This window comes from Primulina tabacum, chromosome 18 (assembly GCF_025594145.1).
Source record: "Primulina tabacum isolate GXHZ01 chromosome 18, ASM2559414v2, whole genome shotgun sequence".
NCBI classification, from domain to species: domain Eukaryota; kingdom Viridiplantae; phylum Streptophyta; class Magnoliopsida; order Lamiales; family Gesneriaceae; genus Primulina; species Primulina tabacum.
Window position 1 is genome coordinate 8,509,474 of NC_134567.1, and position 72,089 is coordinate 8,581,562.

The 72,089-nt window shown below is 37.4% G+C and overlaps 3 protein-coding genes across 4 annotated transcripts; 1 reads left to right on the top strand and 2 right to left on the bottom strand.

Annotated features, from left to right (window-relative positions):
• The first annotated feature begins 24,990 nt into the window (after positions 1-24,990).
• On the top strand, positions 24,991-27,469 carry LOC142533639 (reticulon-like protein B5). Its single transcript, XM_075640472.1, has 5 exons — positions 24,991-25,292; positions 26,214-26,394; positions 26,476-26,617; positions 26,855-26,924; positions 27,035-27,469. The coding sequence occupies exons 1-5, from the start codon at positions 25,079-25,081 to the stop codon at positions 27,202-27,204; spliced, it is 777 nt and encodes a 258-aa protein (XP_075496587.1). The 5' UTR covers positions 24,991-25,078; the 3' UTR covers positions 27,205-27,469.
• A 12,260-nt stretch (positions 27,470-39,729) lies between these two features.
• LOC142533447 (uncharacterized) lies at positions 39,730-46,417 on the bottom strand. Of its 2 annotated transcripts, none has more exons than XM_075640209.1 (5): positions 46,044-46,417; positions 45,849-45,947; positions 45,721-45,777; positions 45,544-45,642; positions 39,730-40,080 (listed from the first exon to the last, which is right to left on the bottom strand). In XM_075640209.1, the coding sequence occupies exons 1-5, from the start codon at positions 46,132-46,134 to the stop codon at positions 40,031-40,033; spliced, it is 396 nt and encodes a 131-aa protein (XP_075496324.1). In that variant the 5' UTR covers positions 46,135-46,417; the 3' UTR covers positions 39,730-40,030. The 2 variants fall into 2 exon arrangements, with proteins under 2 accessions (XP_075496324.1, XP_075496325.1); XM_075640210.1 differs by having other exon boundaries at positions 45,539-45,642; positions 46,044-46,416.
• LOC142533855 (uncharacterized) lies at positions 44,343-45,340 on the bottom strand. The gene is made up of 3 exons (XM_075640766.1): positions 44,926-45,340; positions 44,621-44,775; positions 44,343-44,521 (listed from the first exon to the last, which is right to left on the bottom strand). The coding sequence occupies exons 1-3, from the start codon at positions 45,049-45,051 to the stop codon at positions 44,368-44,370; spliced, it is 435 nt and encodes a 144-aa protein (XP_075496881.1). The 5' UTR covers positions 45,052-45,340; the 3' UTR covers positions 44,343-44,367.
• Positions 46,418-72,089: the final 25,672 nt, after the last annotated feature.

The window sequence follows — 72,089 nt, forward strand, 5'->3', positions numbered from 1 at the left end:
CATTTCCCAAAGAAGGATGCACAAACTAGTGGGAGAAGCCATGTTTGACTTGTCAGACATAAATTCTCTACCTACTTGTGAGTCATGTCTAAAAGGAAAAATGACCAAGGCTCCCTTTAAGGGAAACGTGGAATGTGCACATGGTCTACTGGATTTGATCCACACAGAAGTTTGTGGCCCGCTAAGCGTTAGCACAAAATATGGGCAATCCTACTTCATTACTTTTACTGATGACTATTCGAGGTATGGGTATGTCTATTTAATGAGACACAAATCTGAAGCATTTGAAAAGTTCAAAGAATTCATATCTGAAGTAGAAAAACAGCTAGAAAAGAGTATTAAGACACTTCGATCTGATCGAGGTGGAGAATATTTGAGTGCTGAATTTTTGGATTATCTAAAAGAGAATGGGATTCTCTCACAGTGGACTCTGCCAGCAACACCACAATTGAATGGTGTTTCTGAACGTCGTAATCGAACCTTGATGGACATGGTTCGATCTATGATGGGATTCACTGAATTGCCTACATCGTTTTGGGGTTTTGCGCTTAAAACTGCGGCAATGTTGTTGAATAATGTCCATATTAAAGCAGTGGATAAAACACCATATGAGATATGGATGGGAAAAATTCCCAAATATTCTTACATGAGAATATGGGGTTGTCCTGCTTACGTGAAGCGGACAGTGGGAGACAAATTGGATAGTAGATCCACTTTGTGCTACTTTGTAGGATATCCAAAGAATTCTGTTGGATATTATTTCTATCATCCCAATTAAGCAAAAGTGTTTGTTTCAAGAAATGCCACCTTTTTGGAAAGGGAGTTTCTATTAGATAGAAAAGGCAAGATGATTGAACTTGAAGAAATTCAAGATACTCCCTCAACTTTAGAAGTTGAACCTAATCCCCTAGAACCAGTAGTTGAAGTACAAGCTCCTAGAAGGTCTGATAGAATTATTAGACCACCTGCAAGATATACACTTCTTCATGAACAAGACCATGATGAGTCTTGTGTTGGATGTGATCCAAAGAACTTTAAGGAAGCAATATCTGATAGTGATTCCACCAAATGGCTTGAAGCCATGCAGTCTGAAATGGACTCTATGTATTCGAACCAAGTCTGGACATTAATGGATCCACCTGAGGGAATCGTTCCCATAGGATGCAAATGGATCTACAAAAGAAAGCTTGGGGCGGATGGGAATGTATTGAACTTCAAAGCAAGGCTAGTTGCAAAAGGTTATACTCAAAGGCAAGGAATTGACTATGAGGAAACTTTTTCACCAGTTGCTATGTTTAAGTCCATTAGAATATTACTAGCCATAACAGCATGGTATGACTATGAGATATGTCAAATGGATGTAAAGACTGCATTCCTCAATTGAGACATCAAAGAAGAAATTTATATGTCTCAACCTGAGGGATTCACATCAGTAGGAAGTGAGCATAAGGTATGCAAACTTCAGAGATCAATATATGGTCTCAAGCAGGCGTCAAGGAGTTGGAACCTCAGATTTGACAGCACTATCAAAGAGTTTGGTTTTGCCAAAAATCCTGAGGAGCATTGCGTATATAAGAAAGTTAGTGGGAGTGCAGTGACATTCCTAGTACTTTACGTTGATGACATCCCACTCATTGGGAATGTTGTAGGATTACTGCAATCAACTAAAGTATGGTTGGCTAGTAAATTCTCCATGAAGGACATGGGTGAAGCATCTTATGTATTGAGAATACAGATCTATAGAGATAGATCGAAGAGAATGCTAGGACTCACCCAAGCCATTTATATCGATACCATACTTAAGCGATTCTCTATGGAAGAGTCCAAGAGAGGATACTTACCAATGTGTCACGGTGTTACTCTATCTAAAGCAATGTGTCCCAAAACTGATGAAGAGATAGAAATGATGACACGTGTTCCATATGCGTCAGCCATTGGTAGTATCATGTATGGTATGATATCGACGCGTCCTGATGTTGCTTACGCTTTGAGTGTTACAAGCAGATATCAGGCGAATCCTGGTCCAATGCATTGGAAGGCCGTGAAAGATATTCTTAAGTACTTAAGAAGGACTAAGAACTTGTTCATGGTCTATGGGGGTGGAGAATTGAAATTGGAAGGCTACACTGATTCTAGCTTCCAATGTGACGTAGATGATTCGAAATTGACCTCTGGTTTCGTATTCATGCTTAATGGTGCGGCTGTCTCTTGGAAAAGTTCCAAGTAAGACACCGTTGCGGATTCCACCACTGAAGCTGAATACATTGCTGCATCGGCTGCAGCCAAAGAGGCAGTTTGGATGAGGAATTTTGTCCAAGAGTTGGGCGTCATTCCTAATGGAGTTGATCCAGTCCCGGTGTACTGTGACAACACTGATGCCATTGCGCAAGCAAGGGAACCAAGGTCTCATCAAAGATCCAAACATATACTGAGGAAGTTCCACATCATCCGGGAGATTGTGGGAAGAGGAGACATATCAGTCGAAAGAGTTCTCTCTGCAGATAATGTTGCTGATCCACTTACAAAGCCCCTGCCAGGACCATTGTTTGAGAAGCATCGCGAAGCAATGGGATTAAAGTTTATGGGTAGATGGCTCTAGGGCAAGTGAGAGATTGTTAGAGTAGATGCCCTGTAAGCCAACTGTTGGCTAGGGAATTTATTGACTCAGTTGTAATAAACAATCTTTATTTTAATATAATTTAATGTTTCATGGTTTGTTATTTCTTTATCTGTATACCCATGTGAACAACATAGATAAAGACCTTGATTATACTTTAATACAAATGAATCGTAATTCGATGTTGAAACTCATTTGTAAACACTGTATTATCTAAATTCGTTCCTAGTCGATTCAGCCGCCTAAAACATGGATAAAGGTCGCTTGAGCTCGAGACTAGCATCTGTGATGTTGTGTACTGCGTTTCTTGGTAAGGACATGGAGATGTCCAAACATGCAGATGGGTAGTCATATGATGATTATACCGAACAACCCTCCCTCGGACTTTCCAAGTGGTTATCATTCATCGAGAGGATAAGTCCGTGGTTATGATTGTACATCATTAGTCCTTATGACCCGGGACAACACTGAGGCTCTATATGCTAGGGCTGTGCTTTGACTCGTTTACCGGCTCCAGGAGAGTCATCTGGTGGCGAGGTTGGGTACAGTCGCGACACATATAGGAGCCAGTGCATTGTAGTCGGGGATTCACCACTCACCTACGGGTGTGGATATCCTATGTGATCTAATGTAATAATATTGCATGGAATCTCTGGCCAGAGTATGAAATGTACGTTAGAGAAGGAGTTCTCCAACAGTACATGCGGTGCCACTATTTATAGTTATCACATAGTTATCGAATTAATATGCAACCCTCGATGAACCAATGGTTACAGATTCGATCGGGATATATGAGATGAAGGGACCGTACTGTACGTTAATCACAATCGACTGGTTCTTGCAGGCACTATCAGTGATACCTATGGGATCATGGGGCGATGCTACTAGACGCTCTTACCATGATCCGATGGGTGCAATCCGAAATGAGTTCTGACATTCTTGATCAATGTGTTAATGAAAAGAATGGGGCTAACTAGGGTAAGCCTGAATAAAGGATTATGTCCTGAATAACAAATAGTTGTGAACCCACGGCTAGCTGTATCCCTCAACCATTGAGGATCACACAAGCACTGGATCGTTTGTTCCCGTTGAGAGAATAAATTCAAGAAGTTGAATTTATATTATATAGTAAATTCAAGGAGTTGAATTTATGATAATTGAATTTTGAGAGAATAAATTCAACTTCTTGAATTTATATTATATAGAAAATTCAAGGAGTTGAATTTATGATAATTAAATTTTGAGAGAATAAATTCAAGGAGTCGAATTTATAAAATTTGATAATTTAATTTATTAAACTCAAAAGTTGAGTTTATTAAATATTAAATTTTGGAGGTGATACAATTCAAGGAGTTGAATTTATAATAATAAATTCAAATGTTGAATTTACAATGGATTTAATTTATTAAACTCAAGAGTTGAGTTTATTAAATATTAAATTAAATATGATGGGAGATATGTTTAATGGGTTTGTAGGAGTACAAGTCCAACATATTAAATGATTAAAGTTCTTAATGGACTTTAATACAATTAATTAAACTAGTTTGACTAGTCCATTTAATTAATAAAGCCCATTAAATTTAATTAAGGAACCTAAATCCATAATTATGGAATTTAGGTCAAGGCTCTTGTTTTTTTTTTAAAGATAATAATAATAAAAAAAAAGATAGCCTCCACCAATTCTATATAGTGATTTTCGAGAATCACAAATCCAATCCCTTCAAATATATAGTTTACTTAATTAATTAGATTAATTAAGTAAATGATCATAAAAGAAATATTAAGATTTCTTTATTCTCAATTGCACAGCAATCATTCGAAACCTTCTTGAAATTCTGCAAGAAAACTTTCGGCTCTGAAGAACGTTCGTAGGGATTCACGAAGAGCTATCTCCGCTAACCCAGGAATAGTTGGAGCCACATGATTCATTCACCAAAGGTATAACGATTCTAACACCCTATGGATGTTTATGTTAAAATCATACGAGCGCCCAAAACAAAGTATGTTTTGATTGTCAAAATAAATAAAATTTTTAAACTTCCGCTGCGTTTGGGCACGTAGAAAACTGAGATCCAACAGGTTTGAAGATGATGCCATTGAAATTCGAATATTTGTATGAGTAAATTGCGAAATAATAAATAAATAACAATAAAAATAATATGGATTATAGATAAAATTATAACACAATTATTGAATATATTTGGAGAAATGATAGCAAAGATATATTGATTGTAGAGAAATGAGAAGTTGAGAGAAAAGTGATATGTGAAATATGAAAAATGACTTGTATTTATATGTGATTTTGAGGGTTAAAAATATATATATATATATATATATATTTGCAATTTGGCCCCCAATTTTTAAAAAAAATAAATAAAACATTTTAGTAGCCGTTGAAGAACGGCTACTGAAATGTGCGGCTGCTGCAAATGCAGACTTTGGGCCAACGGCTGCAAATGCAGCCGTTGGCCCAAAGGCCATTATTTATTTTTTTTTTAAAATTTCGAATTATGGGTTTCGGATCCGGTTCCTGGTCCGGTTCCGGATACGGACAGGAACCGATTCGGAACCGGAACCAGAACCGGTTCAGAAAATGCTGATCCGGTTCAACCCAAAAACAAACGGATTGTATATGATTTCGAGTCCGATTCTTCAATACCGGTTCCGGGTTTAACGGGCCGGTTCCGGGTCGAACTGGCCCGTTAAGTGTAATGCCCGAGATTTGCATTCTATTAATCTGAGATTATTGATTTTGAATTGATATGATTATAGATAGACCCTTCCGAGACCAGATTGTGTGAAGCATGTGATTTATGTATATTTTGCACAGCACTGTTGGCGCTCGAGCGGTAGAAAAGAGCCGCCCGAGCGCCAATGCATCACAAGAAGGGATTTTGGACAGAGAGTCTGGCGCCCGAGCGGTAGTTTTTGACCGCCCGAGCGCCAATGTTCAATAGGATTAGGTTCGAGCAGAAGATGTGGCGCCCGGGCAGTAGTTTGTGACCGCCCGAGCGCCAGTGCATAACAAGTGCGGGAAGAACATTCCGCGCCCGGGTGGTAATTCTCGACCGCCCGAGAGCCAACCAGAATTGAGGAAAAGTTAACTATAATGGCCCGAAAATTCGTGTTTGAAAATTTGCGGAAAAATTAAAAAATTTCTTTTTAAAATATTTAAAATGCCTCATTCACGAAATAAATTGATAAATCAAGTTTAAGGTTTAAAAATAGCAGCGGAAGAAATCATTACTCGCCAAAATAACAAGTTAAAGTATCCAACAACTGATAAAAATGTTTGAGCATAAAAATGGCAAGTGCTGTAAATGAGGTCCTCGGGTTCCACTACTGCCAACCCAAGCTAGCTCATTGGTCCCCGCCCTCGGCCCCGACATCATCAGTACCTACAACAATCAAGTCTAGTGAGCCTAAAGACTCAGCATGCATATATCGTAAATAACGAGTAAATAATATAGTAAAATTGCATGAGAGTAAAATATTATGTCATGAGGCATAAAGTGAAAATAACTTTTCATGAGCAATTATAATACGTGCATAACTGAACTGCAAATCACATTGAAAATGTTTGCTCCTTGGAGCCCTGTAATAAAATAGCATGTCATAAATTTTCTGTTGAGATTATGGTCTACGGAAGAGGCCCATGCACTGAACTGAACTGAACTGACCTGTAACCGGCGATCGGATAATATAATGCTCCCATGATAGTGAAATGGCCACAAGGAATATCGCATAAATCTCAAAAATGAATATTTTATCTTTTTATGCACGTAATATAATTAAATGGCATAATGAAATATCCTGTATTATTTTACCACATGGATTGGATCGTTCCCAGGCTCGTTGCGACCTAAATTTATCATGAAAAATATGCAATTGAACTTTCTTGACCAAACTTAGTAATTGACCCCAAAACGAGACAATTACGCCCAACGACTTCGTATTTAATCATGACTCCGTGCCAACTCGAACCAACATCAAACCATCATTTAGTCATGATTAAAATACACTTTAAAATGATGAAATAATGCTCCTAAAATGATAAGGGCCGAAATCTTGGTGAATGGAGGCCAAAACATGAAACGCTCTTTCGAGAGTCAATTTGGCACATCGCACCGTAATTTCTCGTACGACCTCAAAAACGATCCGAATCACAAACGGTCAAAAACATGACCTTCCTAACTCGATGAGGCACTTTCCACTCCAAGGCCATAGGCTAAAAGCCAACCAAGAACTCGAACAAGCCACTGAACCGAAGCAGCAAGTTGCTGTCACAAAAATACAGCAGCTGTGCTTTGGTTTCCTTGCGTTTTTTGCGAGGCTAATGGCCATTGGGGCTTGAAACCACCGACCAGAACCTCTTACCCACATCCTAGGGAATGATTTGAACCATGGCTAAGGGCCTTAGGCCAGCCACAATTCGCACCACACCCGAAACCAACCGAAAGTCCCACCCGAGAGCACCCTTGCATGCGTGGGGTGTTGTGCTTTGTTTGCTGTCTCGTGTCGTTCCAGTGGTCATTTGATTGACCATGGCATGATCTAGATATCCCGAGGTATGTTATGAACCGTGGCTAAGGGCCATAGGGCAACCAAGATCCACACCATTCCACAAAACCGAATGTTACACTTGCTGAAAAATGAGAAGGCCGAAGGGGGTAGGGGATGTTCTTGTGTTTTGATTTAAAAACCGATGTAACCATGGACCAAGCCTCAAAAGGGTGACTTGGTCACGTCTTAGACATGCTAGGGAGGTGTTCAAACTAGGGTTACAGGCCCAAGAGCCAACCAAGGTTCGATCCATCCATAGACAAGCAAAACAAAATTTTCGAAACCCAATTCTGCACTTATGGGGAGGTTGCTGCCATTTTGATTTCCAGCAACCATGGGGGCTGAACTAATGGACCAACATGGTCCTAAACCATTCTAGTACATGTCTAGGAGCCGCCTTGGGAGCCTAGGGTCGAACCAATACCTGAAACCATCAAAAACATGCAAACCGTGAAGCATGAAATGGAATGAAACCGTGCAGAATTTTGTTTACCCACAAGCTGCTGTCATATTTCGGTTTTGATTGAAAGATCATGATCATGTAATGTTTAAAATTCATAATAAAACTTGATTGAAGAGCAAAAAAGAACATATGCATGCCTGGTTTCGTTTTGAAAGGAAAACGAACGAAATGCAACGACGCGGCGCGGAGGAGATGGAGCGATCTTCTTGATCTTCCTTCTACTCAATTATTCCTCTCCTATTTCTTGCTATGTGGCTCACGAATTTCTACTATGAGAGTGCTCTGAATTTCGAAATAATGGAGAGGGAGGGAATGGTTAGGAGTGATGAAGGGAGTTCCAATAATAAAGGGGTTCAATGGCATGACCAAGTCTCCTCTCTTTTGAAATTTGAATTTGCTTGATATCAAATGATTTTTGGAGGGATAAATGAATGGGGTGTGGCCGTTTTTTGCATGCCATATCAAGGTTAGGAAAATGATCTAATAATAAATAAATGGTGGTAAATAAATGAGGGATTATCATGTTAAGAAATGACAAGGAATGGGTCAAAGGTGAGTTGGCAAAGAAATGTTTAATCATCTAAGAGGGGTGGCCGAAAATTAAACAAATAATGGAGGGGAAATATTGTTTAGTTAGTAAATTTTTTAAACCTTAAGAGCCTTACCTATCCTTTAAATAATTTAGTGAATTAACACCTTAATTAAGGAACCTAAATGAACTTATTTCCTACTCACCTCAAGTTACTAAAATAATGCCTTAACCCTTCTTCTAACTTAAATCAACTTATTAGCTAGCTAAAATAAACTCTAGGAATAATTTCTTAATATTAAATTCTATCTCAAAACTCCAACTTCAGTCCGTCCTCACTGAATTAACTGAAAAGATAAAAATTAAACTACTGCATAAAATAACTAAATTTTAAAGAAAAGCATTTAAATACTCATGCAATAAAATCATTTTAATTTAAAATACTAGAATTATGCATGGCTTATACGTAGTCTAGTTTACGGGTTCTACAACTCTCCCCCCCCTTAAAAGAAATTTCGTCCTCGAAATTAAAACTCACCGAATAACTCGGGGTACCGACTCCTCATCTCGGGCTCAGACTCCTACGTAGCTTCCTCCTCTGAATGGTTGAGCCATTTGACTTTGACTCGCTTAACTAGCTTGTTTCGAAGCTTCTTCTCCTGCCTGTCTAAGATCTGCACTGGTCTCTCCTCATAAGATAGGTTCGGAGTAAGCTGTTACGGCTCAAAGTTCAAGACATGTGAAGGGTTCGCCATATACTTCCTCAGCATAGAGACGTGGAACACATTGTGTACTCCGGCCAGATCCGACGAAGAGCAACACGATAAGCTAGCGTCCCAACTCTGTCGAGGATCTCAAATGGTCCAATGAATCTCGGACTGAGCTTCTCTTTCTTTCCGAACCGCGTTACACCCTTCATAGGTGCTACCTTCACAAAGACATGGTCGCCAACGGCAAACTCTAGGTCTCTCCTCCTCTGATCTGCATAACTCTTCTGTCGACTCTGAGCAGTCCTCATCCTATCGCGGATCTTGACTACTACATCGGCAGCCTGCTGAATGATCTCCGGACCCAACTCTGCTCTCTCTCCTACTTCATCCCAATGAACAGGAGATCTACACTTGCGGCCATATAGTGCTTCATACGGAGCCATACCAAAAGACGACTGGAAGTTGTTGTTGTAGGTGAACTCTACTAATGGTAAGTTCGACTCCCAACTCCCAGAGAAATCCATCACACAAGCACGGAGAAGATCCTCCAAGATCTGAATAACTCGCTCTGACCGCCCATCTGTCTGTGGATGGAAGGCTGTGCTAAACAGCAACTTCGTACCCATAGTCGAATGCAAACTCTTCCAAAATGAGGAAGTGAATCTGGGATCTCTGTCAGATACGATAGAAACTGGAATACCATGAAGTCGGACTATCTCCCGGATATATAACTCTCCATACTGAATCATGGTGAAAGTCGTCTTAATAAGCAAGAAGTGCGCTGATTTGGTAAGACGATCTACAATCACCCAGATAGCATTTGATCCTCTGACTGACTTCGGCAATCCGGTCACGAAGTACATGGTAACATTCTCCCACTTCCACTCAGGAATGGGAAGAGGCTTGAGCAAACCTGCTGGTCTCTGATGCTCCGCCTTCACTAACTGGCAAGTCAGACACTCGGATACAAATCGTCTGATGTCTTTCTTCATCCCAGGCCACCAATACAATGACTGTAGATCTCGGTACATCTTCGTACTCCCTGGATGAATAGAGTATGGCGACTTGTGGGCCTCTGATAGAATATCTGCTCGAATAGAACCACTGCTAGGAACCCACATCCTGTCTCGGTATCTCACAATACCGTCTCTAACTGAATACAAGACATTGCCCTTGGCTTCATCTCTCTGCTTTCACTTTGCTAACTGCTCATCTGCTGACTGACCACTGCGAATACGGTCAAGAAGAGAGGATTGAATAGTCAAGGTAGATAGACGGGGAACTTTACCTTGAGGATATGACTCTAGATCAAACCTCTGCATCTCAAGCTGAAGAGGTCTCTGAATCATCAAATGAGCCATCACTACGACTTTTGTGCTCAATGCATCCGCAACTACATTAGCTTTACCTGGGTGGTAGCTAATGTCACAGTCATAATCCTTCACAAGCTCCAACCAACGCCTCTGACGCATGTTCAGCTCCTTCTGCGTAAAGAAATACTTGAGACTCTTGTGGTCGGTAAAGATCTGGCACTTCTCCCCATACAAATAGTGCCTCCAAATCTTCAAGGCAAAAACCACGGCGGCCAACTATAGATCATGGGTAGGGTAGTTTTTCTCATGAGTTTTCAACTGTCTAGAAGCATTTGCTATCACCTTCCCATGCTGCATCAATACTGCGCCCAAACCGAGCTTCGAAGCATCGGTATACAAAACAAAATCTCCGGGCCCTGACGGTGTGGCCAAAACTGGTGCTGAGTTAAGAGCTTGCTTCAAAGTATCGAAGCTCTTCTGACACTCCTCGCTCCACACAAATTTAGCATTCTTCTTGGTCAATGATGTGAGTGGAATGGCAATAGAGGAAAATCCCTTAATGAACTTCCAATAATATCCTGCTAGCCCAAGAAAACTGCGGATCTCTGATGCATTCTGCGGCACAACCCAATCTCTGACTGCGGCAACTTTCGCTGGGTCTACCTCAATACCACTGCTAGAAACAATGTGGCGTAAGAACGCCACCTTCTCTAACCAGAATTCGCACTTACTGAACTTTGAGAATAACTTGTGCTTCTGCAAGGTCTGCAGCAGTGTGGTCAGATGTCTGTTGTGATCCTCCTGATTCTTCGAGTAGACGAGAATGTCGTCTATGAATACTATCACAAACTGGTCAAGATACGGTTGAAATACGCGATTCATGAGATCCATGAAGATCGCTGGCGCATTCGTCAGACCGAACGGCATCACAAGGAACTCATAGTGGCCATAACGAGTCCTGAAAGCAGTCTTGGAAACATCAGCATCTCTCACCCTCAACTGGTGATAACCGGAACGCAGATCTATCTTGGAGAATATCGAAGCTCCCTGCAACTGGTCAAACAATCATCGATCCTCGGAAGTGGGTACTTGTTCTTCACTGTAACCCTGTTCAACTCCCGGTAGTCAATACAAAGCCTCATAGAGCCATCCTTCTTCTTCACAAATAAGACTGGCGCGCCCCATGGTGAAAAACTCGGGCGAATGAACTCCTTATCTAGAAGTTCCTGAATCTGCTTCTTAAGCTCTGCCATCTCTGTCGTTGCTAGTCGGTACGGTGCTTTGGAGATCAGAACCGTTCCTGGCATAAGCTCAATAGAAAACTCCACCTCTCTCTCGGGTGGCATACTAGAGACGTCTTCCGGAAAAACGTCTAGAAAATCCCTGACTACCGGGACATCTGAAGCTGACTGACTGGGTGCCTCGGGGACAGATATAAAAGTTGCTAAAAACACCCGACACCCTCTATGCATGAGCTTCCTAGCCTTGACATAAGGAATAATGCGCGGTAAAGGAAAGTACCTGTCTGGCTCGAATAAGAACTGCGTCATTCCAGGCGGTCAGACTAGAACAGATCTCCGCTAGAAGTCCATCAAAACTCTGTTTCGCAATAGCCAGTCCATCCCTAGGATGATGTCAAACTCTGGCATCGGCAACACGATCAGATTCGCATAAACAAGGTTGCCATGGAGCTCAAAATCTATGTCTCGGATTACATTGGTAGCTGCCATCTCCTCACCAGAAGGCAATACTACTGAATAGGCTACATCTAGCCCAACGGTCTTAACTTTGAGAAAATTAGCAAATACCTCCGAAATAAATGAGTGAGTGGCCCCTGAATATATCAAGGCCTTCGTAGCGGAACCAGATATAAATATTCTCCTTGAAAGGTTGGAATATTAGGCTGAACCCAATAATCACACTAACTTATAGACATGCAAAGGTCAAAGTTCTTCTAACTTAATTCCCGAAAATAATACTGAGTAGAGCATGCAATCCTATCGCAATTCTAAGTTTAAAAATCTTAACCCAATTCCCAAAACATTAAATCCCAAATGTAAACTTAAAGCTTAAATGTACCTGTCATGAGCATCGTATCTGGGTTCGTCTCCGTAGCATGGAGAGCAAACACTCTGCCTTGGATAGGCAGATTCCTCTGAGGGCACTGCAGCAACATGTGGTCTGGACTGCAACACTTGTAACACTTCCATGAGCCAAACATACATGCTCCAGGATGGCGACGTGAGCATTTAGGGCAAACTGGGTGCTCAAAAGTCCTCGGGGCTGGGCGTCCCCGCCGCTGCTGCTGCTGCTGACCTCTGTTTCTAGGAGGTCCGTGAAAAAAAGGCCTCTTGTTCTGCTGCTGAGGAGGAGGGCGGTGTGGTACCTGGACTGGGCGCTTGCCCTGGCGGTCTCTCTCGATATCACGCTGATCCTGCTCTGCGGCTAGAGCTTTGGAGACAGCGACATCATAAGTAGTAGGGTCAGACACCCTAACATCACGGCGCAAGATCGGCCATAGACCTACCAAGAAATGCATCAACTTAGCTTTAGCATCATTCGCGATCAGGGGCACAAAATGACAACCCTTCTCAAACTTACGGATGAACTCCATAACAGTCAGATCTCCATGTCTCAGGCTCATGAACTCAGCGGTCAACCTGGTGCGCACTTGCTCAGTGAAATATTTGGAGTAGAATACCTCCGTGAAGCGTGTCCAGCTCAGCGTAGCCAAGTTCAGGGCTACTGCCGCTCCTTTCCACCATAAGCGGGCATCTCCTCCGAATAAATAGGTGGCACATCGGACTCTATCTGCATCTCCAAGCTCCATGAATTCGAAGATAACCTCGAGGGACTTGATCCAGCCCTCGGCAATCATGGGGTCCGTCGTCCCTGAAAACTCCTTAGGACGCATCTTCATGAATCTCTCATAGACAGCCTCGGGCCCTGTCGGCCTGGCTGCCACAACCTGGTTCCCCGCAAACTGTGCGAAGAACTGCGTCATCCCAGCTAGCATCTGGGCACTCATGTCAGGTGGAGGGGGTGGTGGAGGTGGTAAGTCTCTCTCCTGCCTCTGCTCCTCCCTGTCCTCTCGGCGAGGCTCCTCATTTCTAGTGCACTCGAGAATGCATCTAGGGGGCATACTGTTCCATACATAACCCATACGTAACCAACATGCATAATTCCATAATTTATTTAAATTTAAATACTGAACCATAAAATAAATCTGGACGTAAAATAATTCATGAAAACATGCTGTCAAATAATTCATGCTTTAAATAAAATGCGCAAATATAAAACTTACAGACCGAAGACGTGACTTCATGAGCTTCTCGTGGTCAGTAGTACAACCCTTTACAGAACCATTGCTCTGATACCAGCTATAATGGCCCGAAAATTCGTGTTTGAAAATTTGCGGAAAAATTAAAAATTTTCTTTTTAAAATAATTAAAATGCCTCATTCACGAAATAAATTGATAAATCAAGTTTAAGGTTTAAAAATAGCAGCGGAAGAAATCATTACTCGCCAAAATAACAAGTTAAAGTATCCAACAACTGATAAAAATGTTTGAGCATAAAAATGGCAAGTGCTGTAAATGAGGTCCTCGGGTTCCACTACTGCCAACCCAAGCTAGCTCACTGGTCCCTGCCCTCGGCCCCGACATCATCAGTACCTACAACAATCAAGTCTAATGAGCCTAAAGCCTCAGCATGCATATATCGTAAATAACGAGTAAATAATATAGTAAAATTGCATGGGAATAAAATATCATGTCATGAGACATAAAGTGAAAATAACTTGTCATGAGCAATTATAATACGTGCATAACTGAACTGAAAATCACAGTGAAAATGTTTGCTCCTTGGAGCCCTGTAATAAAATAGCATGTCATAAATTTTCTGTTGAGATTATGGTCTACGCAAGAGACCCATGCACTGAACTGAACTGAACTGACCTGTAACTGACGACCGAATAATATAATGCTCCCATGATAGTGAAATGGCCACAAGCAATATCGCATAAATCTCAAAAATGAATATTTTATCTTTTTATGCATGTAATATAATTAAATGGCATAATGAAATATCCTGTATTATTTTACCACATGGATTGGATCGTTCCCAGGCTCGCTGCAACCTAAATTTATCATGAAAAATATGCAACTGAACTTTCTTGACCAAACTTAGTAATTGACCCCAAAACGAGACAATTACGCCCAACGACTTCGTATTTAATCATGACTCCGTGCCAACTCGAACCAACACCGAACCATCATTTAGTCATAATTAAAAAACACTTTAAAATGATGAAATAATGCTCCTAAAATGATAAGGGCCGAAATCTTGGTGAATGGAGGCCAAAACATGAAACGCTCTTTCGAGAGTCAATTTGGCACATCGCACCATAAATTCTCGTACGACCTCAAAAATGATCCGAATCACAAACGGCCAAAAACATGACCTTCCTAACTTGATGAGGCACTGTCTAGTCCAAGGCCATAGGCTAAAAGCCAACCAAGAACTCGAACAAGCCACTGAACCGAAGCAGCAAGTTGCTGTCACAAAAATACAGCAGCTGTGCTTTGGTTTCCTTGCGTCGTTTGCAAGGCTAATGACCATTGGGGCTTGAACCACCGACTAGAACCTCTTACCAACATCCTAGGGAATGATTTGAACCATGGCTAAGGGCCTTAGGCCAGCCACAATTTGCACCACACCCGAAACCAACCGAAAGTCCCACCCGAGAGCACCCTTGCATGCGTGGGGTGTTGTGCTTCGTTTGCTGTCTCGTGTCATTCCAGTGGCCATTTGATTGACCATGGCACAATCTAGACATCCAGAGGTATGGTATGAACCGTGGCTAAGGGCCATAGGCCAACCAAGATCCACACTATTCCACAAAACCGAATGTTACACTTGCTGAAAAATGAGAAGGCCGAAGGGGGTAGGGGTTGTTCTTGTGTTTTGATTTAAAAACTGAGGCAACCATGGACCAAGCCTCAAAAGGGCGACTTGGTCACGTCTTAGACATGCTAGGGAGGTGTTCAAACCAGGGTTATAGGCCCAAGAGCCAACCAAGGTTCGATCCATCCATAGACAAGCAAAACAAAATTTTCGAAACCCAATTCTGCACTTATGGGGAGGTTGCTGCCATTTCGATTTCCAGCAAGCATGGGGGCTGAAATAATGGACCAACATGGTCCTAAACCATTCTAGTACATGTCTATGAGCCGCCTTGGGAGCCTAGGGTCGAACCAATACCTGAAACCATCAAAAACGTGCAAACCGTGAAGCATGAAATGGAATGAAACCGTGCAGAAGTTTGTTTACCAACAAGCTGCTGTCATATTTCGGTTTTGATTGAAAGATCATGATCATGTAGTGCTTAAAATTCATAATACAACTTGATTGAAGAGCAAAGAAGAACATATGCATGCCTGGTTTCGTTTTTAAAGGAAAACGAACGAAACGCAACGACGCGGCACGGAGGAGATTGAGCGATCTTCTTGATCTTCCTTCTACTCAATTATTCCTCTCCTATTTCTTGCCATGTGGCTCACGAATTTCTACTATGAGAGTGATCTGAATTTCGAAATAATGGAGAGGGAGGGAATGGTTAGGAGTGATGAAGGGAGTTCCAATAATAAAGGGGTTCAATGGCATGACCAAGTCTTCTCTCTTTTGAAATTTGAATTTGCTTGATATCAAATGATTTTTGGAGGGATAAATGAATGGGGTGTGGCCGATTTTTGCATGCCATATCAAGGTTAGGAAAATGATCTAATAATAAATAAATGGTGGTAAATAAATGAGGGATTATCATGTTAAGAAATGACAAGGAATGGGTCAAATGTGAGTTGGCAAAGAAATGTTTAATCATCTAAGAGGTGTGGCCGAAAATTAAACAAATAATGGAGGGAAAATATTGTTTAGTTAGTAAATTTTTTAAACCTTAAGAGCCTTACCTATCCTTTAAATAATTTAGTGAATTATTAACACCTTAATTAAGGAACCTAAATGAACTTATTTCCTACTCACCTCAAGTTACTAAAATAATGCCTTAACCCTCCTTCTAACTTAAATCAACTTATTAACTAGCTAAAATAAACTCTGGGAATGATTTCTTAATCTTAAATTCTATCTCAAAACTCCAACTCCAGTCCGGCCTCACTGAATTAACTGAAAAGATAAAAATTAAACTACTGCATAAAATAACTAAATTTTAAAGAAAAGCATTTAAATACTCATGCAATAAAATCATTTTAATTTAAAATACTAGAATTATGCATGGCTTATACGTAGTCTAGTTTACGGGTTCTACATTAACACGTTGCTTAGACATGCAAATGGGATATATATATGTGTATAATTCATTTGCTCAGCTCGAAAACCAGAGAAAGAACAAGAAAGGAAATGAGAAAAAGATTGTGAAATCCTTACGCCTTTATATTTCGATCCATCTGTCTGATTTTGAATCCGACTTCAGTACTGTGTGTCTATCAACACAGGCTACAACTGGACGTAAGTTTTATCAAGTTTTGATATATCTTGAAATTATGATATTGTCAGAATCGAATATAATTCATATATGATGTTCTTGACATGTTAGACATCGTAGAATCGAAGTCAAATTGAGAAACAGATTGATTATGAAATTGTTATGATTTTCAGAGTCGAATTGATTGAGAATTGATATCAGAATTGTATTATTATCGATTATGAGATGTTGGGATTGATATCTGATTGATGTTGTATCGTTGGGTATATTGAGACTGCGCCGTTATGCCGTTGAAATAGAATTTGATTGAGTTCTGATTATATCCAGTATTGATTGAGTAATGTATTGATATTATACTCCTTGATATTGTCATTGCCAGATTGAGTATTGACAGATTCGGATCAGAGACTTCGACAGAATCAGATCTACAGGAAAGAAAGGTATAAGTCAATGTGGTACCGGGAGAACGACTCGAGTATGATATACTTGAGTTTCCCTAAATCACATACTTACTGTTATTGTATGCCTTGAATTGAATTGATATGCTTGTTCTATTGATTTATAGAAAGCATGTATTAGACGAGTATTAGACGAGTAATCTTGTAACATAGGTGTCGGATAGTGATGGAATCGTCACTGACACATTGCACATTGTCACAGAATAGTGATTTGGCGAAAGTGCCAAAGTCTGTGACGGATAGGTCAAGACACCGGATGTTTGGTTATATCAAAGTGGATAGAATTGGAGTTTCTTCTATTACTGATATTCGATATGGAATACCAACGTCTGGAAACCGGGATCCCTAGACTAGGATTGAGTCTAGTCTGAGACATTGAGTCATGAGTTGATTTACAATTTTATATTGAATTATGTTTCAAGATTTTGATACATGATACTGATATCTGTTACATGCTTTTACATTGTTTATATGATTGCATATTTCGTTGATTTATACTGGAATATATTTCTCACCGGAGTTATCCGGCTGTTGTCGTGTTTGTATGTGTGCATGGCAACAGGTGGGACAGGATCGGGGTCGAGGAGATGAAGAGAGATCGTGATTAGAGTGGAGACTACGGACCATGATTAGAGATAGAGTTTGGACACTTGATATTTAGTTGTTAAACCTTAGTTTGAATGATTGTATATAGTACAAGACTTGTACTTTAATACTGACATGTATATTAGAATTTATTCCATTACGTTCCGCATTTACTACTGTATTTTTAAAAAAAAAATTAGACCCTGTTTATTATAATCGATTAAATTTTCCCAATGATGATTAAGAACATGATTAGCGTCCGGGTCCCCACATTAAGCATGCTTAATTCTGATAGACATGTCAAGTATTAATTCTCGCTTCTATTTCTGAACAATCTTTATGGACACTTGCATTAATGTCTTTAGTACAAATAATTATTCTGATAGACATGTCAAGTATTAATTCTCGCTTCTATTTCTGAACAATCTTTATGGACACTTGCATTAATGTCTTTAGTACAAATAATTATTCTGATAGACATGTCAAGTATTAATTCTCGCTTCTATTTCTGAACAATCTTTATGGACACTTGCATTAATGTCCTTAGTACATATAATTTATATCTCTTCAAATCCAAACGTGAACATCATATACAAAAAACCATTAATCATCTCAGCATAAAACAGATTTTACGAGATTTATCAACTGCTATCATTCTAAGAACATTGCTGTAAACTTTCAAAAGCACTCTCATCAAGTTATATCAGATCTTCTAAGAGATCATATTGTGATGTTCTATTACTCACCGTACTTATTGTATGAATTCTAGTTCTTGAAGTGCGTTTTGTAACTGATAGAAAAAGTCTTTCTGATCAGTACCGTGTTCAAACATTAAGAAAGCTAATACTAAGAGTTTCAATAGCCAGTGTGACAAGTCTTATTGAAATGAGCGATTACAAGCATTGTAATACCAAAATATTTTAATGAAAACCTTCTGGAAACAGAAGAAAGAGATACGTAAAAGTTTGTTATCCTTCAAACTTCCAAAAACAATTCTTGTGTTCAGTTTATTATTTCTAATTTTGTTCATAGAGTTTCAATAGGCTCATTCCGCTTTGTGACAAATCAACACTTCCGATGAAAATGACTAAAATTATCTAATAAAAAATACATGATTAAAATTGGAATTTGATAACATATATGATAAAAATTGCAATATGACAAAATTGTGTGACCACTTGAATTCACCATAGACAAAAAATCCAGCACATATTAACCAATCCAATCATTTTCGAAAGTAAAACATCAACTTTTTCAAATCATCAACAATAAATTAAAACAAGAAGTAAATCATCTTCCAAGCTAAAGCATCATCTGTCCAAATATATCATCTTCCAATTCAGGACTAACTCAAAGACTCAAAATCCAATCCAATCAAATCAAAGTACCTGAAATGTTATAATTTTATTAGTTTTCTAAGACAATATTTATTAAAGTTGATAAATATAAAGAATTTAAATTTCAAAAATTCACATTAATCGAATATAATGAATTAAAACTCTAAAAACTTACAGTAATCGATTGTTGATGTTTTTCATAATTATATATCAATTATGGTTGAATCCTTCCCTGAGTTTCTTAATTTTATGCCAAAAAAAAAAAAAGCAAAGAGATTAGTCATTAGAGAATAAAACATAACCATTAAGAATAAATATAGAAAAGTTAAGAGAGAAAAAATATGTCTTTCTCAAGTGTTTCGATTTCAGCCAAATCTTCCTCCACGCATATTGGCTTTGAATCCAACCTTAGTCAATCTTGGGTACATATCAAAGCTTGAACTATTATAGGAGACAATGAACTTCTAAAAGTATCCAAAACACGACCACCTGTACTAAATGCTGATTCCGAAGCAACATTAGAGATAGGAATATCTAAGATATCACGTGCCAATCGAGAAAGAATAGGAAATCTGGGAGAATTGACTTTCCACCACTGAAGGATGTCAAAATTTTCATCATAATCCTCAGGATCCTCACCTAAATATTTCTCCAACTATGACTTCACATATTCTTTTTTCCCACCAAGTTCGTATTTTCTAAACTCATCTTTCAAGTATGTTCGAGAAGTCATTGAATTATTATATTGAGAATCTTTTGAAAATGATGTAGAACCTAATGCAGAACGTACCGGACTTCCTGGAGTTCCATGTGTCACTTTATAATCGATTATTTTTTTTGCATTCCACTCTTCACTTTTTCCTTCATCATCGTGCTCTTTGTGATATCATCATACATTGTATCAAATGAAAACTCAACAAACTCTAATTTGTGACGAGGATCAAGAATCACTGCATAATACAACATCATGTTCATTTTTTCAATCGAACCCCAATACTTGTCAAACTTATCTTTCATTTTTCTTGACATTTCACTTAGTTCAAAATCATCGCTTACCAACCACTGTTTCAGAAGCATGTCAACAGCACTTATTTCATGAAATATGATGTTCGAAGTGACATATAAAGAGCCAGAAATTGCCAAAGCGAGCTTGTAGAAATGTCCAAGAAACTTGACCAACAAACTAGCCCTTTCCCAATCTTATTCCGATGGAATTCCATCATACGGTGGTTTCAAGAGATCATTCACGTAGACAAGATCTATATCGGCATATGAATCAAATGCTCTTTTCAAAGATATTGCTGACTCTAACATTAGATATGTTGAGTTCCATCTTGTAGGTACATCAAGACTTAACAATTTCTTTGTATCTATCTTTTCGATCTCAACACATTCACAAAATCTTTTATACCTTGCTGGCGAGTTTCGGACATACCTTACTGCTCCTCTAATTCGAGATATAGCTAAATGTTCGTCTTTCTCTTTCAGACCATCCTGCACAATAAGGTTGACAATATGTGCAATACATCGCATGTGTAAATATTTCCCCCCTAAAATATTTGTTTTCCAATTGTCAAACCTTTTTTGCAAATATATTATTGCACCATCATTTGATGAGGCATTATCAACTGTGATGGTAAAGATTTTATTGATTCTCCAATCAAGTAAACATTTTTCAACTGTTTTACCCACATCATCACTCTTATGCTCAGAAATCGGACAAAAATTCAAAATTCTCTTTTGCAAAGTCCATTCATCATCAATGAAATGATTAGTTAGGCATATATAATTCACTTTTTGTATTGATGTCCATGTGTCTGTAGTTATAGAAATTCTTGGACCATGTTGTTTCATAAAAGACATCAACTGAACTTTTTCATTCATGCACAAATTATAAACATCATTGGTTGTTGTCCTTCGAGATGGAATGTTAAACATTGGACATGCAATTGACATGAAGTGTCTAAAACCTTTGTTCTCAAGTGTTTTGAAAGGAAGTTCATCGACAATCAACCAATAAGTTAGTGCCTCTCTTAATTTGTTCTGATCAAATTTCCAAGTACCAATTTGCGCTTCTGTCGGATCATCTTTTGATGGTTGAAAAGAAATCCAAGCTTGATTAGTTGCAACATCATGTGGTTTTTTTTACAAGAAGCGAAGTGATTCTGCAAAGGTCGAGTCCCATGCATTTTTGGATCCGCCTTAATCTCTCTACAACAATATTTGCATCTACCTTTTTGCACCTTGTCACTTTCACAATAGAATTTTTCAAAGTGTTCATAATATTGTGCTCTAGAGGTCATATCTTTCCTAGCTCTCTTTTTAGACTCGGGTTTAACTTCATCATTATCACCATCGTGATCTAAATTTTTCACAAAATCAGCATCATTGTTCTTGTTCTCATCAGCATTATCAGCTTCTCACAAGTAATTCACAAATTCAATGAACTATTCCACACCAGGCAAGCCACAGATTTCACAAATAAGATAAGCCGAATAATAAGCTGTAAATTGTATACACACATATTAAGGAGGGAACAAATCCACACCAGGCAAGCCACAAATACACACATAATTCAGTTCATCACACCAGACAAGCCACAGATTTCAACTGAAGCAATTCATAATCCTAAAGAGTGATTTCGGCCACAGAGTTCATCACCCCCCCTCCCCAACAAATAATAATATTTCACAATCCTAATAAAACTGAAGCAGTTCATTCCCACGTCCCAGAAATCATTACACCAAGAACAAATCTCAATAACACGGATTCAGATATACTAGTTATGAGAGATCTTTGCATTATACAATTTAGGTGTATGTACGATTTAATCAAATGTATACTCACTTTTTGAGAAGAGGCGGCTGACTGGCTGAGGTGTGATCGGCTGAGGCGCAGCGTCGGGAGGGAAGATGAGGCGCAACGTCGGGAAGGAAGAGGGAAGAGCCGAACTGCCGAGTGCCAAAGAGTGATTTAGGGAGAAGAGCGAATAATGATTTAGGGATTTAGTTTTTTTATTTCTTAATTTAAAATATAAAACAATATAAATATATATATCATATATGTATATATGAAATTTCGGGTAGCCGTTTTTAATTTCGGGTAGTAGATTACTACCCAAAACCAACCCGACATTTTTATATCGGGTTCGGGTTTCTACCCGAACAAGAAATTGAGAAAAAATCGACCCGATCGGTTATTACCCAATTGGGTATGGTCGGGTACCCAATACCCGATCACAAATGCCCACCCCTAGAAGCTATGCTATCAATAGAATTAACTTAATTATTTGATTGGATAAACACCAACTAATTAAATATTCATGTGATTTTTGTTTGAAGTTCACGTGTCCATCTGGGAATCTTTTTAATTGAAACTCAAAGAAATAAAGGAGAACTTATCTTTAATCAATGATTAGAATAATTACTATTATCAAACTAAATGCAAGGAATGTACAATTCTCGAAACAAGACAAGATTCACTATCATTCCCTAAATAAAAAATTATGCAAGGCAAAATAACTTCCTCAATCCAAGAACTCTTGCTGCTTCCACAATATGTGCCTTTCTTGAAAAAGACCACAAAAAAACCAAAAGTAATCAAGGGGACCCTTAAGCCATCTTCTGTGTTTACTTGCTCCTCAATTAAGAGTAAAATGGTTTTTTTAAACCAAGAATTATAGATTGTCCCAGAATTTCTCATACGAACTTGAGAAATTTCAGACCAAATTGGTAGTGTGCATTCTTGAAGAAAAGTATGAAGATGACTTGGACTAAGCTGATGATGTAGACAAATATGTTCTCCGAAACCAATCATTCCGAGTGAACTTTAGCGTTATCACTTGAGCGCTGTTGGATGCCCAACAAAAACTTTCTGATACTGAAGTCAGTACAGTCAATTTGTTACAACCTTTCCTCAAGCCCTAATTTCCTCCTTTTCATTTTTTTTTTTGTTTGCCGGTGTCTGTGCCAAAAATTGGGCCATAACAAAGAAGTTTTGTCTATAAAATGAAGACCGAATTAAATTGTAAGAAAAAACTCACAAATGTTTTTAAAAATTGATTATGGATTTTTCCTATATAAATTTTGTAAAAAAAAAAATTCATAATATTTTTTTTAAGCATTTACAAACACTATGTACTTTAGTCTACTCTCAACAAATTGAGCCACACGATTGATTTTTGAAAGATGAAAATATTTTATACTAAGCCACGTTTAACAAAATACATTTCTAATACCACCCAGAAACTTTAGCTGAGTGAGTGAGATCTATCTAAAATCCAAAAAAAGTGATATGATTATGAGTAGGTTTCTTGTAAGACAGTCTCACGAATATTTATTTGTAAGACGGGTCAACTCTTCCGATATTCACAATAAAAGTAATACTCTCAACATAAAAAGTGATACATTTTCATGGATGACCCAAATAAAATATCTATATCACAAAATACGACCCGTGAGACCGTCGCTCACAAATTTTTTCCTATGATTATAGAGTAGTAGTTACTGCTCTATTTCTCCTTTTGAGGGTCCACATGTCTACAAACGTTTTTGAAGGTATGATTCAATACAATATATCATATTTTTTTTAAAAAATACCATATATTATATCGAGAAATGAATATTGATACCATAGTGAAATTTTGGTATAACATAAATTTAATATCATACATATATCGATACCGAAATGTTCGGACGGCATCATACCATACTGACATTAAATTTTGTATGTGCGGTATTTTATAGTACGATAAATGAGATATACCAGAATGTTCAATATTATTTCTCAGACCTAAGAAAATTTACCTTCTATGTCCTTTTTTCCCACTATTTTTATCTATACCATTATCCTCATTTTCTTTTAAACTCCCGTCAAACTTATATTCGATAATTTTCATCACTTATTCATGGTGTTTTATAAACCATCTCATCTTTAATAAACATCATCCGAATTCTTGAATTTTCACAGTTTTTTTGGATCCAAATTGTTGTAATTATTAATATTTTTACTGAAATGTTTTTTTTAAAAAATATTACAGTTATAATTATAATATGTATAAATAAAATTGATATATAACATACCTATTGTGTGCGGTGAGTAGGGATATAATCGAGTTGAGTCGAGCCGAGCCGAACTCTTGAATGTTTGAGCTTGGTTCGTTTATAATCGAGCCGAGCTCGAGCTTTATTTAACGAATATATGCATGGCTCACGAGCTTATTCAAGCCTTTATCGAACCTAAACAAACTTAATAAATATGAATTATACATTTAAATTTTCATTAATTAAAAAGTAAATTATATATATAAAGAAAAATATATTATTCTTATTAAAATTTGTAAATTTATTATAAAAATAAATTTAATAGATTTTTCTATATATTTCATAAATAATATGCAAAACCAATAAATCAAATATCAAAACTATTTTTTTTTTCATTTAAAAGATTACTCGTGAACTTACCAACGAACATGTTCACGAGCTAACGAGCCGAATACTGTAAAGCTTGAGTTTGGTTTGTTTATCTTAACGAGTCTCATTAAACGAGCTCAAACGAGCTTTTATCGAATCGAACTTCGAATAGCTCACAAACGGTTTGGTTCGTTTACATCCCTAGCGGTAAGTACACTCATTTTATTTATTTATGTTTCTATAATATTTTTGATTATTCATATTCACTGTATAACCTTTGTATCATGCTATTCTAAATCCTAAATTAAAAAAAATCAGTACCTATATACGATTTGTGTGCAATATCGATATCCGAGCCTTCGGCTACGCACACAACAAAACCTATAAAGCCAATTTGGAATCTGCTTTTCTTCAATTTCGTTAAGCCGAACCACTCGGCTAGGATTTTCCGAACCTTAGGTTTGTTTACATTCGGGCCTCCTTCGCCTTTTAAACTGCCTCCCCTCAGTTTACTTTCATATATTCAAGCAAAAAGCGCTTCGGGAGAAGAATTCAAAAACAGTTCGGCGGCCAGAGATCGGAGATTGAAATCGATGGCCGATCACGCCGGCGAACACGAGAAACACGAACAAGCCGCTGAATCTCTGATCGATAAGATCACGGAGAAATTTCATGGCAGTGATTCGTCGTCATCGGATTCCGACGACGATGCGCAAGTCAAATCCACGGCTGACGCCGTGAAGGCCAAGATATACCGCTTGTTTGGTCGCGAAAAGCCCGTACACAAGGTTCTCGGTGGCGGAAAACGTACGTATTTCGTTTTCTGTTTTTTTCCGATCTGTGCGATGACATTACTGTTCTTTTTTACGAAATTCAGGCCATAGGTGGATATGCTAAATAACATTTTAGGGTTGATATTATTTGCTTATTTATAAAATGCTTGTATGGTGGTAATGATGACCCATTTAGAGATTTACTTCTTTTAATCCTTTGGTGGTCAGATTTGATGACAATAAGTTTCACAGAAACAACAAAATGACGGCTTCCATCTCGTGGATGAATGCGTGCTAAAATGAGAAATGGTGGCTCTGATGGCCTCTCGGTCTTTATTTCTTGAAATTCATGAAGTTGTATATTTCTTGAATTTTTCGGTTGAAATGATGATATTTATTTCATTTATTGACATGAATAAATGTATTGCAAGTGATAATGCACCAGATCCAATCTCTATTTCTCATTCATATAATAATTTCTTTGCACGAATGTCCAATATTATTTGCTAATGTTTCTATCTGCCTTTGGGTTTTTCAAGTTAACTTGCAGAAACCATTGTTTGATTGATTGGCATTTTTTGTATTTGAGCCTCCAATGTTTAACGAACTTGTGAGAATTTCCCTTTTCTGATATCCACCCGAATTTATGATATAATAATTTAGCATGCTGTTAATCTCCATTTAAAACTTTTGAGATATCAGGTTTGGTCCTATATTCTTTTAAGTTTTGTGTCCGACTCTTAATTTGAAAACATTGGTTTGTAGAATAAAAGTCGCAATGAATTATTTTATTTTTCTTTCTTCTGTTCAAGTAACCATATGGAATATGATGTGGCTAAGCTGTAGTTGGGATGGAGCATTTTCCTTTTCTTGTGATACTCTTGCAGGGTCTGAGTCACTCTATTTCTGGCTTCTATGTGTTTATGATAAATTTAACAAGAATAGTTTCTTGCAGCCGCCGACATTTTCCTATGGAGAGATAAGAAAATTTCTGCTGGTGTGCTCGGTGTTGCCACCACAATTTGGGTACTTTTTGAATTGCTTGAGTATCACTTGCTCACACTAGTGTGCCATATCCTGATTCTTGGTCTGACTCTTCTCTTCCTGTGGGCAAATGCGTCCACCTTTATAAACAAGTATGTTGCCTGATTGACCATGAAATTTTCTCTTGGCGGGTATCTTTTACATTTCTCTTACTTTTGGTCCATGTATCTTAGGTCGCCCCCTAAGATGCCCGAAGTCATTCTTCCAGAGGATATTGTCCTTGGGGTAGCTTCTGCCCTTAGGCTTGAATTTAACACTAGTGTTGCTATCCTTCGCGATATTGCTTCTGGGAAAGATCTAAAGAAATTCCTAGCAGTAAGTCACTAAAACTTGATCTGTTGGTTTTATTTATTGATGCAGTGAGCGAGGATGACACATATCTGAGACCTAAAAATGGAACTATTTTGTTGCTTCAGTTTCTTGATACTTCGGTTAGTTAGGTCCTAGTTAACTGTTGGTGTAATGTGTGAAACAATCTTATATTTACTGAAATATGTACGGTTTCATAACCACAATCCATGATAATTAAAATATTACATCTTGAATTTGTAGGTGATTGCTGGCCTCTGGGTTCTTTCAGTTATAGGAAGCTGCTTCAACTTCCTGACCTTGTTTTACATATGTGAGTATTTTGCAGGCTTCTCTCTCTGTCATTGATGCATGTTCTGGAATTATAAGCATTATTATAACACACATTTTCTTACTGGATTTTTCCTTACCCCTGGAAAACAGTATTCGTCCTGTTGCATACTGTGCCGTTGTTCTACGAAAAATATGCTGATCAGATCGACACATTTGCTGAAAAAGCTGAGGCAGAACTGAAGAAACAATATGCTGTGTTCAATGCTCAGGTTTTGAGTAAAATCCCAAAAGGTCCGCTGAAAGACAAGAAATTTGCTTAATTGAATTCGTGGTCTCACCATGTCTAAGGTTATATCGGGGGTTGTTCTTTTGGATTTTATCGTTGTCCCTCATTTGTCTGACAAAACCCATGTTTACTGGCTTGTTTTTTGATTACTTTGTGTGTTCATAGTAAATGTCGAATATGATATTTAACTTAGTTTTGAGTTTGTGTTGTGATAACGTATCTCTAGTTAAAAATATTTTATGGAGAAGTCTCTATTCCATGGTTTTTATGTTATCATTGAAGCATTGGAATGTCAAGTTCATTTGGGATATTGTTTTCACAAAAACTCTTATGAGACTGTATGTTAATTTTGTGACACGAAATTCCAATCCATTATATTTTCACAAATGATGCTGCTGCAGAAACCAAATATGATCTCATTATAAATTACTGTGATTATAAAATATTTATGATTTGTTTAGATATTGTAAATTTTTTTTATTTTTGTATAAATATTTTAGCAAGGATGACAATAATCGAATCCAAATCCGTTCTCGTTCTGAACGGGTCAGATCCGGCCAAACGGATACTAGACGGATCTTGAGATTTAATGAACCCGCTTTAGGTATTATTAAGAATATATTTATATTTTTATTGTATTTAATAGTGAATACATAATTTTAGTTATAATATTCTAGGATTAAAATAATTTTATTCTATTGTAATATGTTTAATATAAAAATATATAATTATGTAATGACTAAAATTTATAAATAATACAATTTTTAGCGTCTAACCTGCATTGGACCTGTCGGTTTTTGTGACAGGAAAGGGCAAGTCCAAAAGTAAGGTGGGACGGTTATCGAGTTTAACCAAATGTGTCCCGTTTTCATCCTTGCAATTATATTAAATATATGTGTAATTTACTTATGGAATGAGATTAATAGTCATATTTACCAATACTAGTATAAAACACATGTGTTAGCACGTTGATGACAAACGTGAGTGCACAACGAATTATCGTTTTTCAAAGGAATATTTCACTTCTTATTTAATAGCAAATATTTTTTCATAATTTATTTATCATTTCAAATAATCATGATTTGTTCAATATTTTTCTTGTTTTTTTTTCACCAGCAGTGGTTTCCTTTCACCTTTTTATTTTTTTTGTTTCCTTCTTTGATTAAATTTAGCGATTCGACATATTTGATTTTCAGATTTTTTCTGCCATCGTCGGATTTGAGATTGATTCATTTATTTGTTACTTGAACTTATTTTTTGTTTGTGATTTTTTTCTATCTGACTTGTTCACGCTTTTGGTTTTCTTCTTATTTGTTGCTTTTTGTTTTTTTGTTTAAAAAAATTACTCGATTTTTTCATAGTTTTTATCACCATTTACAACACCCCATTTTTTTTATGTGATTAATTTGAATGAAAACCTGCATAGCTCTTTGGTAGTCAATAAAAAAAATTGTTTTCATCATTGTTGTTTCTATTTGTTATCAGTTTTGGATGTATAGTATCTATGATTTTCATTGTCGTTTATAAATCTTAACTTGTACACTTTATCTAACTGTTGGATCTCGGTTTTCTCGTACCCAAAACGGAACGGAAGTTTTTAAATTTTTTTAGATCTTGACATTCAAGATATAAGTGAGCACTCGTATGGTTCTAAAAATTAAACGTTCAAAGGGTGTTTAGTAATATACCTTAGTGAATAATTCACTCAACTCCAACTACTCTGGTATTGGTGGAGTAGCTCTTGTTGTAAATTCCGACGAACATTATTCGATCTACTAATCCGGTCCACGACTGAAATATTTATTCTTCTTATAACTTGTACTAGAAAATATAGAAGATGTTTTAACGATGAGATCAAGAAAAAAACAAAATTGCTCAAAGCCTTTTGAGAGCAAAACGGACGGCCGAATTTGGAGACCTTCTCCTGCTTCTAAAGCTCCGGTCCTCTCATCATTATCCAACCAAAGTAGTATATTTTTTTTATGTTAACTAATAATTACTTCCTTAATTAATCATATCAATTAAGTTAATTAATGATTTCAATTGCCATTACTTGTTTCCACCGAAATTGCATGCATTATTATAATAATAAAAAAATCATTTTTATATTTTCTAATACATCCTTTACTTAATTAATTAGATTAATTAAGTTAACTATAGATTCTAATTGCATGCCATATATTAGACCAATCTCGATGCATATATATATTTTGAGAATATCATGCATTAGTATTATTTTGTTTTGTGTGCAAGTTTTTAAAATTATAGTATCATGAATATTTCCATATTACATAAATCAATACCATATTTTATAAAAATTTAATGTGCTATATTTTAACTCAATTAAAATATAATTTAACTATTAAAGCCCATTTAAACTATAATAAATTTGTATGATGAGCTTATACTCTTACAAGCCCATGATTCATGCTCCCATTATATTAATATCATCATAATCACGATCGACGATCCAACATCATCGATGTGACAATTTCAACTTATTTGTTATTATGATGCACACTTTAATTTCGAAATCACAAATGTCTAAATAAGACAGGTGTAATCCTTTTGACTGTTTTAGTAGTCATGCTATCAAAATTTCTATAAGCTTTTATAAATTTTATTTATAAGCTTATCGACTGATCATATCAAACTTATTTTTTATAAATTAAACTCATTGAATTTATTATCTCAACGGTAACAGGTAAACTTGTGCTTGTGTGACACTCAATGATTCTGGGATACAGCTAGCCGTGGGTTCACAACTCTTTGTGATTCAGGACAATTTCTTTTATTCGGGTTTACCATAATTTGCCCCATTCTATGTATCAAAAGTTGATCATGAGAATGTCAGAAATTATATTTCTGATTAAACCCATCGAATCATGGTAAGAGCGTCTAGTAGCATCGCCCCATGATTCCATAGGTATCACTGATAGCGCCTGCAAGAACAAGTCGGTAATGATTAACGTACATTACGCTCTCTTCATCTCATATATCCCGATCGAATCTGCAACAATTGGTTTATCGAGGGTTGCATAATAATTCGATAACTATGTGACACATCTTTGAGAATAAATAGTGGCATCGCATGTACAATTGGAGAACTCCTTCTCTAACGTACATCTCATACTCTGGCCAGAGATTCCATGCACTATTATTCCATCACATCACATAAGATATCCACACCCGTAGGTGAGCGGTGAATTCCCGACTACAATGCACTGGCTCCTACATGTGTCGCAACTGTAGTCAATCTCGCCACATGATGACTCTCCTAGAATCGGTAAACGAGTCAAAGCACAGCCTTAGTATATAGAGCCTCAGTGTTGTCCCGGGTCGTAAGGACTAATGGTGTACTATCATAACCATATAATTATCCTCTCGATTAATGATAACCACTTGAAAAGTTCGAGGGAGGCAGTTCGGTATAATCATCATATGACTACCCATCTGCATGTTTGGAAATCTCTATGCCCTTACCAAGAAACGCGGTACACAACATCACAGATGCTAGTCTCGATCTCAAGCGACCTTTATCCATCTTTTAAGCGGCTGAATCGACTAGGACCGAATTTAGATTATACAGTGTACAAATGAGTTTCAACATCGAATTACGATTCATTTGTATTAAAGTATAATCAAGGACTTTATCTATGCTGGTTGCATGGGTATACAGATAAAGTAAAAAAAGATCATAAAAAGTTAAATTATATTAAAATAAAGATTGTTTATTACACTTGAGTCAATAAATTCCCTAGCCAACCGTTGCCTTGCAGGGCATCTACTCTAACAATCTCCCATTTGCCCTAGAGCCAACTATCCATAACTTTAATCCCATTGCTTTGAGATGCTTCTCAAACAATGGTCCTGGCAAAGGCTTTGTAAGTGAGTCAGCAACATTATCTACAGAGAGGACTCTTTCGACTGATATATCTCATCTTCCCACAATCTCCCGGATGATGTGGAACTTCCTCAATACATGTTTGGATTGCTGATGAGACCTTGGTTCCTTTGCTTGCGCAACGGCACCAATGTTGTCACAGTACATGGGGACTGGATCAACTCCATTATGAAAAATGCCCAACTCTTGGACAAAATTACTCATCCAAACTGCCTCTTTGGCTGCAGCAGATGCGGCAATGTATTCAGCTTCAGTGGTAGAATCCACAACGGTGTCTTGCTTGGAACTTTTCCAAGAGACAGCCACACCATTCAACATGAATACGAAGCCTGAGGTCGATTTCGAATCATCTACATCATATTGGAAGATAGAATCAGTGTAGCCTTTCAATTTCAATTCTCCACCCCATAGACCATGAAAAAGTTCTTAGCAGTTCTGAAGTACTTAAGAATATCTTTCACGGCTTTCCAATGCATTGGACCAGGGTTCACCTGATATTTGCTTGTAACACTCAGAGCGTAAACAACATCAGGACGTGTCGATATCATACCATACATGGTACTACCAATGGCTGACGCATATGAAATACGTGTCATCATCTCTATCTCTTCATCAATTTTGGAAAACATAGCTTTAGATAGAGTAACACCATGACACATTGGTACGTATCCTCTTTTGGACTCTTCTATAGAAAATTGCTTGAGAATGGTATCGATATAAGTGGCTTGGGTGAGCCCCAACATCTTCTATGATCTATTTCTATACATTTGTATTCCCAATACATATGATGCTTCACCCATGTATTTCATGGAGAATTTATTTGCTAACCATACTTTAGTTGATTGCAGTAATCCTATATCATTCTCAATGAGCAGGATATCATCAACATAAAGTACCAGGAATGTCACTGCACTCCCAGTAACTTTCTTGTACACGCATGGTTTCTCAGGATTCTTGGCAAAACCAAATTCCTTGATAATGTTTTCAAATATGAGGTTCCAACTTCTGGACGCCTGCTTGAGATCATATATTGATCTTTGAAGTTTGCATATCTTATGCTCATTTCCTACTGATGTGTATCACTTAGGTTGAGACATATAAATTTCTTCATTGATGTCTTCATTGAGGAATGCTCATCCATTTGCCATATCTCATAGTCATACCATGCTGCTATGGCTAGTAGTATTCTAATGGACTTAAACATAGCAACTGGTGAAAAAGTTTTCTCATGATCAATTCCTTGCCTTTGAGTATAACCTTTTCAACCAGTCTTGCCTTGAAGGTCAATACCTTCCAATCCACCCCAAGCTTTCTTTTGTAGATCCATTTGCATCCTATGGGAACGATTCCCTCAGGTGGATCCACTAATGTCAAGACTTGGTTTGAATACATAGAGTCCATTTCAGACTGCACGACTTCAAGCCATCTGGATGAATCAATATCAGATATTGCTTCTTTGAAGTTCATTGGATCACATCCAACACAAGGCACATCATGGCCTTGTTCATGAAGAAGCGTATAATTTGCTGGTGGTCTGACAACCCTATCAGACCTTTCAGGAGCGTGTACTTCAACTACTGGTTGTTGGGGATTAGGTTCAACTTCTACAATTGAGGGAGTATCTTGAATTTCTTCAAGTTCTATCATCTTGTCTTTTTCTATCTAATAGAAATTAATTTTCCAAAAAGGTGGCATTTCTTGAAACAAACACTTTTGATTCATTGGGACGATAGAAATAGTATTCAACAGAATTCTTTGGATATCCTAAAAAGTAGCACAAAGTGAATCTACTATTCAATTTGTCTTCCACTGTCTGCTTCACATAAGCAGGACATCCTCATATTCTAAAATAAGAATATTTGGGAGTTTCTCCCATTCATATCTCATATGGTATTTTATCCACTGCTTTAGTATGGACATTATTCAACAACATTACCGCATTTTCAAGCGCAAAGCCCCAAAACGATTTTGTAACGCCCCAAAAATTTAAAAGTCCACGCAAATCACATGCATGCAATTATTAATTTCCTTGTGTATTTCAATTAATCGTTTTAATTGCATGAATTAATTATGTTGTGCATACTTGCATGTTTAAAATATATTTTTCTACAATGCTGCATTAAAATGTATTTTTGAAGGTTATTCGAGTTGCGATCGTGGAACGGAGACCGATGGCTGAAAAATGTAAAATGTTTTTATTAAATAGTTGTTTTTAATTATTTAAAATATGAGTGATGCTTTTTCTTATTTTTGAAAACAAGGGGGTTTTTAGGTGATTTTATACGCCGGGACGTAAATTTTATCAGTGTTTGTTTTTTTTTACAAAAATACGAACGTTTTGGAAACCCGGCTAATAAATTCACAAACTTATTTAAGCAAAATTATTTTAAATATTTTAATTAATCACTAATGGGCGTAATTAAATCTCCTAATGGGCCTAAGCTTGATTAGTGTTTTTATTTAACTATATAATATGCAATTAACCTGCCCCAATCTATTAGCATACACGCCCCACCCTAGCACAATTTCAGAACTCTTTTCACCCCACCAAACTCACGGCACACACAAGGGTTTTGTAGAAGAAAGCTTCGATTTTTGAAGAGAAAATTCAGCCTATTCTCCTACGTCAAAGTTCTTCGATTCGTCAACGAATAATCGTGCGTATAAAACGCAAAGGCACGCCATATTCTCTTTTTACTCATCATCACACCATATTATTTAATTATGTTTGAAATTGCATGAAAACAAGTAGCGCCTTTGAAGATTTTCGTTTATGCCTCTTTTATGGTTTTTAAAACATGCATGTTGATCTAAGAACCATGAATTTCATTCACCTAAGGGGCTGCCATGAATTAGGATGATATAGGGTGGTCGGTGGTTAAGGGCTGGTAGAGTCCTAGGCGGCTAGGAGTCCCAATGCAACAAGGACACTACAAACACACACACGTGCAGAATTTTAGGTCGATTTCTAGGACGTTTTTTGTCGGGCTAGGTATGGTTGTTTGGGCTAAGCTTCCTCAGTAGGGTCCCTAGGTGGGTTGGCTAGGTTTTGGTTCAAGGTGGCTCGGGCGTGGCTCGAGTAAATTGGGAGATGGCTCGGCGTGTTCGTCGATGTGTCAAAAACGAGATTTTAAAGACAAAAATTGAATCCATGGGTCCACGGGGGTGGCTCATGACTTGGAAGGGTAGAATAAATATTAAAAATGTTATGTTTAAATTTTGGGATCAAAATAACGAGTTTTGGATTTATTCGGGATTTAATCGCCGCACGAAACACTAATTAACGAGTTAATTGAAGCGCCTAGTTTTAAGCTTTATAAAATTATGAAAAATTACGTTTAAGCTTAAATAATTATTATAAGTCTAAATTTTTGATTTGGGAATTTTATATTAAGGTTTGGTTTAATTCGGGATTAAAACGCATTAATACGTCACATTTAAAGATTAATTTAAAAGTCATCGAATTATGCTAAATAAAAATATGATAAAATTCGTGTAGGCTTAAATAATTATTTGGGACATGTTAGAGTCAATGAAATTAAGAAAATGTCAAAAACGAGAAATTATACGTCCAGGGGTAAAACTGTCTTTTTACACCTAGAAAATTAGTAAACGTCATGGCAGTGTCTTGAATGTTGTTTTATGTGCTAATATGATTATTTTCAATGGTTATGGATGTTTTGAAATTTTTATATGTTAATATGTCCATTTTAAAATGTTTATGGATATTTATGATTTTAACATGTTAAATTATGATTTTTAAATGTTTATGAATTTTAAGGTTTAAAATGAGCATTTAAAAGATATGTTGCATGCTTGGTTTCAAAATAAAAATGATATTATGCATGTTTTTATTAAGTAATGATAACATGTTGAAGGACGTGAAGGGATTGTGACTACTACATGTGGAAATATCGTGAGGGTTATGGTCCCAGTGGGAGCCTGACGACCGTGTTTCTTTGGATACGGATACGAATACAAATACGTGATACGAATATGTTAATACGTTGGCCAAGGCCCAGTTGACGGGTGAGAGTGTCGCTGGTGTCCTCGCCGCCCAGTACTGGGGTTTTCTCTAGATGGATCCATCGCCCAATACGATCAAGAATACGAGTCACAATCACGATCTGAATTCAACAAACACGAACATGAACATGAATATGAATATAAATATGGACACGAATATGGATATGGATATGAATATGTTTAAGTGATACGTTTATGTTTTTTTGAAAATGTTTTTATTTAAAGTTTATGCATCATGAAAATGTTTACGAAAATATTATGTTTTAAGTTTATGCATCTTCATGAAAATGATATTTTAAATATAAGTATTTTTCACCGTTATATGTTAACTGTATTACGTATTACTCGTTATCAAGAATATGACGTGTTGAGTCTTTAAACTCACTAGGTGTGATTGATGCAGGTGATATTGATTATGAATATGATAATGGAGGTTTGATGGTTGACTTTGCTGGACTGGAGGTGCACATAACCCGAGGACCGACGCTAGTTTTCCGCACTAGTTATGATTTATGATTTTAAGTTATGTTAAAGATATTTTTACGACTATTTATTTATGAGTGGTTTTTGGAAGGTTATAGTATGAACTATACTTTTCAAATAATGTTTTTGATTTGATAAAATAGTTGGTTGTTTTACTTTTAAAATGGTTCCAAAATATTTTATGATTCGGCCAAATGGTATGTGAGGTTTGAAAAAAAAAATTTCTAGTACTTTTTAAGAAAATGAATAAGCAGACGTTTCAGATTTAGGCAATTCAGTAAATCCCATCATGGATAAACCATGTACATCAAGGTTCGATTACAACGTTTAGAAACACCATTCAATTGTGATGTTTCTGGTGGAGTCCACTGTGAGAGAATCACATTCTCTCTTAGATAACCCAAAAATTCAGCACTAGAGTATTCTCCATCTCGATCAGATCGAAGTGTCTTAATACTCCTTTCTAGTTGTTTTTTTACTTCAGATATGAATTCTTTGAACCTTCCAAATGCTTTAGATTTTTGTTTCATCAAATAAACATACTAATACCTCGAATTGTCATCAGTAAAGATAATGAAGTAGGATTTTTCCCATATTTTGTGCTAACACTTAGCGGATCACAAACATCTGTGTGGATCAAATCCAGTAGACCATGCGCACTTTCCACGTTTCCATTGAATGGAGTCTTGGTCAAATTTTTTTTAGACAGGACTTACAAGTAGGTAGAGAATTTATGTCTGTCAAGTCAAACATGCCTTCTCCCACTAGTTTGTGCATCCTTCTTTGGAAAATGTGACATAGTCTAGCGTGCCATAATTGTGCGGGATTTGGATCATCTAACTTTCTTTTGTTTGTTGTAGAAATCCAGTTTACTTTGGACATTCACTTATCATTTCCAGAATATTTGTGGCGCATATAATTTCTTATGTCCGAGCTTCTTGAAGTAAAATAAATATGTTCTGACTTATCGGGTTTTGTAGGCCCTTTAAGTGTCCTTCAGAGTAGGGGTGGGCATTTATTTTAGGGTATCGGGTACCCGATCCGACCCGATCGGTTAAAACCCGATCGGGTCGGGTATTTTCTAAAAAAATCGGGTTCTTCGGGTACCCGATACATGAAATTAATTTTCGGGTTCGGATTCGAGTATTTCACCGATACCCGATCGGGTATCAGGTACCCGAAATTTTTTTAAAAAAATATTGGGCCTATATGTCTTTTCATTTAAAAAATACATATATTTTTTTGTGGCTAATAATGACTCGATATAATGACAAATGATTAATCATAAAATGATTTAATGACAAGATATTTTGTGAAATGTGAAAAATACATTTTTTTTAACTTACTAGCTATAACTCGATATAATGACGTGATTTTTTGTGAAATGTGAAAAAAATATACACATATATTTTTTAAAAAAAAATTTAATTTTTTCGGGTACCCGAAAATGTCGGGTACCCGAAATTTCGGATACCCGAACCCGAAAACCCGACCCGCGCCCACCCCTACTTCAGAGTTTGGCTCTTATCGGGTTTGTTTTTCTTGTGAGGGGCAGAACATTTCTTTCCCTTACCATGTGGGCCATTTTTCGTCCTGACCAGAGGCCCATTAGAAAAACAACATTTTCCTTTTTTATGGTGATCTCATAAGTCATAAGCGTATTGACTAACTCTTCAAGGCTATCATGTATCTTATTCAAATTGAAGTTCACCATAACCCCGTCAAATGAGGAAGAGAAAGACAACAATTGATGTCATCAAGTAACTCGTTAAGAATCACAGTTCCAGGCCCACCACATTCTCAATAAGCCCAGTCATATGTACACCACGCTCATGGGCCAAAACCCCATCTTGCATGCGTATAGTCATGAGCTCCTTGAAAGTGGTGTGCATAAATTTATGAGTTTCATGCACCATGCAAATCTTGCACGTGCATTCGAATGTCAGCAGCATTCATCATTTTCTCAAACTGTCTGTACAGTTCATTTGACATAAAAGTGAGCATGTTACACTTTAGCTTGCGTACTATGGTCCTACCATCTTGCATGCTTTGTCAGTTCAGCAGGACTGACATTAGTGTGTGCCATTTTCTCCGAATTCAGAACAATTTTCCTATCCAATCTTGAAAATTAGATTCGGTTAGCTTGTTAATAACAAAAATAGATTACGTGACGAAATCGAAAATATACTGATATGGAAACAGAATAATGGTTGCTGATTATTTTAAAATAATTTTAAGATATAAAATATGGATTTTTATTTTATAAATTTCCCTTCTACTATTTTAACATTTCCACCACCCTCTGATGAAAATGAGAAATCATATTTCCTCAGTAGGTACGTAGAGTCCAATTAGACAATTATAATCACAAATAATATCAGCCAATTATAATTTCTAAAAGATAGAATCCAATTGCATCCCTATGCACTCTACGTGTTTCGCCTCACGTTTAATAAGGACCCAATAATATGACGCCGTTTATTTTCACGTGTCAAACCGACCCATCAATATTGAATTGTATTGGATGGTCGCCATGAGTTCCCTCAATAATATGAGCCGAAGTCATGGGAGTTCTACTCAATTCACATCATATGTCCAGTGGAAGTCACAGCTTTCCGGCGTCCAGGCCTCCCCAATAATATGAGCCAGACACTGTCCGCGGGTAGTGATCAACATGCAACCACGGTTGATTGAAGACAAGAATAAATTAAACTCTTTTAATTTTTACTTTTGCGGTTTGATATAAATTTTGAATCTTATTCAAAATGAGGGATTTTAATTTTAAAATTGTCTTATCATTTTAATTTAAAATCAGTGCCATGTTTGTATGTTTTCCGGATTCATGCAACTATATTATCTAATAATATACATACATGCATACTACATATAACAAATATATCATAATATGACATTCAACAATAAATAAGGATGATCAATCACCAACACTATTATATCCATGTGAGCCAGACATGGATCCAGGTCCAAAACCTAGGTGAATGCAGGGATGCAAATGCAACTTATTACAAGAGCTTCCAATATTTTACATGTTTTCATCTTGTGCATCGGGCCCACTATCTTCCAGTTTGATCTCCCACTATTTCTAATAATTAATTTTAAATAGCCATGATACATAAGGGATACATCTCATGGGGTGGAAACGGGCCATAAACTAGCCAACTTTAATAATATCAAATATTAACAAATTTAATATACATCTAACACATTGGTCAAGGCTCTCGATCATCCTTCATTCATTTAATATCTAATATTAACATCAATTAATTAAACAAATTTAATTAATTGATAAATCATGTATCTAATAATTATGTTATAACCACCACAATTATCAAAGAATTTAATAAATTAAATAAAAATCTTTATTTAATTTTCAATTAATTCAATAATAAATTTTTTTCTTGTAAAACTCATTTTTACCATAAATAATTAAAATCATATTGTAATTATTTATTTTACAAGAATATTATTAATTTTCAAAAAATTAATTTTTCAAAAGATAAATTGAATTAATTTTCAGAAAATATCAATTTAATCCAAAGTTTTGAAAAATCAGAAAATTGCACCATAGGTCGAAACAATTCAAGCCCAATAATCAGCACAGTGCCCGAGGCGTTCTCGGACAGCCGCCCGAGCACTGCCCAAACGTTTCGGGCAGTCGCAGGCATGCTGTGCGCGCAGGCACCCGCGTCGCGCTGGCCGCGCGCTCGCTTTGCGCACGATGCCGCAGACGTTGTGCTGACGCTCCGCGTAGCTCCTGCGCACCGCGCGCACGCTGTGTGGACTCTTCGCGCACGCTGCCGAATTGTGCGCAGGGTCGCGTACGGTCTGCCCAAAACAGTTCCGGGCAGATTCAAAATTTTTTTTGATTTCTGGAAAATTAAATTTTTTATGGTGCATCAATTTTATGAAAAATTTTCTTGTGTGGTTAGAAATATTTATTCAATATGATTTAAAACCGTAAGATATAGAGAACCTGGCTCTGATACCACTGTTGGGATCTCGGTTTTCTCATGCCTAAAATGCAGCGAAAGTTTTTAAAATTTTTTAGATCTTGACATTCAAGATATATTTGAGCACTCCTATGGTTTTAAAAATTAAACATTCAAAGGATGTTTAGTAATGGGGCAATTAAAAAAATGGGATTAAGACATAAAATATTTAAAAAACAAGGACTCTGACTTTTTTTTTTTAAAAAGAAGGAGTTGACTCTTGATTATTACATTAAACCTTAATTAAACTTCTAACTTCATAATTTAATTGTTCTCTTCTCTTTCTTCTCATTCGATGCACATTTTCCCCAATTACCAGCTTCCCAAATTTAAAGACCTCATCTACCGCATCTACTGTTTCCGCTTTACATTAAATCAAAATTGACCACCTGTTGATGCTCAGCTGTTGTTGTGCTCATTCCTCAGATCTAGATCTAAATCTACTCCCGCATATCTTGCCCTATTCTTCTGTATTTGAAGACCAATTCGTCTGTATTTGAAGAAAAATCATAGTAAGTTTTCTCCATTTTCTTTGAACCTCGTTCATTGTTTTCTTCATGCAGTGATCGACCAAAATTAAGATCAAGAATTTTTTTCGACCCATTTAAGTTGGTCGATCGAGAAGAATTCTTCTTGGTCGACCAAACTCTTATTGGTCGACCAAGTTTGGTCGATCAAGAAGAATTCTTTTCTTGTTCGACCAAACTCTTATTGGTCGACCAAGATTGATCGATGAAGAAGAATTCTTGATGTTCGACCGAAATTAAGTCGGTCGACCATGATGTATTCTTCTTGATCGACCGACTTAATCGCGGTCGACCAAGAAATTGTTTTTGGTAGACCTTGTGTGGACAGGTTTTTTTTATTATTAAAAATTTTGCCCATTCTAATTATCATATTTTTTGGTGCATTTTGTAGATATGCCAACAGTTATTGTTGTTCATTTCGATGGGAAATGAGAAGTGATGGAGGAGCTGGTATATAAATGGAATCCAGGGCCCAATTCAAAGTTTATTGCTATTCTAGTGGAGGATGATATTTATTATTTTGAAAATTTAAAAAGTGAACTATATAGAGCTGGGAAAGTAGAAGACACTGCCAACTTGAGGTTGAGTTATCTTCTAGATTTGCCGTGCAACATTCAACCGATTTATATAGAGAATGACCATGATTTGTATCTTGGTTGTTCGAGAATTAGGCCAGTGCTTCAAGTTGAAATTGAATGTGTTACTTCTTTTGATGTTTTTGATAATGTGCACGGATATGGTATTGATGAGAACAATTGCAATATTAATGAACATAGACATTTTGATGATTATTTTCACTTGAATATTGATTCTGTGGATCGTAATAATAACAGTGATTTTTTCGACGAAGCATGGATGCCATGCATGTGGATCGTAGTAACACAGACGAGTTATATGATGAAGCACGTAATGACGCAAATGAGGTCGAGGCAAATGTGGTTGCAAGTAATGACGCAAATTTTGTTGCAGATGTGGATATTGATAATGACACATTTTCATTCACGGATGGTTCAAACTTGTTTGTTGGTCAAGAGTTTCCAAACCGAGAAGCGGTGAAAAAAGAGATAATTAGAATAAGTTTGGAAGCTTTCTTTGAATTTGAGATGGTTAAAAGTAGCCAAAAAGTGTACGCCGTAAAATGTATAGTGTCTGATTGTAAGTGGAGAATCTGGACCTCAAAAATTCAGAATGATTCACGTGTATTCTCCGTTCGAACATATTGCAACACACACATATGTGGTTTGACTGGGAGACGAAAGAGAATCCGTGGAGCGAGTTCTGCTGTTGTTCGTGATATGTTGGTGGATAATTCCAAGGTCATCCAGTGCCAATTGTACCAAACGCGGTGATGGCGATGATGCGCAATAGTATGAATGCTGATATATCATACTACAAGGCTTGGAAAGGGAAAGAACTAGCAGACAATATGTTGAAAGGTGATCCTACGAAGAGTTTACTAAATTGACTTGTTATTTGCACATGGTTGAGCAGATGAATCGAGGAAGCATAACATACATATTTGTCGAAGAGGAAAATCGATTCAAGTATATGTTTCTTGCCTTTGGTGCATGCGTCAGAGGATATCGAAGTATACGGAAAGTTGTATCAATTGATGGTACGTGGCTGAAGGGCAAGTATAATGGTGTTTTACTGGTGGCATCGGCACAAGATAGAAATTATCACCAATATCCTTTGGCGTGGGGAATCGTAGATTTCGAGTGTACTTCTTCTTGGAGTTGATTTTTAACGAAGTTGTTAGCAGTAGTACCAGACGAGGATGAACTGGTGATAATTTCAGACAGGCATCAGGGAATCATTAATGCGGTTTCTACTGTCTATAGAAATGTGCATCATGGTCATTGTACGTGGCATTTATCCCAAAACATGAAAACTAGATGAAAAAAGAAGGGTGCAACTGAAATGTTTTTGCACATTGCAAAAATTTATAAGACTTTCGAGTTTGATATTGCATACAATGATTTTAGGAATAGATATCCTGAGGCAGCGCAATATTTGGACAAGAGAGACTCACTTGATAGATGGACTCGAGCATATTGTCCGAAGACCCGTTACAATATTATGACAAAAAACGGGGTTGAGTCGATCAATGCTAGATTACTTGAAGAGAGGAAGCTGCCAATCATTGCCCTCTTAGATTCTTTGCAGAAACTGGCCTCATCTTGGTTTGCCCGATATCGCCACGCATCAATTGCAAGTAACACTAATCTGACCCCTACTATCGAGGGGATTCTTCGTAGCAGGTTCACAGATGCCCATGGAATGCAAGTTTTTGAATTAGGACATCTGGAGTTTGATGTTAGGAATCATGGACATTCGGCCATAGTGGACCTGGAATAAAAAAGATGCACATGTCGATTTTTTGATATTGATAGAATCCCATGTCCTCATGCCATCGCAGCTAGTTGATTAGCCAAGGTTGATTTATATGATCTGTGTTCAGAGTACTATTCTACAATGTCATGGTGCATGGCTTACTCAGAGACTGTGTATCCCGTTCCGGAAGAAAATGAATGGCCACGCAACATTAATTTTCCATTGGTGTTGCCTCCTTTGTTAGAGAAAAGAGTTGGCAGAAGAAAACAAAACAAAATTCCTTCAATCGGTGAATTCAGCCAGAGATAGAATCATATGCCGGAAGTTATGGTCGAATTTTAACTTCTGATGGTCGACCATTAGCCTGAGGGTCGACCAAAGTTTTATTTTTGGTCGACCATTAGCTTGATGGTCGACTATTAGCTTGATGGTCGACCATTAGTTTTTTTTTAATTTTTAAATTGATATTAATAATTGTCGAAAATATGTAACATAATTGTGAAATTAGGATAGTTGTGAGATTATGATTCCGTGATTCATATGTAAATTAAAACATATAACATAATGCAATTACGATTCATATTTTTTGTAAGATCGTGACACATGGCAATTATAACATATAACATAATCGTGAAATCACGATTCATATTTTTTTAAATGTAACATAGTTGTGAGATCGTGACACATGTCAATTATAACATATAACATAATTGTGAAATTACAATTCATATTTTTTAAAATATAAAAAAATGTTGAGATTGTGATTCTGTGATTCATATGCAATTTAAAACATATAACATAATCGTGAAATTACGATTCATTTTTGTTAAAATGTAACATAATTGTGAGATCGTGACACGTGTCAATTATAACATATAACATAATCGTAAAATTACGATTCATATTTTTTAAATGTAACATAGTTGTGAGTTTGTTACACATGTCAATTATAACATATAACATAATTGTGAAATTACGATTCATATTTTTTAAAATATAAAAAAATATTGAGATTGTGATTCTGTGATTCATATGTAATTTAAAACATATATTATAATCGTGAAATTAAGATTCATTTTTGTTAAAATGTAACATAATTGTGAGATCGTGACACGTGTCAATTATAACATATAACATAATCATGAAATTACGATTCATATTTTTTTAAATGTAACATAGTTGTGAGATCGTGATACATGTCAATTATTACATATAAATTAATTGTGAAATTACGATTCATATTTTTTAAATTATAACAAAATAGTGAGATTGTGATTCTGCGATTCATAGGTAAATTAAACATATAACATAATCATGAAATTAAGATTCATTTTTGTTAAAATGTAACATAATTGTGAGTCCGTGACACATGTCAATTATAACATATAACATAATCGTGAAATTACGATTCATATTTTTTTAAATGTAACATAGTTGTGAGATTATGATTACGTGATTCATATGTAAATTAAAACATATAACATAATCATATTTTTTAAAATGTAACAAAATATTGAGATTGTGATTCTGTTATTCATATGTAATTTAAAACATATAACATAGTCGTGAAATTACGATTAATTTTTGTTAAAATGTAACATAATTTTGAGATCGTGACACATGTCAATTATAACATATAACATAATCGTGAATTTACGATTCATATTTTTTTAAATGTAACATAGTTGTGAGATTATGATTATGTATTCACATGTTAAAACATATAACGTAATTGTGAATCGACCAAGAAACCCTAAACCCTAAACCCTAAAGCACAGCGGTCGACCAAAAGCACAGTGGTCGACCAAAAGGACAGTGGTCGACCAAAAAGCACAATGGTGGTCGACCAAAAAAATACTAGGGAATTACATAACAAACAATGTTTGTCCAATAATTACATAAAATTGTCCGATACATCACAACAATGACCAATCATTAAGGAACATATTATAAGCTAAAAAATATCTAAACTCAGATACTATTCTATCATCTAAAGTTAGTACTAATTGCTCACTCTTCCTAGACAAAGAGTATCTAGCAACAGCTAACACAAATGCTCCGGAATCTTCACTGTGAAAAAAAAAAGAAAATGAGAAGTTATTATTTACTGTATAATTAAAAAAAGAATAATGAAGTTATTATATTTTAAATAGAAAGTTGACAACGTACTGTATAATCTTGGCACTGAATTCATCATGTAGTTTTATATTCCATGGCATCTCGGGGTGTGGGTTGTTCCCAACAATGGATAGCAGACGAGCAGCGTTTATAAGTATAAGCTCTATTTCCTCATTCAGATCTTTGAAGTTGGGATCGTGCCTTCGCTGCAAGTCATATATAATGCACTTATTCACCCCTGTAATGAGTTTTAGCAAAAACCAGCGCCTATCTCTGTCGACAGGGATGAGAATTCTTCGTGCCTTTTGCCACGAGAGACAAGGTCATTCTGGATCACTACCTTTCACTATCCTCACCATCCCCACCAGTTTCGTGTTGAAAACGTTATCTTTCTCTTCGGCCAATACTGACATCGAAGTGTAGAAATGTCTGTCCATCAACGACACATCTGGCGACATCACTTCAGGATGTCGGATCTGCATCTCAATCCACGGAGAGCTTCGTCGATGTGCTGAATTCAACAGAACAAAAGGTTTTCAATGTTTTAAAATAAGTTTTCTACAAATTTAAAAGCTTTGTAAATGCTTACAGAGATAGTGACACGCGAGTTTGCGATTGCCATGGGCCCATAGAACGACTTCTCATATTCGGCATAAAAACCTCGAATCCTACTTGGCGAACGGTCGAGCATCGATGCCCTAACTTGCGCTAGCGAGTTGCTTATCTTCAAGTGTCACGGTCTCCGCAAGTGGCCTCACACCGTCATCTATAATTGCCCCAAACTGATGGTTCGCTGCGTAAATTGATCAATTGTAACAACTTTAATGCAAATATGAACAATAAACAAGGTATAGTGTAATAACCTCTCGACGTGGTCGCCTCGCCTCCTGGAGTCACTTGAATATCTAAAAACAAAAAATATATTGTTTAATATACTATACATAAATATAAATAAAAAAAGTGCATTACTTCACCTTCTGCGGACTCCTCTGTAATGCCTGGAAGGTTAGGCTCAAATATCTGTTGGGTTTGGCTACTACTGCCAATTTCCCTACCCAGATTATCATCCACACCTAACAGCGTACATTAAACAAATTAAAATAATAACAACTTTAATAAAAATATGAATAGACAAGGTGCAGTGTAATAACCTCTCGACGTGGTCGCCTCGTCACCTGACTTACGCGCATCCGGAGTCACTTGAATATCTAAAAACAAAAAGTTTATTGTTTAATATACTATACATAAATATAAAATCAAAAAAAGTGCATTAACTCACCTTCTGAGGACTCTTCTGTAATGACTGGAAGGTTAGGCTCAAATATATGTTGTGTTTGGCTACTACCACCAATTTCCCTAGCCAGATTGTCATCCACACCTAACAGCGTACATTAAAAAAATTAAAATAATAATGAAAATTCTACTAAATCATTCTATTACATAAACATAAATATAATTAATAAAATTAACTCACCAAAATCTGCCTCGGATGATTTCCTCTTCCGCCCTCTGCTATAGGCTATGCTATAATCTTTGTCCTGATGCATTGGCATGTTAGACCTCATCTCAGCAAAACCAGCTCTAATCTGTTCAGTCAAACTCAATCTCAACTCATTGAGACCAAGATTTAAACTCGATTTCAAGTCATCTAAAGCCTGATTTATATTCCTGATACATGCCCTGGTCTCAATAAATCATGCTGAAATCTTAACATGCATAGACGTAACGGAATCCTCCAGTGCAGTCAACCGCCTCTCGAAATGATGCTCCAAGGGTGATGGGTGGCGGGAAGGATTGAGTCCAAAGTGGACTCTAGGGCCCGTACGCATATGAGAACTGGTGCTAGAGCTGGATCTATTGAGATAACCAGAACGGGTGCCGGAAACATCCGGAGATGCATGTGCAGAAGGCATATGCTGGACAGATCTACTAATATCACCATAAACGGTGCCGGAAACATCTGGAGTTGAATGTGCAGAAGGCGTGTGTTGTACCGAGGGAGACTCCAGAGGGTGCTCGCTACATATGACTGTTTTACCTTGCCTCCAGAGCTCGAGTACCCGAGTGATGACCGCATCAGGCGCAGAATCAACAAAAAGCCCCGGTCGTATAATACGGTGAAACAAGCTCCTCAGGAGCAGGAGTCAAAAATCCAAGACAATCCTGCATATAATTAATAACAGATCAGATTAATTAAAATTAATGTCCACGGTTATTATATCAAATCAATTCATATTACTTACATCTATAGTACAATCACCAAAGGCTGCAGTGATATCAACAGCAGTTGGGGCACGGTTTGACGGCCACGTGTTAGTCACCCACTGAAACATCCTGGGCAACATTAAACCGTCCACATTTCTTCTCCTTGCAAACTTTTGTGCCACGCTTGGATAACATTCATAAGAGAGGATCTGTAACATAAATTTCAAACAATGTTACTAATATAAATAAAGATAACAAATCCACTTTAACATTCAAAAAATAATATACCTGCAGAGACAGAACAAAACCACCGACAAGGAAGCTGTCTTCAACTTCTTTCCGTCCCTCTGCCTCGGTGAGGTAATTATATCGTCCTAAAATGTCCTTCTTCAAACATCAGACCGCATCCCGATAGGCTACTCTACCCCAGGGATAAGGTTGAACTTATCCAAATCATCTACAAGCCTCAAGTATTTAGGGTCGATCTTCATCGTCTTTTTCCTAGTTTCCTCACCGAATACGGCACAACAGAAGTATAGACTAGCCATCTTTATCTTCTCCACGTCTATACCAGTCTCATTCTGCTCTTGGACAATAATCTTTCCCTCCAAATCACTCAAAACAATCTCAGACTTACCGGAAAAGTGTGTGGTGCCAAATACACCTCTATCTGGTAAATCTTCGGGCTCTATAGCGCAATCGAGACCCGTTATTAAACAATACTCCAACAAAGAAAATCTAACATGTCTTTTGCGCACCACCATCCACAAATCATTACTACTACTATCAACTATATGATTACTCATTAAATACCATAGAATTTGACTGAAAATGTTAAAATCTCTATAATACCTAACCAAATACCAAAAGACGACTGCTCGAAAAAATGGGTTCTCTCATCGTTGTTCAAATAGCGATGAATCTTCTCAGCAATCTCTTTATATCTCGATTGAATTGTCAATTTGCATCGAAAAATTGCATCCATGCCTAGTTTTCTCGGCAAATAGACCTATGACAAAAAATAAATAAGTTAGTAAACTTAGGAAAAAAAAACGTTACTAAAAAATGTGTGGTCGACCAAAAAGATTGGTCGACCACAATCATTTTGGTCGACACCAACAAAAGTTGGTCGACCAAACCAACTAAGTTGGTCGACCAAAAAAAGTGGTCGACCATAAAAGTTGGTCGACCACAAAAAACCACAGTCGATACGCACACACGCAGCAAACATAAATCACAAAAATCGACAAAAACTCAGAAGCAACAAATCGAAATAAACGCGAAAATTACCACATTTTCGTTTGCCATTCCTTCGATTGAGTTTGCGTCGCCTCGAGGGAAGGGTTTTTCCGGGAACGAAGGGTTTACGGTGGGAGGGTTCTCTGTTAGTTTTTTGGCAAAGATGTATGTTTAATCGTGTGTTTAAAGATTTTAAACATAAAACACAGGGACATAAAGGTAAATTTACTTATGGAACTTTTTTTTAAAAAAAATTACAGTAGAGTCCCTTTTCCCTAATTTTCCCGTTTAGTAATATACCTTAGTGAATAATTCACTCGACTCAAACTACTCCGGTATTAGCGGACGTAGCTCTTGTTGTAAACTCCGACGAACATTATTCGATCTACTAATTTGGTCCACGACTGGAATATTTATTCCTCTTCTAACCTGCACTTGAAAGCATGGAAGATGTTTTAACTATGAGATCAAGAAAAAATCAAAATTGCTCAAAGCCATTTGAGAGCAAAAGGGACGACCGAATTTGGAGACCTGCTGCTTCTAAAGCTTCGGTCCTCTCATCATTAACCAACCAAAGTAATATATATTTTTTATGTTAACTAATAATTACTTCCTTAATTAATCATATTAATTAAGTTAATTAATGATTTCAATTGCCATTACTTGTTTCCTCCGAAATTGCATGCAGTATAATAATAAAAAAAATCATTATTATATTTTCTAATCCATATTTTACTTAATTAATTAGATTAATTAAGTTAACTATAGATTCTAATTGCATGCCATATATTAGACCAATCTCGATGCATATATATATTTTGAGAATATCATGCATTAATATTATATTGCTTTGTATGTAAGTTTTTAAAATTATGGTATCATAAATATTTCCATATTACATAAATCAATACCATATTTTATAAAAACTTAATGGGCCATATTTTAACTCAATTAAAATATAATTTAATTATTAAAGCCAATTTAAACTATAATAAATTTGCATGATGAGCTTATACTCTTACAAGCCCATGATCCATGCTCCCATTATATTAACATCATCATAATCACGATCGACGATCCAACATCATCAATGTGACAATTTCAACTTATTTGTTATTATGATGCACACTTTAATTTCGAGATCACCAATGTCAAAATAAGACATGTGTAATCCTTTTGACTGTTTTAGTAGTCACGCTCTCAAAATTTCTATAAGCTTTTATAAACTTTATTTATAAGCTTAACGATTGATTATATCAAACTTATTTTTTATAAATTCAACTCATTGAATTTAGTATCTCAACGGTAACAAGTAAACTTGTGCTTGTGTGACACTCAATGATTCTGGGATACAGCTAGCCGTAGGTTCACAACTCTTTGTGATTCAGGACAATTTCTTTTATTCGGGCTTACCCTAATTTGCCCCATTCTATGTATCAACAATTGATCATGAGAATGTCAGAAATCATATTTCTGATTAAACCCATCGAATCATGGTAAGAACGTCTAGTAGCATTCGCCCCATGATTCCATAGGTATCACTGATAGCACCTGCAAGAACCAGTCGGTAATGATTAACGTACATTACGCTCCCTTCATCTCATATATCCCGATCGAATCTGCAACCATTGGTTTATCGAGGGTTGCATAATAATTCGATAACTATGTGACACATCTTTGAGAATAAATAGTGGCATCGCATGTACAACTGGAGAACTCCTTCTCTAACGTACATCTCATATTCTGGCCAGAGATTCCATGCACTATTATTCCATCACATCACATAAGATATCCATACCCGTAGGTGAGCGGTGAATTCCCGACTACAATGCACTGGCTCCTACATGTGTCGCAACTGTACCCAATCTCGCCACCTGATGACTCTCCTAGAATCGGTAAACGAGTCAAAGCACAACCTTAGTATATAGAGACTCAGTGTTGTCCTGGGTCGTAAGGACTAACGGTGTACTATCATAAGCATATACTTTTCCTCTCGATTAATGATAACCACTTGAAAAGTTCGAGGGAGGTAGTTTGGTATAATCATCATATGACTACCCATCTGCATGTTTGGAAATATCTATGCCCTTATCAAGAAACGCGGTACACAACATCACAGATGCTAGTCTCGAGCTTAAGCGACCTTTATCCATGTTTTAGGCGGCTGAATCGACTAGGAACGAATTTAGATTATACAGTGTTTACAAATGAGTTTCCATATCGAATTACGATTCATTTGTATTAAAGTATAATCAAGGACTTTATCTATGCTGATTGCATGAGTATACAGATATAGTAAAATAAGATCATAAAAAGTTAAATTATATTAAAATAAAGAATGTTTATTACACTTGAGTTAATAGATTCCTTAGCCAACTGTTGGCTTGCAGGACATCTACTCTAACGAAACCAACATATCTAATTGAATTGTTTATTCCTTGGTTTGAAAATTAAATCCATTACATTTACAAAGTTCGAACCATACATGCAATTTTTGAACATGATAAAGATAATATTTTTTAATATTTCTCTTTTATAATTACCACTTCATGCTCAAGATTCAAAACATGGAAAAATTGCACAGACTAACCCCGTAATATCCCGAGTTTATGCAAATCCCCCTATGAAAAAGGTATTATTAAGAATTTCCTATGTTTTTAAATTTCGAGCTTACGCATCCTATCTTTTCTTTTAGTCAAACAAAATTTTTTTTGGCCAAAATTGCCATCCCTTAAATTAAACATGAAACATCCACTACTCGTTTTTCTTAAAAAGTACTAGAATTTTTTTTTTTAAAAAGCATCGGCCGACTATACACATACATCGAGAAATGTATTTTAAAATAACTTTGCACCATTTTAAAAATAAAACAACCAACTATATTGAAAAATTCCAAGGAAATAATTCAAAATATAAAATCGTCAATCGTTTACCAAACCTAAACTTAGCAATATTTCAAAATAAAACTAACACTAACATCCTCTCCAAACCTCTCGAAAACAATCATAAAAGTCGTAAAAATCTTTAACGTAAACTTAAATCATAACTTTAACTTAAATTGCAGAAACTAGCGCTGGTCCTCGGGTTGTGTGCACTTTCGGTCCAGCAAGATAAACCATCAAGTCCCTCAACAACATCAATATCATGCTCACCTGCATCGATCACACCTAGTAAGTCTATTGATTCAGCAAACCTTAGCCATGATAACAAACACATGCAAAAGTGAAAATACTTTTACTTAAAATAACTTTTCATGAACATGCATAAACATAACGTTTTTCCTTTCACCATATACCATTCCTTTTTCATCATATACATATAAGTTTTTCCTTTTTATTGAATTGGGTTCGTTAATTGTTACTTTCGTATCAGCTGAAGGGCAATGGATCCATCTACGTATTACCACATTACTAGGCGACGGGGACATCGGCGAAACACTCATCCGCCAACTGAGCCTTGGCCTTACTTATCATCGTATCATCATAAAATCATCGTATTAGTCACAATCAATTCACCTCCTTCAACTTTTCATATTTCCATTACTTATAAAAATTCATGTACATATAAATAATTTTTGTTTTAAACCAAGCATGCAACATATCTGTTAGCTTAAATGTTTCATCATAAAATTTTATAAACATTTAAAATAACCATATTAACATATTTTATAGCATTCAGGGCACTGACAGGACGTCTACTATTTTTCACGTGTAAAATGACCGTTTTACCCTTGGACATAAAATTTCTCGATTTTGACATTTTCTTACTTTTATTGACTCTAGACTATCCCAAATAATTATTTAAGCTTAATTTAAATTTCTAATATTTTTTTATTTAGTTTAAATTCGAAACTTTTGATTTAATTTCATATTTATTAATTGTAGAACGTTTAATTCACGAATTAATTTAAACTTTAATATTTTAATCCCAAACTTTAAACATAAACTTTTAATACCTAAATTACCCTCGTGACCCAAGAATCGACCCCCGTGGACCATGGTTCTACCCCCTAACCATATAATTCAAAAAACCGAACCCTAGTTAGCTACCCTCGAACCATCTCGTGATTTATTTGAGCCATGCCCGAGCTACCTCAAGCCAAACTCTGACCCGCCCAACTATGGACCCTACTAACAAGCCCTGACCCCTTGAACCAGCCCCTAGCCCACGCTGCAACAACTATCACGAGCCGTGGATGTCACATGCAAACAAGACTCCAATCCCGACGAGGACTCCTCTCCCGAGCCACCACCCGAGCCCGAACACTCATGACCCTCACTGGACCACCCTCAGACCTAGCCTGGACCCCTGGCCAGGCCGTGACATCCCACGCACAGCTGCTACTCTCGGTCGGCATGGGAAGAGTCCTATCTTTCATGGACTCTTCCCTAGCCGCTGCGCATGAGTCCTAGCATGGCTAGGACTCCTCATCACACCTCACCACGTCCAAATCGAGCCCTAGTCGAGCCGTACGCGTTGTTTCATCCTAGCCGAAACCCTAGTTCCCAACATGTGCAGTTTCTATTCCAGCCCTTCCCTATGCGTGTGCAGCCGTTGGTTTGGCACATATGGACCCTTATCATATTGTAAAAACGTCCCTCCTAAGTGTCCTACCATGGCAGCCCCTTCATGCAATAATATCATAGGTTTTGGATCAACAAATCATAAGTTCTTTTAATGTCAAAGAATAAAAGCGAAAATAAACGCAAGACAAACATATTATTCATGCAAACATAATTCAATTCAATAATATGGTGTGATATATGAGAAAAAGAAAGTTAAGGCGTGCCTTTGAGTAATTTACGCACGAAAAATAAGTTGAGATGCGAAGAACGTCGACGAACGGAACCCTACTTCAATTTCCTTTGAAAACGGTGGCCTTCCCTTGTGCAATTACGTGCGTGCGTGTGTGTTGTTGTTGGTGGGGAGGAGTTCTAGTGGTTTAGAGGTGTATGGGCATGAGTTATGTTGGTTAAGGGAGGATTTTTGGCTTTTAAATATCAATTAGAACACATGGCATAGGCTTGGCACATTAACATCATATATTAGGCCCATTAGACCCATTAGTGAATATTTAAAATATTTTGGTTAGGAAAGTTCGTGAATGTAAGGTCCAAAATTAAGACGACATAATCCAATTGCATGCGAATCTAGGAAAAATGAGTAATATCTAATTAAATGATTTTAATTGCTTAAATTGATCATGTTGATATGTTTATGTGGTTTTAAAGTAGTTCTCTATTTGAATGCATAAAACGGTATTTTTAAAAGGTTATTCGAGATGCGATCAAGGAACGGAGACCGATGACTGAAAAATGGGAAATATTTTTATTAATAATTGTTTTTAATTATTTAAATAAGGTTGATAATTTATGATATTTTTGAAATTAAGGGCTTTTTAGGTGATTTTATACGCCGATACGTAAAATTTATCGGTATTCGATTTTTAATGAATATATGAACTTTTTGACAACTCGGCTAATATTTTCACGAAATTTTCTAAACGAAATATTTTTAAAATGCACTAATGTGGCACTTATTGATTTGGGCTTAGTATAGCATATTAATGAGTCCAAGTTAGCATACAAGTTATTTATCAATTAAATAAGCCCATTAACCCTACCCCAAACCCATAAAACACACGTCTCTCATCCCGTAAACCACACAAACTCCCTTCCCCATAAAACCACACGCACACACGCAAATTCATCAAGGAAAAGCATCGGGTTTTGAGGGAAAAATCCAGCCAAGGTCGTTCGTCGTGGTTCCTCGCATCTCAACGTAATTGTCGTGCGTATAATACGCAAAGACACGCCATAATTCTTTCCTTTCTCATCTATCACATCCTAATATGTGTTTGATTATCGTTTGCATGAAAATATGTTTACCATGTGTTTATATTTCGTTTTTATGCATTAACGTGTCAAAAAACTCTTGAATTTATGATACAAAATGATACGAATCCTCGTACGAATGAAAGGCAAGCACGAATATAGAAATTGCACCCTCAATTCAATAACAAACAAGGAACGATTATGTTGTCCCGATCTTTTGAAACAAGTAACGATTTTGTGATATTCACCTCTAAGCGATTATAACTTAGCAACAAATATCAACGATAAAACAATTGAATTTCAAACGAACCTTCAAAGAACTTGTTTTGACAATCCGTGCGAAGAACAATCGACAAACGCCAAAAAGATGCAATCTTTGATAAGTTTGATTTTGATAAACACAAAGCACAAGCCTTGCAAATTGAGAGAAATCTCCAATAATTTGATATCAATCTTCAATGATTTTCGTTCATTCCCCTTACAATACATTATATAAACAATAAAAATAAGAAAAGTTGTGTGAAAAGGCTTAAATAAGATAACTAGCAACTTTGACACGGAAGTGCGCCAAAAGACCGCGGGTGCGGTGCTTGTTTGACCGCGGGTGCGGTGTATCTTCGGAAATAGACCGCGGGTGCGCTAATGATTTGACCGCGGGTGCGGTGCAGCTTCGGGAAATTTTCTTAAGTTTGATTATCATGGACCGCGGGTGCGGTCCCTACTTTAGCGCGGGTGCGCTGGACCTTCGACAATTGTACTTGAATAACATTCCAAAGACCTCCAATATTATTCCCATGATTCCCAACCTCTTCTAATTTAGTCATCCAATTTGTAGATCCTCCTTGGTAGTTCATCATGAGTCCTTGAAGTGCTTCTTTAAACTTCTTGCTACGTCCCATCGTTATAGGTCCTTCGGGCAATACCAACGAATCCCATGTTTTCTTTGGTTCTTGATCAACCACGTTTGCATCATTCTCCCCTTCTTGAAAAGGATTTGTCCTCAAATCTTGATCATCTCCTACATCAAACAACGAAAGATCACTAACATTAAAAGTAAAACTGAAATTGTACTCACCTGGTAGGTCTAATTTGTAGGCATTGTCGTTAATCTTTTCAAGCACTTGAAATGGTCCATCACCCCTAGGTAAGAGCTTCGAACGTCGTTTTTTCTGGAAATCTTTCCTTTCTTAAGTGCAACCATACCCAATCTCCCTTTTCAAAAACCATCTTTTCCCTCCCCTTGTTGGCTTGCTTCGTATATTGTAAATTCTTTTTCTCGATGTTATTCTTGACCTTCTCATGCAAACTTCTAACGAATTCAGCTTTCTTCTTGCCATCCATGTTCAACCTTTCACTCACAGGCAAAGACATCAAATCCAAAGGAGTTAAAGGATTAAAACCATAAACAATTTCAAATGGTGAATAATTCGTAGTAGAATGCACGCTACGGTTATAAGCAAACTCAACAAATGACATTCTTCCCAATTTTTCAAGTTCTTCTTGAGTATAGCACGCAAAAGTGTTCCAAGAGTTCTATTAACAACTTCAGTTTGTCCATCCGTTTGAGGATGACATGTAGTAGAAAACAACAGTTTAGTGCCAAGCTTAGCCCACAAAGTTTTCCAAAAGTAACTCAAAAATTTAACATCACGGTCAGATACAATAGTCCTAGGCATACCATGCAACCTAACGACTTCCTTAAAGAACAAATCTGCAATGTTGGATGCATCATCGGTTTTATGACAAGCAATAAAATGTGCCATTTTAGAGAATCTATCAACAACAACAAATATTGAATCCCTCCCCTTCTTAGTCCTTGGCAAACCTAAAACAAAATCCATAGAAATATCAATCCAAGGTTCACTAAGAATAGTAAGTGGTGTATACAATCCATGTGGTTCTGTTCTAGACTTAGCTTGTCTACAAGTAATGCACTTTTCACAAACACGCTCAACATCACGTTTCATATGTGGCCAAAAAAAATGCTCATGCAAACAACTCAAAGTTTTAGCCACACCAAAGTGCCCCATCAAACCACCACCATGTGCCTCCCTCACAAGTAACTCACGAATTGATGACTTAGGAATGCACAATCTATCTTCTTTAAATAAAAACCCATTATGCAAATAAAATTTGTCATGTGGACCATGCATACATGTTTCAAATATCTCCTTAAAATCCTCATCCAACAAATACCACTCTTTCATATGTTCAAATCCCAAGATTTTCGACTCCAAGATAGAGATTAATACGTACCTCCATGATAGTGCGTCAGCCACTACATTATCCTTACCTTGTTTGTATTTGATTATGTAGGGAAATGTACCTGTGAATGCCACCCACTTAGCATGCCGCTTGTTCAGTTTCTGTTGTCCCTTAAGGTACTTTAGAGACTCATGATCGGTATGGATTACAAACTCCTTAGGCCTCAAGTAGTGTTGCCACATCTCCAAGGTCCTCACAAGCGCGTACAACTCCTTGTCATACGTTGGATAGTTTAGTGCTGCTCCATTGATTTTCTCATTAAAGTACGCCACTGGTCGTCCTCCTTGCATCAAAACCCCACCAATACCTACACCTGAAACATCACATTCAATTTCAAAAGTATTAGAAAAATCAGGCAAAACAAGTAAAGGCTCATTAATTAATTTTTGTTTAATAATATTAAAAGACTTCTCTTACTCCTCGCCCCAGTGGAATGGAACGTTCTTCTTATTCACTGCCGTCATCGGTGCCGCCAGTGTGCTAAAATCTTTTACAAACCTCCTATAGAAGCTTGCAAGACCATGAAAGCTTCGAACTTGACTAACATTAGCAGGCGTTGGCCAATCTCGAATAGCACTTACCTTGTCCTCATCCACTTGTATCCCCTGTGAACTTACCACAAAACCAAGAAAAACAAGTTTGCTTGTACAAAAATCACATTTCTTAAGATTAGCATATAAATGTTCAGCCCTAAGTGTTGTCAGTACAAGTCTCAAATGCTCAACATGCTCTTCTAAATCTTTACTATACACAAGAATATCATCAAAATAAACCACAACAAATTTCCCTATGTAAGCACGCAAGACATGATTCATCAACCTCATAAAGGTACTATGAGCGTTTGTTAAACCAAAAGGCATTACCATCCACTCATATAACCCATATTTGGTTTTAAATGCTGTTTTCCACTCATCACCTTCTTTCATCCTAATTTGATGATAACCACTCTTCAAGTCAATTTTACTAAAAATACATGCACCATGCAACTCATCTAACATATCATCTAATCTAGGTATGGGATGTCTATACTTGATGGTTATGTTATTAATTGCCCTACAATCCACACACATACGCCATGAGCCATCTTTCTTAGGAACTAGTAAAACAGGTACAGCACAAGGAGACATGGACTCACGCACAAAACCCCTATCTAACAACTCACTTACCTGTAGTTGTAGCTCCTTAATCTCCTCCGGATTGCTTCTGTAAGCTGGACGATTTGGCAATACAATTCCGGGTACCAAATCAAGTTGGTGCTCAATCCCCCTCAATGGTGGTAATCACTGAGGTAACTCCTCCGGAAATACATCTTCAAATTCCTGCAAAAGTGAAAGAACAATGCTCGGAAGGGATCCGGCTATATCACTTGTGTTAAAGAGAATCTCTCTGTAAAGAATCAACACAAGTGGATCATGTGTGTGCAACAATTGTTTCAACTCACTCTTTTGGGCCATATATGTTTTCTTTTTGACCTCTTTCCTCTCATTTTCTTTTCCCTCATTTTTCTTTTGTATGGCTATCTCACTTTTTCTTTTAGCCATGTCATTTTTGTTTTCAAAGGCCATCTCACTTTTTAATTCACTCTTTTTTTCGGCCTCATCTCTCTTTTTTTTTTTCAATTGGTCCTCCAACACTTGCTTTGGGGACAAAGGAAGTAAAACAATGAGTTCTTTCTTGAGTACAAAAGAATATTTATTTCTAAACCCATCATGTGTCACTTGCCTATCATATTGCTATGGTCTTCCTAACAAAATATGACAAGCATGCATTGGTACCACATCACACAATACCTCATCAATATACTTCCCAATCGAAAATGCAACCAAAACTTGTTTGTTCACCTTCACTTCGGCACAGTCATTCAACCACTGTAGCCTATATGGTTGAGAATGTTTCAAAGTAGGCAAGCTCAATTTTTCCACCATCTCAAGACTAGCAACATTGGTACAACTCCCTCCATCTATAATAATGTTGCAAACTTTGCCACTTACAAAACATCTAGTATGGAACAAGTTTTCCCGCTGATTCGTCTCCTCTTCTTTGACTTGGGCACTCATGATACGCCTAGTCACTAATGCCTCACCCACAACTGCTTCATATCCCTCATCAGGATCCTCTAATGCAGGCATCTCATCTTCATCCTCTCCATCATCTCCCTCACTATGAGATTCATACTCCCCATAATTATTCAACACCATCACCCTTTTATTGGGACATTGGCTAGCAATATGTCCAACTCCTTGACACCTAAAACATTTAATATCTCTAGAACGATTAATAGGAGTTTCAGGTTTACCTTGCACTCCCTGCTTAGGCGCCTCCTATTTAATGTCAACTTTGGGCTTGACCACTACCTTGCTTTCTTCACGTTTAACAACGTTGGAACGCCAAGATGTTGATGTATTACCAGATTGTGTGGTACGACCAACTCCTCTCCTCTTCAGTTGTTGCTCCACTTTTATCGCCATCTGCACCATTTCATCTAGATCCAAGTAATGTCTAAGTTCCACTTGGTCTTGAATTTCCCTGTTCAAACCACACAGAAAACGAGCCATAGTAGCCTCACTATCCTCATCTATGTTTGCTCTAATCATGACTACTTCCAATTCTTTATAGTAGTCCTCAACACTCTTCACACCCTGTCTCAAAGTTTGTAACTTCTTAAATATTTCTCTATAGTAGTGATTTGGTACAAACCTCTTCCTCATTACGCTTTTCATCTAAGCCCAAGTTTCTATAGGCCTCTCATTGCATCTTCTCTTAGTGGTCACTAATTGATCCCACCAAATAAGTGCATAATCAACAAATTCAACCACGGCCAACCTAACCTTCTTTTGTTCGGAATAATGGTGACAATCAAACACGAATTTAACTCGCTTTTCCCATTCTAAATAACCCTCTGGATCCGACTTACCATGGAACGACGGAATTTTCATCTTAATGCTACCTATGTTATTATCTTCCTTATTCCCATCATCGTACCTACCCCGTAAGGCTTCTCTTCTTCCCCTACCAAATCCTCTACCTCTTCCGCTCCTACCCCAATTCTCGTTTTGACTCTCCTCTTCTACTCCTAATTCATAATCATCCTCTTCTTCTTCGACTGTACCCAAACCTTTAGGTTTAGATTTATTTTCACTAGTGCTAACTTCAAGCCTATCCAACCTCTCATATAAAGGATCCAACTCGGCCCTCATCATTCTACTAAAATGCCCAAATAACGCCTCCATTTGAACCTTAGACAACCCCTGGTTCGAACTTTCTCCTACTTCCCTCTCCATTTTACTTTCAGATTTTGTACCTGCAAGAAAATGTTAGTAGAAATAAAAGATTTTCCTCACCCAAATTCTCACGATCACTCCAAAGAAATAACACTCGCACTCAAATGTTTTTCACTCGAATTTGATAGTTCTCTCAAAGGTGTGCTCAATCTTTATATTTTCTTTTTATCAAACTAACAAGATTCAAGTTGTGAACACTTGCAACTGTCTCACTTGGATTGCACAAAAAAATCAAGAACGATAGAATAACACAGAACAAATTTTTTTTTTTTCCGAAAATTCTGGATTATCAAATAACAAAGGATGATAGAAATAACACAGATCTTAAAATAGAACAAAGGATAACACAAAACTGAAACAGAACGAATTTTTGTTTTTGTTTTTTTTTATATATATGACAATAGAAACAAAAGTATAATACAGATCTTACGAATTTTTAAACAGATCTGAAAATGATAACTTACTTGAATCAAACAGAACCAGAAGCTCTAATACCAAATGATGCGAATCCTCGTACGAATAAAAGGCAAGCACGAATATAGAAATCGCACCCTCAATTCAATAACAAACAAGGAACGATTATGTTGTCCCGATCTTTTGAAACAAGTAACGATTTTGTGATATTCACCTCTAAGCGATTATAACTTAGCAACAAATATCAACGATAAAACAATTGAATTTCAAACGAACCTTCAAAGAACTTGTTTTGACAATCCGTGCGAAGAACAATCGACAAACGCCACAAAGATGCAATCTTTGATAAGTTTGATTTTGATAAACACAAAGCACTAGCCTTGCAAATTGAGAGAAATCTCCAATAATTTGATATCAATCTTCAATGATTTTCGTTCATCCCCCTTACAATACATTATATAAACAATAAAAATAAGAAAAGTTGTGTGAAAAGGCTTAAATAAGATAACTAGCAACTTTGACACGGAAGTGCGCCAAAAGACCGCGGGTGCGGTGCTTGTTTGACCGCGGGTGCGGTGTATCTTCGGCAATAGACCGCGGGTGCGCTATTGATTTGACCGCGGGTGCGGTGCAGCTTCGGGAAATTTTCTTAAGTTTGATTATCATGGACCGCGGGTGCGGTCCCTTCTTTAGCACGGGTGCGCTGGACCTTCGGCAATTGCACTTGAATAACATTCCAAAGACCTCCAATATTATTCCCATGATTCCCAACCTCTTCTAATTTAGTCATCCAATTTGTAGATCCTCCTTGGTAGTTCATCATGAGTCTTTGAAGTGCTTCTTTAAACTTCTTGCTACGTCCCCTCGTTATAGGTCCTTCGGGCAATACCAACGAATCCCATGTTTTCTTTGGTGCTTGATCAACCACGTTTGCATCACAAAACTTGATATATTGTTGCATGAAGGGGCTGCCATGATAGGGGATCAAGCTTTTTACATGACTTTAAGGGCCACATGATGAACGGTTAGGGGCTGCACACGAACAGGAACCACACTTGAATGAATAAAGGCACATTGATGTATTAGGGTTCGTCCATAAGGGTTTATCACGCGTGGCTCGGCCAAGGCTTGGCAAGGGATTGGCTGGGTCGTGGTTGGGTGTGTGTAGGAGTCCTAGACACGCTGGGACTCGAGTAGCGTCGGCTAGGGAAGAGTCCAAGGAAGCTAGGACTCTTCCCTAGCTACCCGAGAGAGAAGCCGTGTGCAGGGAGGCTCGCGGCTGGCCATGGGTCCAGGCTAGGTCTGTTAGGGTCCTGAGAAGGTTCACAAGGGGCTGGGCTCGGCGATGGCTCGAGGATAGAAGTCCGGGTGCGATAGGAGTCCTAGGCGCAGCTTTGAGTGATCTCGCACAGCTCTTGTTCAATGCAGGAGATTTCAGAGTTGGTTACGCTCGGTCCAGTGGGTCCAGTAGGGTCAATATAAGGTCTAGGAAGAGGCTGGCTCAGGGTGGCTCGGGTGCGGCTCGAGGGAAATGGGAGATGGCTCGAGGGTGTCATGGAGGGCTCTGTTTTTAGGGTTTCCTTGGTTAAGGGTCGAATCGTGGTTCAACGGGGGTCGAATCATAGTTCACAAAGGTAATTTAAATATAATAAGTCTATGTGTAAATTTGAAAATTTAATAATAAAGTTTGGAATTTATTGGGATTAAAATGCACTACAAATTAATAATTCAAATAAATCAAAAGCCTTGAATTTAAGCTAAATAAAAATATCAAAAAATTTATTTAAGCCTAAATAATTATTTAGAATGGTCTAAAATTAATGAAAGTAAGAAAAAATGTCAAAATCGATAATTTTTACGTCTAGGGGTAAAACGATCATTTTACACCTGAAAAATAGTAAACGTAATGGCAGTGCCCCGAATGCTATAATATATGATAAAATGCTTATTTTAAATGTTTAAGGAATTTTATGATAAAATGTTGAAGCTAAAGGATATGTTGCATGCTTGGTTTTAAAAAGGAAAATGATATTTATATGCATGATTTTTATAAGTGATGAAAATATGAAATGTTGGAGGACGTGAAGTAATTGTGATTATTATGATGCTATGATGATTTGATTGGGGATATCGTGAATGAAAAGACCCTAGAGGGAGCCCATTTAAGGGAGGAGGCTCCAGGGGGAGCCCATTTATGGGAGGAGGCCTCATAGGTAGACAGGCTATGGGAGAAGGCCCTGGAAGGAGCCCGACGATCGTATTTCCATATGATGATGATAGGCCAAGTCTCAATTGATGGGTGAGAGTGTCGTTGATATCTGATACGAATCCTTGTACGAATGAAAGCAAACACGATTATTAAAATCGAGCCCTCAATTCAATAACGAACAAGAATCGATTAAGTTGTCCCGATCTTTTGAAACAAGTAACGATTTGTGATATTCACCTCTAAGCGATTATAACTTAGCAACAAATATCAACGATAAAAACAATCGAATTTCAAACGAACCTTCAAAGAACTTGTTTTGACAATCCGTGCGAAAAACAATCGACAAACGCCACAAAGATGCAATCAGTGATAAGTTTGATTTGATTTTGAAGACAAAGCTTTTGCCTTGAAAATTTAAGAGAAATCTCAAGAACTTTGATATATCATTCAATTATCTCGTTCATGGTCCTTACAATGCATTATATAAACAATAAAATACAAGAAAAGTTGTGTAAAAAATCATAAAGAAAGTTGTGAACAATTTCTACACGGAAGGTCACGCGGTGGCACGAGATTACGCGCGGGGGCGCGCGACATACTGCACTTCAGCAGCCATGTGCACGCGGCAGCGCCGAATCACGCGCGCTGGCGCACTGGGCGCGCGACCGCGCCGGTTCTGGCGCACATGCGCGCGCGCGGCTGCGCCGCTTCTGACGCGGGCGCGCGCGCAATTCTGCTCTGTGCTAGCGCGTGCTGCTGCACTGCTTCTGGCGTGCGCATAGTTCTGCACATCTACGCTAGTACGTGCTGCTGCTTCTGCACATCTGTGCTAGTGCGTGCTGCTGCACTGCTTCTCTCGGGCCATTTTGCACTCATATGCTTAGTTGTTCGGGATTCCTTCATTATATTCTTTGTTGAACTCCACCACTTGCTTGGATATGCTTGATTAATCATTATTGAGCTTGAAGGTCCGAAACAACGACGCTCTCTAAATCTCCTTCCAATCATTTGCACGCCACGCTCGGTCAGATTCATATCATACTCCCCTTCTTCAAAAAGATTTGTCCTCAAATCTTGTCTACCTACGCAAAAACGAAACAAGTTAGTAATAACAAAATTTATATGACCAACATGCTTACCTTCAGGTTCATGTTTGTAGGTGCTATTGCCCACGTGCTCCTTCAATGCTTTGAGCCCTAACTCCATGGTTGACTTCACTGTCAATATAACAACCTCAACATACACCAATTGACGAGTGACACCAAATGATAAGATATCATTAACTATCACAAAGATCAAATTTCTCCCCTTCTTAGACCTAGTTAACACACAAGTGAAATTCATACACGTGTACGACCATAGCTCACTAGGAATAAGATATAATTGATGCAACATATAAGAATCTAGCTTAGATGCCCTTTCCCTATATCCAATGCACCATTGACTACACCACTTAACATACTTCTTCATATGCAACCATAGTAAAAATTCATTCATCTTATCTATGGCTCTAATTACTTCATAGCTACCACTTAAACAAATATCATGTGCCTCCATATCATGCAACAACTCATGCAATGAGTGTAGGATGAAAAATTTATTCTTGTTAAACATGTTTTCATCATGAACAAAGAAACAGTCATGTTCATCCTTGCCCCCCTCAAAACCATCATCAAACCAATATAAATCATGCAAATAGAACACATTAAATGTACTATCCATGTAATCTTTACAATCATCACTAATCAAGTATAAATCATGGAAATAAGACACGTCACGTGTACTATCAATGCAATATCTTATCTCATCACAAAAATTTAAGTCTAATGCAAATAAACCCTTGTAGCAAACAAATCCTACTAACTTAGTAACTCGTGGAAAATCAAAGTTCATAAAAAGTACATGCATTTCATCAATAGTCTCACATCCATAACAACCAAGGAATAAAGACAAACTGACACCCGGTCCTCTAACCACCAAACTTGCAACCCGTTCTACAAATTCTTGAAAACAAAGCAACACAACTTTAAAGTAAGGAAGAAAGTCATACCTCATAGTTGTTGTGTTGGCAACTAAACTTACCTCATCGCGATGGTACTTGTATTCTCGAGGCTCGGACCCTTGGGTTCTCCCTTTAGTAAAACTCACTTGTCTCCTTGGTATGACAACCCCAAGAACCTGCAAATAAGAAATAGCAATGCTCGGGATTGAACCGGCTATATCATCACCATAACAATAAACCACTTTGTACAAAGGTACATGAAATGGTTTATGCAAAAGTAAACATCTCTCCATCTCACTCTTTTGGGCCATAAAGTTCTTTTTCTTTTTATTTTCTTTGGCCTCTTTTTCTTGTTCTTTTCTCTCTTCTTTCTTTTCTATGGCCATCTCACTCTTTTGTTCTCTCTTTCTTTCGGTCATTTTAATTTCTTTTTCGCACATTTCAAGGAATTTCAATTGATTCTCAAGAACAACAATTGGATTTAATTGAACAAATGAAGTATTTTGTTGCTCAACGAATTTATGTATAATAACTTTTCCTTGCCTACTCTCCTCTCCCATGGTAGACAAAATAGAAACTTCTTCATCACTCAATGATTCACTGTCCACAAGGTTTTGTTTAACAGTACTCGTATCATTAACCAGTGAAGTACCATCATCTATCAATTCACCTTCCACCACATACTGCTCAATACTCGTGTCAAGAACCAGCGTAGTATTATCATCCTCAATCTCCCCAACCTCAACTTCATATTCAGGTTCAACAACAACATCAGATTCAGGCTCAACAGATGATTCTACTATGGTCACCTTATCACGTGGACATTGATTGATATCATGACCAATTTCTAAACACCAACAACATATAATATCACAAGTACTAGAATTTGAGTTTTTACTTGTACCTTGATATTCATATTTGCTAGCTTCAACTCTCGACTCATTCTTTGGCCTAGCTATGATTTTCTCTCCCCGGTTGCTATACCCACTACTCTCCTCACATCCCCTATCATCATCACTTTGCAAATACAATGATCTATTCCGTCCAAATCTTCTACGTCGCCTATCCTCATCATATTGCCTATCATGTATTTCCTCTTCTTCGCACCTCCTATATTTTTTCGTAGAGGCTTAAACTCCTTCTCCCATATTGTATCCAACCCTCCTAACATGGTTTGAAATTGACGTTCGTCAATTATTATACCTGCAAGGAAAAGGTTAGTATAAAACAATAAAAGATAAAGTTTTCTCACCACGAATCCTCACCGGTCACTCCAATGAAAATTCACTTGACTCCTCTTTTTTTTTACTCACTACAAAATACTCACCGATCACTCCAAAAAAATAACGCTCGCACTCAAGTGCTTTCACTCGAATTTGATAGTTCTCTCTAAGATGTGCTCAAGCTTTGTACTTGCATATCAAACTAACAAGATTCAACTCGTGGACACTCGCAACTGTCTCACTTGGACCGCACAAAACAAAAAACACTAGAATAACGCAGATCTTACAACAATACAAAGGATAACACGGATCTGAAAACAGAATCGAAGTTTTAAACAGATCTGAAAATAGAAACAAAAGCATAACACAAATCTGATAACAGAACGGATTTTTTTTTTTTTTATTTTTAGACAGATCTGAAAATTGCAACGAAAGGATAAAAGATCTGAGAACAAAACGAAATTTTATACAGATATGAAAATAGCAATGATAACTTACTTGAATCAAAGAGAACCAAAAGCTCTGATACCAAATGATACGAATCCTTGTACGAATGAAATCAAACACGATTATTAAAATCGAGCCCTCAATTCAATAACGAACAAGAATCGATTAAGTTGTCCCGATCTTTTGAAACAAGTAACGATTTGTGATATTCACCTCTAAGCGATTATAACTTAGCAACAAATATCAACGATAAAAACAATCGAATTTCAAACGAACCTTCAAAGAACTTGTTTTGACAATCCGTGCGAAAAACAATCGACAAACACCACAAAGATGCAATCTTTGATAAGTTTGATTTGATTTTGTAGACAAAGCTTTTGCCTTGAAAATTTGAGAGAAATCTCAAGAACTTTGATATATCATTCAATTATCTCGTTCATGGTCCTTACAATACATTATATAAACAATAAAATACAAGAAAATTTGTGTAAAAAGTCATAAACAAAGTTGTGAACAATTTCTACACGGAAGGTCGCGCGGTGGCACGAGATTACACACGGGGGCGAACGACATACTGCACTTCAGCAGCCATGTGCGCACGGCAGCGCCGAAACACGCGCATTGGTGCGTACTGCTGCACTGCTTCTGGCGTGCACATAGTTCTGCACATCTGCGCTAGTACGTGCTGCTGCTTCGGCACATCTGCGCTAGCGCGTGTTGCTGCACTGCTTCTCTTGGGCCATTTTGCACTCATATGCTTAGTTGTTCGGGATTCTTTCATTATATTCTTTGTTGAACTCCACCACTTGCTTGGATATGCTTGATTAATCATTATTGAGCTTGAAGGTCCGAAACAACGACGCTCTCTAAATCTCCTTCCAATCATTTGCACGCCACGCTCGGTCAGATTCGTATCAATATACCCGCTGCCCAGTACTATGGTTATAAGTAAATGAATCCATCAACCTTATGATGAAACAAAAGTCACAATTAACGATCTGAATTCAATAAAAAGAAAACGTATATGCTTATGATGAAACAGAAAGGTCTATGATGAAATGATATATGATATGAAATGATGTAAGGAAAAATGGTTATGTTTATGCATTCTCATGAAAATTATGTTAAGTAAATGTATTTCCACTGTTGCATGCGATTGTGCATATATTACTTGTTATCAAGATTATGGTTTGTCGAGTTATTAGACTCACTAGGTACGATGGATGCAGGTAAGCATGATATTAATGTTGATGGAGGTTTTGATGGTTGATCTTTCTGGACTGAAGGTGCACACAACCCGAGGACCAGCGCCAGATTTTTCCGCATTATGATTATGAATATGATTTGCGTTTAAGATTATTATAAAGATTTTTAACGACTTTTATTATGCTTTTGAGTTGTTTTGGAGAGGATGTTAGAGTTAGGATGCTTTTGAAATATTGCTAAGTTAGGTTTGGTAAACACGTGAAGATTTTACGTTTTGAACTCTTTCCTTTGAATTTTTAAATAATTTGTTGCTTTATTTTAAAATGGTGTCAAAGTATTTTAAATTATATATATTTATGTATTGGCCGAAAATATTTATGGTAAAAAAAAATTCTTGTACTTTTTAAATAAAACAATTAATGGACGTTTCAGTTGGTATGAGAGCAATGTTCCTGTAAAAGGTTGTGCCACCGACAATGCCGGGAAGCTCAATCATCAAGCCTCGAATTTGTAAGTTTACATCCTTTACATGATTTTATGCTTAGTACCTGCATGATAGCATGGTTTATATGTTTAAGATGCATGTTATTACAAGTTGATGATATTCATGTTTAAAGCTTAAGGATAAATGAAATTTAGATGCTGAATGATTAGGAACCTTAGATTTAAATGCATGTTGATTAAGTTTAGAATTTTGAAAACGTTCATATACAATGCCTCCTAGACGTGCACCTAACACTAATAATCAAGCCAAGAATACTGAAGAACGTCAAGAGAATGCACCCCCACCTCCTAATGGGGATGCTGTTACTCTTGCATTAGAGGGCATGACACGTTTTTTCGAGGAGCAGTTTCAGCATGCTCCTAGACAACACCATGATATCTACGATCAGTTTCGAAGGCTCGGTTCGAGGGAGTTTGCTAGTACTACCGACCTTTTTGCTGCTGAGGGTTGGATTCGATCTCTTGAGATTAACTTTCGTTATTTGAATATGGGAGACGCTGACAGAGTTAGGTGTGCCACTTACATGTTTAGAGATGATGCTTTCCTTTGGTGGGAAGGTGCGGAGCTTGGGATTGACTTGGCTATGCTTACTTGGGGGTTCGCTTCAAGGAAATTTTCTATGAGAAATACTTAACTGCTGATGTTCGAGGGCGACTGAAGAGGGAGTTTATGTGTCTCCGTCAGGGGGACACGACTGTGGCTGAGTTTGTGAGGAAGTTTGAGAGGGGTTGTCACTTTGTGCCCCTCATTGCAAGAGATCCTGCTGAAAAGATGAGGCACTTCATGAATAGACTTCGACCTACCATCCGTCGTGATGTGATGATGATCCGTCCAGTGGATTATACTGCTACCACTACCTATGCATATAAAGCCAAGCAAGCATTGAAAGATATTGATTTTGAAGCGTAGAACAAAAGGCAGCAACACCAGCAGAGCTCACAGCCAAATAAGAAGCCATACATGGGACCTCCTAGACCTCAAGTGCCACCAAAGCTCCAAGGTCAAGCAAAGAAGCCAGGACCACCAAAGCCACCACAACCTGGAGAGCCAAAACCTGCTGAAAGGCCCTTACGCAAGGAGCGCAATCGCCCACATCTTGGAAAGTGCATGTGGGGGACATACAAGTGCTTTATATGCAAAGAACGATGGTAGTATGCGAATCTGTATCAACTATCAAGAGCTGAATAGGGTCACTATCAAGAATAGATATCCTCTACCAAGAATTGAAGACCTATTTGATCAATTAGAAGGAGCATCGACATTCTCAAAAATAGATCTTCGTTCTGGATACCATCACTTGAAGGTGAAAGAGATGGATATACATAAGACAACGTTCAGAACTAGTTATGGGCATTATGAATTTATTGTCATGCCATTCGGTCTGACCAATGCGCCAGCGATCTTCATGGATCTCATGAATCACATATTTCAGCCATATCTGGATCAATTCGTGATCATTTTTATTGATGAGATTTTGATCTACTCCAAGAGCAGAGAGGAGTTACGGTCGGAATTTGAGGACAACACTGCAAATACTACAAGATAGAAAGCTATACGCAAAATTCAGCTAGTGTGAGTTTTGGCTTGAGAGAGTGGCAGTTCTTAGGCCATATCATTTCTAGAGATGGAGTGGGGGTTGATCCGAGTAAAGTGGAAGCAGTGAAAGAATGGCCTGTCTTGAAAAACGTAACCCAGATACGTAGTTTCTTGGGACTAGCTGGCTATTATCGAAAGTTTATTCAGGGATTCTCGTCTATTGCGGTACCCATGACCGCCTTGACAAAGAAGAATTAAAAGTTTTTATGAGGATCCGAGTTTCAAGAGAGTTTTGACAAGTTGAAACAAGCTCTGATTTCAAAGCCAGTGTTATCTATGCCATCGGGGCAAGAAGAGTATGTTCTCTATACCGACACTTTGAAACTTGGCTTGAGTATAGTTCTGATGCAAAACAACCGAGTTATAGCCTATGTGTCAAGACAGTTGAAGGTTCACGAGAAAAATTACCCCGCTCATGATCTCGAGCTTGCATCAGTGGTATTTGCACTGAAGATTTGGAGATATTATTTACATGGGGAGGAATGCAAGATTTTCACCGACCATAAAAGTTTGAAATACTTCTTCACCTAAAAAGAGTTGAATATGAGACAGCAAAGATGGCTAGAGCTGGTGAAAGACTACGACTGTGAGATTAGCTACCATCCAGGAAAAGCTAATGTAGTGGCGGACGCATTGAGTCGAAAAGCAGTAGTTATTACTCAGTTATCACTTCAAGGACCTTTGTAGTCCGAGATTCAGCGATTTGAGCTTATAGTATATGCTAGGGGCGAGGCCCCTAATCTTGCCATCTTGTCAGTACAGTCGACTTTGATAGATAAATCCCTGATGGGTAGTTTACTGATGAGAAATTGCAAAAGTGGAGAGTGAGAGATGAAGCCAAGGGCCGGAAGCTTTATTCTGAGGTGGATGATATAGTTCGTTATCGAGATCGTATATGGGTTCCTAGTGACGACTCTTGGTGGGAGCTCATTATGAAGGAAGCTCATGACTCGCCATATTCCATTCATCCTGGAAGCATGAAGATGTACAAAGATCTGCAGTTGTTATACTGGTGGTCGGGTATGAAGCGTGATATCCTGCGATTTGTATCCGAATGTTCGACATGTCAACAAGTTAAAGCCGAGCATCAGAGGCCAGCGGGAAAGCTTACGCCACTTCCTATTCCCGAGTGGACATGAGAGAATATTACTATGGACTTTGTTGTGTGATTACCAAAGACTATCAAGGGGTTCAATGCTATATGGGTGATAGTGGATCGTCTTACGAAATCAGCGCGTTTTCTACCTATCAAGAAGACATTCACCATGACACAGTATGCTGAGTTGTATATTCGAGAGATAGTTCGTCTGCATGGGATTCCTATATCTATTGTTTCTGACAGATATCTGAGGTTTACATCTTCTTTCTAGAAGAGTCTGCATGCAGCGATGAGGACTAAATTGTTATTCAGTACAACATTCCACCCTCAAACCGATGGTCAGTCTGAAAGAGTCATTAAAATCTTAGAGGATCTACTTCGAGCTTGTGTCATTGATTTTCAAGGAAGTTGGGAACCAAAGTTGCCTCTAGTGGAGTTTACCTACAATAATAGCTATCAATCATCTATAGGGATGACTCCTTATGAGGCACTATATGGGAGGAAATGTAGATCACCTATACATTGGGACGAGGTTGGTGAAAGAGTAGAATTTGGCCGGACTTGATCAAGCAAACAACAGAGCTAGTTGTCAAAATTCGAGATAGAATGAAGAATGCACAAAGCTGACAAAAGAGCTATGCCGACAAGCGATGAAGAGACCTAGAGTTTGCAGTGAGAGACCTCATATTTGTGAAAATAACACCTATGAAGGGGGTTATGTGATTTGGCAAGAAAGACAAACTTAGTCCAAGATTCATAGGGCCACTCGATTTTTGAGAGGATTGGAACACTAGCCTATAGAGTGGCGCTGCCACCGATGCTATATGGAGTACACAATGTGTTTTATATCTCAATGCTGTGAAAGTATATGTCGAACCCTTCACACGTACTAAATCATGAATCTCTGCAATTGAATCCAAATATGACTATGAGGAAAGACCCACACAAATCCTAGGAAGGCAAGAAAGAAAACTCCGAAACAAAGTCATACCAATGATTAAAGTCAAATGTTTAAATCACTCGGAGGAGAAAGCTACTTGGCTAACTCGGCTAATATTTTCACGAACTTTTCTAAACAAAATATTTTTAAAATGCACTAATGTGCTTATTGGGCCTAGTATAGCATACTAATGGGCCCAAGCTAGCATACAAGTTATTTATCAATTAAATAAGCCCATTAACCCTACCCAAACCCTTAAAACACACGCCTCTCATCCCCTAAACCACACAAACTCTCTTCCCCATCAAACAACATGCACACACACAATTTTGTCAAGGAAAAGCATTGGGTTTTGAGGGAAAAATCCAGCCAAGGTCGTTCGTCGTTGTTCCTCGCATCTCAACGTAATTGTCGTGCATACAATACGCAAAGGCATGCCATAATTATTTCTTTTCTCATCTATCACATCCCAATATGTGTTTGATTATCGTTTGCATGAAAATATGCTTACCATGTGTTTATATTTCGTTTTTATGCATCAACGTGTCAAAAAACTCATGAATTTATGAAGCAAAACTTGATATATCATTGCATGAAGGAGCTGCCACGATAGGGGATCAAGGAGTGATGTTTTTCGATGAGTTTAAGGGCCATATGATGCATGGTTAGGGGCTACACACGAACAGGAACCATACTTGAATGAATAAAGGCATATTGATGTATTAGGGTTCGGCCATAAGGGTTTATCACGTGTGGCTCGGCCAAGGCTTGACCAGGGATGGGTTGGGTCATTGTTGGGTGTGTGGAGGAGTCCTAGCCACGCTAGGACTCGAGTAGCTTCGGCTAGGGAAGAGTCCAAGCAAGCTAGGACTCTTCCCAAGCTACCCAAGAGAGCAGCCGTGTGCAAGGAGGGCTCATGGCTGGCCAGGGGTCCATGCTAGTTATGTTAAGGTCCTGAGAAGGTTTACAAGGGGCTGGGCTTGGAGATGGCTCGAGGATAGAAGTCCTGGTGCAATAGGAGTCCTAGGCACAACTTTGAGGGATCTCGCACAGCT

Bases quoted from the DNA above. Each gene is read 5' to 3' on its own strand.
- LOC142533639 (XM_075640472.1), top strand. From the start codon at position 25,079: ATGGCCGATCACGCCGGCGAACACGAGAAACACGAACAAGCCGCTGAA. The intron at 26,395-26,475 runs GTATGTTGCCTG...CATGTATCTTAG, and splicing joins GCGTCCACCTTTATAAACAA to GTCGCCCCCTAAGATGCCCG. The intron at 26,618-26,854 runs GTAAGTCACTAA...TTGAATTTGTAG, and splicing joins ATCTAAAGAAATTCCTAGCA to GTGATTGCTGGCCTCTGGGT.
- LOC142533855 (XM_075640766.1), bottom strand. From the start codon at position 45,051: ATGCAGATCCGACATCCTGAAGTGATGTCGCCAGATGTGTCGTTGATG. The intron at 44,776-44,925 runs GTGAGGATAGTG...TATGACTTGCAG, and splicing joins ACACGAAACTGGTGGGGATG to CGAAGGCACGATCCCAACTT. The intron at 44,522-44,620 runs GTACGTTGTCAA...TTTTTTTCACAG, and splicing joins TTCAGTGCCAAGATTATACA to TGAAGATTCCGGAGCATTTG.
- LOC142533447 (XM_075640209.1), bottom strand. From the start codon at position 46,134: ATGAGGTCTAACATGCCAATGCATCAGGACAAAGATTATAGCATAGCC. The intron at 45,643-45,720 runs GTTATTACACTG...GTACGCTGTTAG, and splicing joins CGAGGCGACCACGTCGAGAG to GTGTGGATGATAATCTGGGT. The intron at 40,081-45,543 runs GTGAAGTAATGC...CTTCAAATACAG, and splicing joins TACAGAGGAGTCCGCAGAAG to ACGAATTGGTCTTCAAATAC.